The 72,089-nt window shown below is 42.4% G+C and overlaps 1 long non-coding RNA gene across 1 annotated transcript; it reads right to left on the bottom strand.

The window, feature by feature from the left end:
• Positions 1-3,966: 3,966 nt before the first annotated feature.
• On the bottom strand, positions 3,967-50,664 carry LOC132210093 (uncharacterized). Its single transcript, XR_009446290.1, has 3 exons — positions 50,645-50,664; positions 6,321-6,492; positions 3,967-4,061 (listed from the first exon to the last, which is right to left on the bottom strand). It is a non-coding gene; the product is annotated as an uncharacterized LOC132210093 (long non-coding RNA).
• Positions 50,665-72,089: the final 21,425 nt, after the last annotated feature.

A 72,089-nucleotide genomic window follows, 5' to 3' on the forward strand; every position in this document is an offset into this window, starting at 1 on the left:
AATGATAAAAATCCCAACCTATCGAGATAAATTTGAAGCATTAGCAACAATCTTCAGGCAGAATGGATGATCCATTTCAGCCTCCACCAGAGGTGTCCAGCATTACAGATGGCAGTCTTCAGTCAATTCCATTCCCTCCCCGTGATATCATGAAATGTTTGGAGGCACTAGATACTGCAAAGGCTACAGGCCCCGGTAGCATTCCAGCAGTAATACTGAAGGCTTATTCTCCAGAGTTTGCAGCTCCTGCAGTCAATTTGTTCAAGTACAGTTACAACACAGGCATCTACCAGACAATGTGGAAAATTGCGCAGGGATGTCCTAATACAAAAAGCAGGAAAATTTCAACCCAGCCAATTACCCTTTGATCAGCCTACTTTTGATCATCAGTAAAGTGATGGAAGGTGTCATCAACGGTGCCACCAAGCAACACCTGCTCAGCAATAACCTACTCAGTGATGCCCAGTTTGGGTTCCACCAGGGCCACTCAGCTCCTGGCCTCATACAGCCTTAGTTCAAATATAGACAAAAGAGCTGAATTGCAGAGTTAAGGTGAGAGTGACAGCTCTTAATATCAAGGCTTCATTTGAGTGTGACATCAAAGACTCCTAGCATCACCTATCAAGGAGACCTGGCACAGAGAAAGATCGCCATGGTTGTTGGAGGTTGGTCACCTCAGCTCTAGGACATCTCTGCAGGAGTTCTTCAAGGTAGTGTTCCAATCATCTTTTGCTGCTTCATCAATGACCTTCCCTCCATCATAAGGCCAGAAGTGGGGCTGATTGTGCAATGTTCAACACCATTCACAACTCCTCAGATACTAAAATCAGCCCATGTTGAAATGCAACAAGATCTGGCAAACATCCAGAGTTGGCTGACAAGTGGCAAGTAACATATGCATCACAGAAATGTTGACAATGACCATCTCTAATATGATCTGATCTGACCAGTACCCCTTGACGTTCAATGAATCCCGCCACTACTAACATCCTTGGGATTACCATTGACCAGGAAATAAACAGTGTTTACAAGAGCAGTTTAGAGGTTAGGAATAGTGTGATGGGTAAGTCACCTCAAGACTCCCCAAAGTCTGTCCATCATCTTCAAGGCACAAGTCAGAAGTGTGATGGATACTCCATGCTTGCATGGCTGTGTTCATTCCAAAAATAATCAAGAATCTTGACACTATCCAGGACAAAGTAGCCTGCTTCATTGGTACTACATCCATAAGCATCTAGTCCCTCCACCACCGACACTCAGTAGTAGCAGTTTATATTACTTACAAGATTCACTGCAGAAATTCACCAAAGATTCTCAGACAGCACCTTCCAAAAGCATAACCACTTACATCTAGAAGGACAAGAGCAATAGATACACGGAAACACCACCACTTGCAAGTTGCCCTCCAAGTTACTCATCACCCTGACTTGGAAATATATTGTGGTGTTGCTTTCTTGTTGCTGAATTCTGGAATTCTTGCCTTAATGGAATTATCAGTCACCCTATAGCATATGGATTGGAACAGTTCATGAAGATAGCTCACCGCTATTGTAAACTGGATAAAACCTCCTCAAGGTTTAGTCAGTTGATAATTTAGATCTTATTTTTACTTATTTTAAAAGCAAATGCCAAGCGTCATGTTGTGAATGCATTTTAATTGGTTAAACTAGTCAACTTTAAGCAAAACACACTTTATTCATAGATTACGGTTAAAATATAAACAAACTAAAAATGAAAGAAGAGATTGCCTTAATTTTAACTCTACTGAAATGTTTATAAAAATTATATATATGTACATATTAACTACTACTAGGTGACTGTTCAAATATAGTAACATCCCTTAAACACAGCCTTAGCAAAGGCAAAGTTGGTAAAATAGACTGTCTCACATGTAATTCCAGTAGCAGGAAGAGAACCCAGCATTTATCTGTAACAGGGAGAGGAATAAAAGCTTACACATCCAGCTTCAAGACCCCAGAAAGAGAGCTAAAACTAAAAATCCTGACTCTGTGGGAGCTTGACCCCACCCATGCAGACTGCCTCTATTGTTCTGACTTAAAAAAAACAAGGGCCCCCAGGATGTTTACGTTATTGGCTTTGAGCAAACTGCTTTGTCCATATGTCTCAGCCTTTCTTCATTTAAATGAAAGGACAAAATACATCTCTTAAAGACATAGTATCGTCAAACCACAACCTTCACTGAGGTAACTAGGGACATACAATATATGCTGGAGAGCCAGCAACGCCCATGAAAGCATTTTTTAAAAAGTCACATGCAATAGAAATTATCTAAAATGATGAGCAGTTAGAATCAATAACAAGATGACTGTATTTTGTAGGAATGTCATCTCAAAGTACATAGTGCCAGGTAAAGTTTCTGTGCCAATGGCAACACTGCAAAGCAAAGGGTACACAGGCCTTCGGAGGTGACAGAGAATTCTGTCGGCTGCCCTCAATGTCTGTTGAAGTGAAAATAAAGTCCTCAGTGTTGTCAGCACTTCTCCCAAGTCCAAGTTCGGCCTAATACCACTATCACACTATCACACAGCATGAGGAGCAGATTAGCATCCTTTGTCCTTGTACCTGGTCTAGGTCTCACCTTCAAGCTTTTGTCCTTGTGCCTGGCTTATACTGCGTCCTGCGCTCTTTGCTCCCACTCCCAGATTCTCAGTGTCCAGCTCACTGACGTGGAACTTATGTCTCAGTGTGGTCACTTGTGCACGAGTAGCCATTTTAATGGCCACCTTTGCCTTCATGCCAATTAATCCACTTAAGGAGCTGAGAAAAATGACATGGCAAGGTAAAAGTACAAAGGGGCAAATGATACAATGATTCTATAAGCTTGACATGAATGTGACTTCAATAAATTAAGTTTGTTTTAGTCAGCAATTAATAAATTCAGGGAAAACGTCAGAAAAAGGTTTGGTGTGATATTTCACCAAGTAATAGTACAAATGCAGCAGGAGAAGAATAAAGCTCTTATTGATTGCTGTACTCAGACAGAAGGTGAAAATTTTAGAAATGTCGTGTGTGTATATTCCAAGTAACCAAGTTCACTGCAGGGCTTCTATTTATCGTAACTCCATTGTGATAGAGATAAGAGGTAACACAAAGAACTATATCATTGGAAATCCCACTGCACAATAAATTTAACATCTGACTTTTAAAGTAACTGGAAGTATTTTTTGTCGTCGAAGCAACTCCAGAGGTACACTGCAGTAAGTTATGCTGTTGGCGATTATATGATTGGGATCTTTGAGAACCACACAGACATATTCTTGCAATTCAATCAATACCTTTTACTTATACAAGGACTGCTTTTCCTACTGGCGGGAAGGTATTGACGCCCTGTCAGTCTGAGATCGAGCAAAGGGTTATAATACACACATACATAATAGTTATACATATCTGGATACATGCAAATCATTCCATTTGGCTGTTGGATCAGGCGATGAGCATGTGATACACAGTCACAGAATGGTAACAAGATTTACAGAGAACTGAACAAACAAGGTGCCATTAATGACATTACACTTTCAACCCCTTAGCCCTTAGGTAATAAGTGTTCAGGTAAACTAGAATAATGATCACTGCTGCTTGACCTAACAAGATTACAATTTCAGCCCACGAACCCTTAATTAACAGATATGCTCCCACATTCCCCCTTTTGTGCTTACTTAAGCACAATAAAACAGAAAAGTAGCAGGGCCATGACAAATGAAATTAAAAGCAGTAGGCTTACAGTTTAGTTTCCAGTTCCATCCATGGGTCATGATTGGCTGCTGCTTGATCCAGCCTCATCTACAATGGGGATTTATGTTTTATATTATGATGACTTTGGGGACAAGTTAGGCCTCATTAAGGTTCAGCAAAAGAGGGGAATCAATGTAGGTACAAAAACTAAGCAGTGCACCAATTCCACAATAAATGATAGTGTCCACTGACTGTGGGGAGAATTGGGCTTATGTTCACCTTTCTTTTTGTTTCAGCAGTCAATAATGCCCACGTGTTACTACACTGGAGGATTAAGGTCAGCACCGTGTGTAGTATTGCATACAATCCTGCAAAAGCAAGAAAAGCAGTCAACGCATAACACAGCCAACAAAGGTTCATCTTCTTAAAATCGAATTACTGCAAGACAGAAGGATCAACATTGGTTCCATGATTCCATTATCCTCATCAGTTCTCATCAATTTGGCAAACTATTCCGTATTCAGTAGAACCATTTGTTTATTTGAAGATACCTTCTTTCTCAATTTAGAGGCACATCCAGTGTAACAGGTCAATCCAAATCTACTGGCTACATATATTCTTAATATGATTCCTACCCACTTTAATAATGTTAGACCAGTGACTTTAAGCCAAATACTTAACCAACAAAATGGACCCCAGCCACAACCACCACTGTCAGACACCCCTTTTTCCACATCTTTCTCGTCTTGTTCAATAAGCTGAGTGATGTTGTCAATTCATGTTTGAAAGTCGTTGATCCATGAACAACATTCAGGTCCAACAATGGCACAGGCACCTCTTTGAGCATATAACACATAATCCAAGGCCATCTGATCTGGTAAGGACATCATTCTTATTTCCAATGTTTCCTGGTTCGCCAATCCCATTGCAATCGCAGTTTCGTTTGCCATTTGGCGAATGCATGTGCCAACTTATTTATTTCATTAACAGCTTATAGATTAGACTCCCTACAGTGTGGAAACAGGCCTTTTGGCCCAACAAGTTCACACCGCCCCTTGAAGCATCCCACCCAGACCCATCCCCCTATAACCCACACATCCCTGAACACTATGGGCAATTTAGCATGGCCGATCCACCTAGCCTGCACATCTTTGGACTGTGGGAGGAAACCAGAGCACCCGGAGGAAACCCACGCAGACATGGGGAGAATGTGCAAACTCCACACAGACAGTTGCCCGAGGCTGGTATTGAACCCGGGTCCCTGGTGCTGTGAGGCTGCAGTGCTAGCCACCATGCCACCCCTGTAATTTGGTAGCGTAGCAGCAAAGAAGTACCACCATCTCGAGTATTCAAAATTCATGCTATGCTTGCTCTGCTTCATACAATGATACCATGTCCATTCAGATGATTGAGTGAGGGACATTCCTGAGAGTCAAAAGGTGGGGATATAATGCACTAAGGCAGAGAGTCCGTTAAAGTTAATGGGCAACCAGGAGTAAGCTGTATGTTTACACACTCACATGATCATTTCCATAGAGTTCAGGCTACATTTCTTTTTATATTGGAACATGTGTAGCAGTGAGATCTGCATATGCTGCCAATGTTCGTGGGGGTCTCCATCAAAGGCAGTTTCATTTCTAAATCCATCTCTGGCTGGTTCTTTATGCACGTCTTGGTCTGTAATTATGTAATGACAGTGGATAGGATAAGACTACCATAACAATTGGATGTGTAGTGATGGGTATCCTTTTGAGAACCTCCTAGCATCTCATACATTTTTGACTCTTCTGACTTATCCCTCCACATTTTATTTGGCTCATCGGCAGTTTATATCTTGTGGCATCATTGTGTTGATAGCCATATGGATCATCTATGTGCAGGAGTAATAGTGCACACAGAGCACAGTCTGGGATTGGAGTCCCCTGAGTAGGGAAGCATGCTCTCACTGACCTAGGATGTGGAGAGCATGTGATCTTATGCTTCTCAGGTACAGGTCCATTGTTCTTACTCCTTACAGTTTGATGAACCTGTGACCATTCACTGTATAGATTAGGATTTCCAGGTTGTAAACTAGTCAATTGCATACTTTGCACCTTGCTCCTTCGGCATTGAGGGATAATGTAATTAAACCAAAAAACTCTCTGTTGTACATGACCTGGTCATTGAGGATAGTTGAGGAAATAAACACAAATGGTTTACTGGGCCATAAAAGTTATATTTTTGCTTAGTGGACCATTAATTCCATTTGAGTGTTGTGTTGAAATATCACATGCACTATCATCAGTTGAAGCAGTGCCAGTCAAATTACAATGACATAGTGCTGTGCCAAACTTGTATTTGTCAGGGTACTATTAGCATTCATTTAGAAAATTATGGCATCTTCAAGGACACTTTGGTTTAATGCATGTATGCAGTTGGTAGGATTTGCTCTTACAGAAGCCGGGTGCTGGCAAATTAGTGGAGGACAGGTGGATAGTAGGTATTGGGACACTAAAATCTGTGTCTGATCTGTATGCGGTGCCAATCCCACTCTCACTTACTCCCAACCTGAGGACTAATATCCCGATAATATAGAACAGTCTTGCCTTCACGTCAGCATCTTTTAACAATGATTAGAATATACTCACTTAGGTTTTCTTCTTATTTTAACTGCAGTTGGTTATTAGCAGCACATCATATGGTCCTTCCATCTGGGCATCAACACCTTCCTGTTAAACCTTTTAACCAGTACTTGATCCCTGCTTGGATATCTGGAATTAAGGACTCCATACTTAGTGATACCTCCCGCATTTCTGCCGTCTGTAAATGACAGAGTAATAGCATGTTAAATTCATCAAGTAGATCTGCGTTTCATTATTGATTGCATGCAAATCTCTAAAATGACAAGGCTTAATCTGAGAGGGAGCCAGTGCAGCCTTCCTCAGATAACTTCCTCCACCCTCCTTCTGCTGGAGTAGGTTTAGTTTGCTTATGGGGATGGGTTTGTATTATCATCAGATCAATCGGGAGCATCTCCAACCAATGTCTGTCCGATTCTGGTGCCAGCTTATTAGCTAACAATGTTTTTAAAGTACCATTTGCTCCTTTTACCACTCCCAATGATTGTGGGTGATTGGGGCAATGCAGGTACTGATTGATCCTTAAAGCTTTGCTGAAGTCTGCATTTAACTGCGCGGCAAAAAGAGAGCGATTGTCACTAGAAACTGTCTGTGGAACACCAAACCTAGGTATATCATCACTCAACAAGCGCTTAACTATTGTCTTTGCATCTGCATTTCTGCAAGGATATGCTTCCAGCCATCTGTTAAATAAATTGACAATAACTAACACATATTTATAACTATTATTACAGGGCAATTGAATGAAGTCCAATTGTAAATATACAACAGGTCCCCATGTCGAGGTAGTATGGTATTGCTTTGCTTTTAATGCTTTACCAGGATTGTTCAACTGGCAATATATGGCAAGCCTTTGCAATCCGGTCTGCTTCTTTATATAAGGAACCCCTGGGCAATACCAGGAAGACAGAATTCTGTCAACTACCCCCTGTTTGCCAGTGTGCATCCATGCGTGGCCAACCTTTAAGGGGATGAGTACAAGTGTAAGTGGTGCAATGAGTCTCCCATCTGGATGTTGCCAAATTCCAGTAGAAAATATGCTGCAGGCAACCCTCCTTTATCCACGACACATGCAAATCCGTAGCTTCGTGTTGCATTTCAATAACTTTTTCCATAGTTCGAACAGATAGGGGTTGGAGTTGTGGAGCCTGTAAGGGAGAGTCTTCACTGGGAACTAATAAAACTGCAGGAGGCAAAGGAACCGCTTTAGCTGCAGGGTCCACGTGAACACTTCCTTTGGCTACTTGATCAGTTAACGTAGTCTGAGCTGCACACTTAATAGCTATCTGTTTGAGAAATAATATGGCAGATAACAAACAAAAAGGACAAGATCGCCATGCTTAATGGCACTACCTGATTAAGTCAAGAATCCCCTATTCTTCCAGTGCTGTCCAAAATCATGAGCAACTCCAAAGGCATATCTAGAGTCAGTATAGATACTAACCGTTTTTCCTGCAGTGACAATGCAAGCTCTTGTAAGAGTACACGACTCAGCCGCTTGTGCGGGCAAAATGAGAAGGCAGTCATCCTGACTCCATTACTTTGAGGTCCAAACAAATGCTATATCGTATATTGGTACCATCAAAGCATTTGGTAGAGGTACCATCTGTGTAAAGGGAATCTGGATTCTGCAACAGGGTCTCCATTAAGTCAACTCGGGGAGATGCTTCGAATTTAACAAGGTCCAAATAGTCAGGTCAGGCATAGGAATCATTTTCGAAACAACTGGTAAAGGGGTTCAGGAATGAAGGAGGACTTACAACACCAGAATGGACAATAATAACGGCAGGGTCATTTAACAGGACAAGTTCATACTTTGTCGGTCGAGCTGTAGTCAAATGCTGTGTTGCAGTATTGAGGAGCAACTTCTTTACACCATGTCCTGCTAAAGGGCTACCAAGAGTAATATTTCGAGCAGACATAACTGCTTAATAGGCAGCAGCCATCACTTGCAGACGGGCAGGATGTACAGCTGCAAATGAATCCAGCTTTGAAGACAAAAATGCTAGAGGGCATTATCAGTCACCATGTTTCTGAGTTAGGACTGTGAGGCTAAAACCATTTTTGGTAGACACAAACAGTTCAAACGGAATTTTGTACCATGGTGAGCCAATCCCTACATATTACTGTACAAAAATATGTCATCCTCATTATCTGCAGCTGATTCGGAGGATCACTGGGGTTATATTCTATATATTACCTGTTTTCCTGGTTTCTGATTTCTTTTTTCCTTTTTCTTGTTTTTGTTTGTCATGAATTTTTAATTCTTTTAATGTTTTAGGTAATCAATTTGGGTGACATGTCACTAACCTTTTCCTACTTGCATTATCCTTCCATGAGGCAAGCAAAGTCTCATTTTTCATATGCGTAGCTATTTCCTTCCAGATGCACCATATCCCATATTCTTCTGGCTCAACTCATTTTTTTCCCATATTTTTCCTTCCATACCAATACATTCTGAACTATATAGAAATCTAGACTGCCTAGGTCCACTTAGAACAAAATTTTACTGCCGGATTTTCATGAGTTACCTCAATTATCTCGTTTGCAGTTTTTACTGCTGTCGTGACTTTTCCCTTTGTATCGCTAGTCTTCCCCATGCTTACATTTTATAGGGAATTAACCTTCCAAACCTCGGTCAAACTACCTGGGACCTAATTGTGAGTCCATTTGCCTGGGAAACTGTCAACTCACATCATTCCAGAGAGAGGGAGGAGAGATAATAATCAGCATAGGAACTAATAAGGTAAACTTACCGTGGTGGCTACTTTAATTTGTTTGCAACTTCATCAGTCCCTTCGTTCGCTGCGAGAAGTTGTCAGTCTATTGGTATCCCACTCTCATTGTCAAGTTTATGTGGAAGATTATATGACTGGGTTGTTTGAGGACCACACAGACACATTCTTGTAAAGCAGACGATATATTTTATTCGTACAAGGGCTGTTTTTCTCTCCTGACAGCAAGGTATTGATATATGAACTGTCAGTCTGAGATAGAGCAAAGAGTTATCACAAAGCCTGCCATTACACACTGCCTATTATTAGACACTAACAGTCCTCATTAACAGCTATTCACCCTACTAGCCAGGTCACTATCAACTTCTTTGTCTATCCAACTGCTTTTCTCGCTCTTTAGGCTCTATCCTTTCGTTTACTCCCTACCCCAACTCCCTCCCTATTTACTGCATATAAACCAATGTTTTCTTTGCCACCATCAGTTCTGAGGAAGGGTCACTGGACCCGAAACGTTGACTCTATGGTTTTATTCAAAGATACTGCCAGACCTGCTGAGATTTTCCAGCAACTACTGTTTTGTTCCTGATTTACATCATCCGCAATTCTTTCGGTTTCTATGAAGAGCAAAGGTTTACAATACACACACAGTGGTTATACATATCTGGATAGATGCAAATTGTTCCATTTGAGAGTTGGAGCAGGCAGTGGGCACATGAAACACCATCACAGAATAGAAACAAGATTTACAGAAAACTGAACATATAAAACGTGGTGAATGAGATTACAGTTTCAACCTCTTAGCCTTGGTTAACAAATGTTCACGTAAGGTAGAATAATTGTCACTGCTGTTTGACCTAATGAGATTACAATTTCAACCCATTAACCCTTAGCTAATAGATAAGCTCCGACAATGCAAAGCATATGCATGGTTCTAGAATCTGCTAATATAATGATTTCAATTGAGGCACTCAATTTATCCTGCTATATTTCTTTCAAAATAACACCCACAGAGTTATTGCAGTTTCTGCAGTCATCACAAATATAAAAGAGTTTTAAAAACATGAAGATTCCCCAATTTACCTGTGTTTTAACTCTAGGTTAACAAAAACATGGACCAGGTTTCTGACCTCAACAGGAATTACTATTTATTACAAGTAAAGAGATTTTAACTACAGGTAAACAATTATAAACCAGCAACATATAACTCTGCCAGTTAAATCTCTAATCCACTTTTAAACCTCCGCAATCACACTTGTGTGGACTGATACAAAAAAATCAACAATTTTGGCAGAGGGAAAAACTGGGAAGGCAGTTCAGTGGTCCATGTCTATAACATTGGCTGGGATGATCCTTTTGCTGATCAGAATGTTGCTTTTCAACCTTCCTTCTCCAGCTTTTTCACTTGTTTACAGAAAGCTCAAGGTAACTGGTTCCCACTTATAATGAAAAAAGCTGAACAAACTGTGGATGCTGCAAATCAGACACAAAAATAGAAATTGCTGGAAAAGCTCAGTGCGACTGGCAGCATCTGGGGAGAGAAAGCAGAGTCAGCGTTTCAGGTCAAGTGACCCTTCCCCAGAGCTGATAGCAGCTATGAAAATATCTGTTTATGTGCAGAAGATAGGATGGGGAAAGGGTTAAGGAGAAAACAGTAAAGACAACACAGCGTGAAGCTGGAGGAACACAGCAGGCCAGGCAGCACCTGGGGAGCAAGAAATTTGATGTCTTGGGTCAGAAGCCTTCTTCAGACCCGAAATGTCAACTTTCCTGCTCCTCTGATGCTGCCTGGCCTGTTGTGTTCCTCCAGATCCACACTGTGTTATCTCTGACTCCAGCATCTATAGTTCTTGCTATCACTGCAGAATAAACAATAGGTGGAGATACAGCCCAAAGAGAGAGAAAAGCAATTAGCCAGACAAAGGAGTGGATAATGATCCGGCTAGGAGGGTGTACAACTGTTAATGGGACTATTAGTGGCTAACAGTGGTATGTAATGGCAGGCTATGTGATGCCTGTGCCAGGCTGTTGGGGTTTGGGTAAAGACACAGGAGAGCTCAGACCATGAAGTTATTGAACTCAAAATTACGTCTGGAGGGCTGCAGGGTCCCCAGGTAGAAAATGAGTTCACCGATCAGCTCTGGGGGAAGGGTCACTTGACCTGAAACACTGACTCTGATTTCGGTCTCCAGACACTGCCAGTCCCACTGATCTTTTCCAGCTTGCCCCTTAAGCTTTGCTGGAGCAGTGCAGCAAGCCTGCGACAGAGATGTTAGCCAAGGAACATGGTGGCGTGTTGAAGTAGCAGGCAACTGGAAGCTCAGAGTCTGTTTTGCAAACAGAACAAATTTGTTCTGTGAGTGATCACCCAGTCTGCACTTTGTTTCCCGAATGCAGAGGAGGCCACATTGTGAGCAGTGAATGCAGTAGATTAGATTGTGTGAAGTGCTGGTAAAGAGCTGTTTCATCTAGAAAGTGAGTTTGGGCCCTTGGATACTGGGGAGGGAGGAAATAAATGGGCAGATGTTGCATCCTCCGCTGTAGCAGGGGAAGGTGCCTTGAGACTGTGGGGAGGTTTTGGGAGTGAAAAGAAGCATGGACCAGGGTGTCCCGGAAGGAGCGGTCCCTGTGGAAGGCTTAACAGGGAGGAGAGGGGGATATGTGTCTGGTGGTGGCATCACGCTGGAGGTGGCAGAAACTGTGGCCTCCTCCCACCCAGCCAGGCTATCCTCTGCATATAATTCTGCATATAAACAGGCATTTTCCTAGCTATTATCAGTTCTGTGGAAGGGTCACTTAACGCAAACTGTTAACTGTGATTTTTTTTCTCTATAGATGCTGCCAGTCCTGCTGAGCTTTTCTAGCAATTCTATTTTTGGCCCCACTTGTAATGATCTCTGACTTGTTAATTAAGCCACAGGTTACAGCAAAATAATGAATGGGATATAAACTAGCTTTCTTTAGGTTTTAGATGCTGTTCTTGTAGAATAAATAGCTTCATTCCCGAACATTCATATCCCAAGCTGTTCAGCCACCTGGGAACCAATCACATAGCTGTTGTCAGGCAGAAGATCTTTGCTATTAATAACTGATACTAGTCCCCAGTACAATCAGCTATGTGTTGCCAGCCAAAACTCCATTCATACATATGCCTTGGCACCAGTTCATCTGCAACTAGATATCCCCAATTGTCTGAACAAACAGCAGTGTAAACAATGTTTACAATGAGTGTCAGTCTTCTAAACAGTGTAGTAATCCTTTCATGATACTTGATTTTTAAAACAATTCTTTCCTCATTTCAGTCCATAATCAAAAATACACGATAGAAATGGCATCAGCAGAAATAATTTCTATGCACGTACATGTCAATCCCTCTTAACTTTTTGGAAACACAAATCAAATAATTTCCTAACTTTCTAAATTTGAAATAGTATTACTTTAATTTTTAATGATTTCACCCCATATGTATAGATTTTAGTATTTAATTCAGTTAACAGGATGCTAAATGCTTGGGAGTTAAAGGTTAACAATGCCATCAGACTGAATTAATTAGATCCAAGTGTCTAGTAGTGTCTCATGTAATGTCATAGTGGAAGCTCTACTTCTGAGCCAGGAGGACTGAGTTCAAGCCCCTCCTGCTCCAAAAGTGTTTAATAACATGTCCAAACAAGTTGATTAGAAAATATCTAAATGTATACAAGAAGGCTCATGTGGTATTTAGTCTTTCTCTCATTCTTGTGTTTCTGTCCTAGATCTGCTGCAATTTTCTAGTGCAACACAAGCTTGGAAGAGCAGCACCTTATTTATCACTTCAACATTTTGTAGCACTGTCAGAGATCCATCTCTTAAATAAGACATTAAATGGACACTACTGAGCTCAGTTTATGGCTTCAGATTATAATATCTGTGCTCCATTTTGGTATATTCCACCTTCTCCCGCCATTTCCCAATGTTTTGTTTACATGGCTTATGGTTTTGCTTTTAGCAAAGCTGCCTTGACTGATGTCCTGCTTACTCTGAACCTATGCCCCTTCTCTAACACTAATAGCATTCTCTTTGCTGTTTGTTCTGTGAACATCTCCCTGATCTTTCCTCATGCTCTGCTTTCATTTCCTACATTATTTTAAGGTATAAAACCTGTCACTTCACTTATAAAGAAGGGTCATATTGGACCTGAAATGTTAATTGTGTTCCTCTTTTCAGAATTTTTTTATTCATTTGTGGGATGTGGGCATCGCTGGCTGGCCAGCATTTATTGCCCGCCCCTAGTTGTCCTTGAGAAGGTGGTGGTGAGCGATCTTCTTGAACTGCACCAGTCCACCTGCTGTATGTTGGTCCACAATGCCAATAGGGAGAGAATTCTAGGAATTTGATCCAGCAACAGTGAAGGAACACTGCCAAATCTGCTGAGATTCTCCAGTACTCTCTGTTTTTATTTCAGATCTGCAGTAGATTGTTTTCTTTTGCCTCAGTTTAATGTCTTATTTAAGAGATGGACCTCTGACAGTGCGAACAGGACAAGAATGCCACTAACTGAATGGCAGTTGAGACTTACAGCTAATATGTAAACTTTGCAGTCAAGTGTACAGTGACAATACATGCATATACATCCATCAATCTTCAGTCAAGCAAATTATGGGTATCTTTGCCAGTAGCTACACGTGTAAGGACCTCAGTAACCAGGCAAAGAAAATCTCTAAAGCTGCCCCTTCAGTTTGTCATCATTCCACCGTTCACCCTTCTTTTTCCTTAAACCTTCATGCAAGTGGTCTTTTATAGGCTGTAAACCTTCACCACATGATGGCAAGTTCCATTTGTACCATATTAATTTTGAAACTAGATTAGTGCAAGAAAAAATCTTCCAGAGAAGGCTTTGTTTCTTGGATCAAAGCACAACACTGCTGGCTTCAGGTGAATGTCAATGAAAGACTATGTGTATAATAATCCGCTATCAATTTGGTTTATGCTTAATTTTATTACTGTTGTCGGCCCAATAACACAATACAAAGTGTTTCCTTATACTAAGAGGTTTACCATTAGCAGAAAAATTGTTGTCAGTGATTGCCTTCACTTGCGTGACATTTGGAATTGTCATAAGTCGCCGCTGCGATGGAGCAGAGATTATGTCATTTGATGTCTGCATTTTAGCTTTACAGGGACATTTGTTTTAAAAAAGGGAAATTATCAGTTGTGCTATTCCAATTACTTATCTTCTACACTGAATTTTCTCTGAGCTGGAGGGCATTTGAACATAATTACGCACAAGGTTTGTTTTTTTTTCCTTTAACTGTGTCACAGTTAACCAGGCACCAGAAAGCACACAAACCTTGTGGCATAATATGTCTCTCCCATGGTTTGGAATATACATGAATAAGCACATCATTAACGGTATTATTTTTCACAACTACCTGTTTCATACAGTTATCTGTTTGATGGAAAATTCACCCACTGGATGATGTCTTGCTTTGAGATAAAATGGAAAGCTGGGTTCAGGAAATTCTTGTGTTCTAGAATGAATAGAACACAGATGCAGCACAATCAGGTGAGGGGTAAAACAAAGTAATTTCAAAGTTGAATACAGCCTGAATACTTCTCTGTTTGATTAGACAAGACACAGGTTAAGACACAAAAAAATTACATCAAATCGACAACACATTTATTAAGCTTCAATATAGGTGACATAATGAGCAAAAGCATGCTTTGTCTTAGAGTCATATAGCCCATCAAGTCTGTATTGACCTGTCCGTACTAATCCCACTTTCCAATAATCTGGTGTGCATGGAGTTGGAAACAGAATGGAAAAGAAAGCTTACAGTTCATTGATCATGTACAGTCCCATCAACTTGGCAATTAGATTTTTATTGTACATGATAATGGCACTAATAAAATTTCTAATTATATTGAAACTCATCTTAATGTGCAAAATAATGTGAATTATGATATGAGTATGGCAGAGCATGACAGTACCATTTTGATGAGCTTTTTCCCTCCTTGTCCCTTTATTACCTGTTTGCTATATCATTGTCTCTGTAAATATCTGTAATTCAAGCAGATTGAGTTGACAATATTGCTTTTCCATAAATGGATTCCCATAGTACCACATCTTTCAGTGAAATGCCACAGATGTCAAATAATGGAATTAATTTACTGACTTGTGACTGACAGCCACTACTGAGCTTTTGACGTACAACACTGCAATTTGGAGTCAAACACTCATCTACTTGAGCTATTGGACCACATAGTTTAATTTCATATTTTGGATATTTTTAATAGTGAATAAAATGAATGTGCATTTTTGTATACCCCTGGGTTAATAGCTATGTTGACTAAAAGACTATAATAATATTTGCAGAGAATTGCATTGCCAGTAATGTAACTTCATGGAGTAGCTGCTTCCTAGGCTGTAGCTGAAAGCATTGCTTCATGTGGATAAGGCAGTCTCTGGATATCATGCCATTAAGAAGCAGGTAAATTTAAAACTGAATATTTAGCCAGTATATTTGAGATCAATGTCAGTTAATGAAAATAGCTAACTTCAACAGATGCATGCAAATTTAATTGGAGCAAGCACAACAATACTGTGAGTGCAAGAGGTAAGAGACTGGGAAGTTGATGGTGAATGACTGTTTTCACCATCTATAATGCTTTGGACAGTAGTGTGATGGATGCCTTGGATGAATGGAACTCAAATAATACTCAAGAAATTTGATACTATCCTAAACAATGCAACCCGTTTAACTGTCATCCCATTGAGCGCTTTCGACATATAGTGCCTCCAGACCAACAATTTGTGGCTTCAAAACATCAGAACTTTTTCGACAATAAATGTATACAGAATGGTAATGTTTGTAGACGCTATGGCACCACGTATTTCAGGGAAGCCTGCAATCTGTTCAATTTCTTGTGTTCATTCCACATGTATGTATCTGATAAGAAGCAATCAATTGAAGTTATGTGTCTGTATATATAGAGCAACAGTGACCACCTTTTACAGCTGTATACTGCAAGAAGTGTTGTCTGCTCAGCAACCATCCAGAAAGAACCGGTTTCACATGAGTCAAAAGCCAGAGTCACTTTGACAGTCAAAAACAGTACTTTGCTGCATTATAGTTTTACATTTGTTGCTGCAACAGTTGACAGATTTCGGATATGCCTTCATTATGAGGCGATGACATATTAAGAATTGATTATCATGGATGGTGAGATAAAAAAAATTGTTATCCAAAGACATTGTATGTAACACATGTCCAGAGGGCCCTTCTACCTCACCCTGCCTTCTCAAGTCATTTATCCCATTCTACAAGCCATCTTTCATTCTTCCAATCTTGTTCAATTTCCAGAGGGAGCACTGCTTTCAATGTCTGGAGGCAACTTGTTTCAATGCAAATTTCTAGTTAGTAAACTTAGTAATTCAGAACCAGCCAGATAATTCCTTGCAGACTATTGAACATGTGCACATGGATGGAAAAGTTTAAATCACCTGGGACACCAGCTATACAATCAAGCAACTAACACTCAAATAATTTAGGGTACCTTTAAATAGCAACTGTGAGGTGAAGCCCTCCATTTCATTTCACATATTCTCAACAGTGCAAGTTTAAAATAGCACATAGCCTCGGGTTTGGTGTTCAGAAATGGAAATGCCATCAACAAATCAGCCTTGCATGTTATAAATGTCATAATTTGCTTATTCTACATGTTGCTAGTTGTTGTTAGATTTGTGCATACAAGTCCATTTACAAGATGACATATCCTGCAATTTCATTTAGCAGTTCCAGTGCATATGTGGGATTCTATTTATGAACATCAAGAGAACTTGTAGATGCTTAACATTTAGATTCGATGGAGATCAATTTCCCTCCTCTTAAAGATTTCATTAGAATTTTAGAATTTAGTATAATGGTAATAGAATTAAACTTGTTCAGTTTTAAGCCAATGGCACAAATTGTAGCTTGTACAAAGCTTCTTCACTACCCATCAAAATTCTTCGAAAAAATATTTTATTCAAACTGAAGAGTTAGGCATGGGTTGAAAGGGTTTTTCAGCAATTCTCATGAGCTAAATTTCAGAATCATTCTCTTGTGTGCACAGTTGAATTGATACCCACAATCAATGTGAATTGTTATTTTCCAGTTGATAGATAAGCAGAACTTTCAGTCATCATCGCTCGCTCAAAAGATTAACTTCATTCTGAACATCTATAAAACAATGTAATTCTGTTTCCATGATTCTAGTGATTTAAGCTGGCAACTGTTCCAACAACATTCATATCTTTCCATTTAATTTAAAGAATCTGCCTCTACTGTGCTCAGATGAATATTAATTGAAATTCCATATCTGTATAATCATACCTTTCAAATACAAGAGTTTGTTCTCAAAAGCATTGAAGCTCCCCAATGAAAAGCATTTTTATTGGTTTAAATACCATCTGTTTATTAAGTTACAAATGTTCCACTGTCAAAATAGGGGTTTAAGAACTGAAAAGTGAAAAAGTAAAATAAGTAAAAAGCAGCAATTCATCAATTTTACTTCATAACCTCCATTGACTAACAAGGCAGTGTAACAAAATTAGTCAATTAAACTACTCTTTCATTTGCCTTTCTGTTTCTTCACTCATGTCAAGAGGTGTAAATGGATAGATTTCTTCACTGTAGCTTCTCTTAACCTCCTAGTACAATGTCAGTGGAAATTAAAGGAAACTTTGGAGAAGAGACAAAAAGTCTATTTCTCTGGGAATTTTGCTGAAGTCACATTAGAAAATTGGGAAAATCAATTAAAATCTGACATCAAGTTCTTATTCTTGTGATAAATGTCATACTGTTACCATGGGAATATGGGTGGAACATTCTGGTTTCAGTGATTCACAGGATGAGCATATATTTGAAAAGCCAGCATTCATTGTCCATCTCTAATTAACCTGGAGAGGGCCATGGTGATTTGCCTTCTTGAAACATTGCAGTTTATAGCGTGTGGGTACATCCACATCTGGTTAGTAAGGGCATTGAAGGGTTTTGGTCCAGGGATAGTGAGAGAATGTCAATAAAGTTCCAAATCAGTATACATGTGACCTGGAAAGGGAATTATAAGTAATGGTGTTCCTGTGCTCCTGCTGTGCCTTTGTTTTCTCTCTAGAAGTCAGAAACAAAATGTTTGGAAGATGCCATTGAACAAATGTAGGTTAGTTACTGTAGTGAATTTGGTGAATGATACACATTGCTGCTGCTGAACTCTAATGGTGCAGGAAGTGTCTTTATGATGATACATAGAGTGCCAAGTCAATAGGCTGTTATAGCCTTAATGAACTGGACCATCTGGAATGTTTGTGGAGCTATATTCATCTAAGCAAGTGGAGAAAGTTTCATTAAAGGCCTGACTTCTGCCTTGAAAAGTGGAAAATATTTTGGCAGTCAGGAAATGAGTCAAAAAGTTTCTGATTTACTCTTGCAGCCGATTGTTTTACCAACCTATAAAAACACAACTGCCTTGTTATTTTGCAGAAGCCTCCTTAGTGGAATCCACAAGTATGGGTTCGAATTATGCCTTCATACCTTCTCTGGAGGGTCACTTGGGTACCCTGTTTCATGATCTTTCATTAGCCTTACTGCACAGCCAATTTACTAGAAAATAATCTCACCAATTTCCTCACCATCTGATTTACACCAGTGAGAATTGTCAACAAATCATCATTAACCAACTGTACTGGTGCAACTTGGCCAAAAAATTAATTAATCCTGGAGTACAAATCTACAATATAACAGGTGAAATTAGCAATGAATTAGTAATGAGTTTGGGTGTTAAATAACAGTGTTAAATATGACAACAGAGATTTTATAAATTATCTTATTATGACTCAAATGACCTTTACTTTTCAAACTCAAATGCAAATGAGTGACATTATATATGGCCACAGGATATGCATCTTGTGGATCTGTGGAGATTTAATTACTTCTTTTTACCATAGTTACATCTTACTGTCTCTTTGTTCTAAATGATGTAAGAACTGCAGACGCTGGAGTCAGAGATAACACAGTATGGAGCTGGATGAATGGGGCAGGCCAGGCAACATCAGAGGAGCAGGAAAGCTGATGTTTCGGGGTCGGGACCCTTCTTCAGAAAGTTGACGTATCGGGTCGGGACTTCTGATGATGCCTTGCCTGCTGTGGTCCTCCAGCTTCATACTGTATTGTCTCTGACTCCAGCATCTGCAGTTGCTGCTATCTCTGAGTTAGTTATAACCCCATTGCGAAGCCTTTTCCAAGGATGCCCACCTTGAAGAAGTTGTCCTCGCCCATCTGGAAAAAAAACTTCAGTGGATCGCTCTCCCACCGCAAACCTCTGGTAATCCTGTCTGCCCTGAAACTCTTCAACCACATGCTCAAGCAAAACTGGTACTACAGCCACATCTCCTTTCTCAATACCTTCTGAAGAAGGGTCCTGACCAGAAATATCAACTTTCCTGCTCCTCTGAGACTGCTTGGCCTGCTGCATTCCTCCAGCTCCACATTGAGTTGTCTCCTTTAGAACAAAGTTATGTTGATTTTCCGCACCAAGGAAATGACAGCGTCCAACAGTGCCTGTATTCATTTGCACCAGGAATAAGCAGGTTGGAAGTGGAAGGCCTGGCCCCATTTGGACGGTCCTGAGAGGATACTCTGAGGGCCCAGCATGTGGTTCACCCTCTGATTGCGTTTGCACTGTCTCCTTGTGAGGAAGGGGCTGTTGCTCTGTGCCAGTGGTGGATATCCCAGCTGTGTCTGCAAGAAAAAAACAGAATGTGCCCTGGCCAATGGTTAGGGGTTACACGCAATGTAAGACAATGAGCTGACTGTGTGAGTTACAAGGGAATGAAGAATGATATTTACTTCCTTGGCGAGACAGAGTTTTCTTGGCATTCTCCACAGGAGCAGCGCTAGTCTGCTGCAAGTGTCAGGATTTTCTCATTACAGTGGCTGTAAAATATGTTGATGGACCCAACCTCTCCATTTCTGCCCTATTGAGGGCTGTTGTCTTCTGAAATAAGAGGGAAGAAGGAATTGAGTGAGATGAAAATGGGTTAACAACTGTTGGCGCTGATGCAGGTGGGAGAATGGTGGCGAGGTGTTCAGAGGGAGTGAGTAGGGAGTGGAGAGTCCATGCAGGATTAATAGTGTGTAAGGTTGTGGGTATGTGGGAGTGAGTTACAATGCATGCAACAATGAGATTGGCAGAGCGTGAAGCCTGGTAACCGATAGACAGTGAATGTGAAGCAGCAGAGGTAAGGGTGTGGGACATAGCCTGTTAGAACAGAGAAGGTCATTTAGCACGTGCACCCCTACTAGCCATTCTTCTGCCCAATGAGACAGCACTGATACCATTGGCGACTTTGGACCAGGCTAGCAGAGTCTGGTGGTGTTTCCTCCTTTGTTGCCCCTTCAGGAAAAAGACTTCTCTCCTTGCACCATCAGGACCTTCAGGACCCTGCCAGAGAACTGCTCTGCCTTCTTCCCCTTCTCTGACATGTTCAGGTTCAGTCCTGCAATGAGCAAGAGAGTTTTGGTATGCCAGCACTCATCTGACCTTTAAAATATAATGTGAGCACCATGCAGGCAGGTCTTTGGCAGGTATCCAATGAGTGACGAGTTCCTCCAAGAATAATAGGTTGTGCGATGGGGCCAGAATTAAACGTGAAGCCTACCATGAAGTGGCATAAGTAATTAATATGGCAAGTTTGGTAAGTTACAAAGAAAAATCTCACTGTCCCTCAAGACGAGAATCCCTTCAAAAGATAACACAACTCACGCTTAGCCATAAAAAACATATGATTCAGCTTTGTATAATTTGAAACTGAAGGGTAATGTGGATTAATACAATTTTATAATACAAAAAGATTCAAGTCTCTTAGCATCAGAATAGTAAAAGCAAGTGAAAGGAAATAGTGCGCAAAAGTAACAAAAATATCATGTTTATCAGTTGTAAATCCGTCACCATTTGTTTTCTACAATATGCTAAAAATATAGGTTAAAGCGAATCCTCCATATTGTAGCACATTCAGACAGTACTATGCAACAACTGTAATGTTATATTCAAAGAATTCAATAATACAATATCATTCAGAAGGCAAAATTTTGTATACAGTAGAGCTGTATTTGAATAAATAAAACACTTAAGTGGGCTCCAAGTGTAACCTAAAAGGCACACATAAAACAGAAGTATGTTGCATCTACAAAAGGTTTTAAAAAATGAATTCGTTAAGCTTTTTGCCCTTTAAAATATTGTAGGTTCTAACTTTTTTGTTTAAAACCTTCAACCTAATAGTTCTCATCATGATGAAGATTCAGAAATATCTTACACCATTAACTTAAATAATTTCAATTACTATCAAATATGACATTTAGATTAGGTTAGATTAGATTAGATTCCCTACAGTGTGGAAACAGGCCCTTCGGCCCAACAAGTCCACACCGCCCCTTGAAGCATCCCACCCAGACCTATCCCCCTATAACCCACACACCCCTGAACACTACAGGCAATTTAGCATGGCTGATCCACCTAACCTGCACATCTTTGGACTGTGGGAGGAAACCGGAGCACCCAGAGGAAACCCACGCAGACACAGGGAGAATGTGCAAACTCCACACAGTCAGTCGCCCGAGGTGGGAATCGAACCCGGGTCCCTGGTGCTGTGAGACTGCAGTGCTAACCACTGAGCCACCGTGCCACCCATAAAAATTATGTAATTATTCTTGGCTTTTATTTTTGCTGGCACATTTATTGATTGTTATGATCCCCAAGATGGAACCTTAAAACAAAATAACTACATTCATTAAACTGTCCCAGAATGAAGAAAATACCAACAAGGCTCAACTTTTTCTTTCAGCTGTTATTTTACCATGAATCAGAACCACCACATATTACATGTGAAGGAATAGATAAATGATTAAAGCTTCCTCAAACCCTCTTGCCCCTCAGTCATGACAATCCAGAATTCATCCACTTGACTAACCAATGAAACCCTACTTTTGGGAAAGTATTAGGCTCTTTGTGTCTCCAAGCTATTCATACAGCTTTGAAGGTTTTCAACCTTATTAACTTGTTGGTATGGTACATTCAGGGAATTCAGTAAGCATCAGTGGAAAGAAAGCGGAGTTAATATTTCAAGTCTCGTGACTCTTCATCAACGATCTTTGCTTTAACAGCTGGCTGCCCACAGGTGCATTGTGCTGTGGTTTGCACACGTGCCACATTGAAAGTGTCACTTCACAAAGCTGTGATTTAATTCACAGGAAAGCCTTGCTCTTGGCTGATGTGTTTAATCGGCACTGCATCTTAGAATTATGCAGTAGGTACCCTGAGAAGCTGCCAGGATGCCTATGCTCGAGAACTATCTGCTTATTTTTCATTTCTAGGGCTATATGCTTTGCAACATTGGCTGCTGGAAGACAAGAGCTACTCTCTGAAAACATAGCTGAATGATCCAATACACAGCATAATGTCTGAGACAGAGTGTAGGTGTAATGCAGCCTATTCTTCCACTGTGCCATCATGGAGTAGACTACTGGCCTCCCCAAGATTAGGTTCTGATGTTGCAATGATTTTGGTGGATTTTGCCGTATAGTCCAGACAAAGTGTTCTGCATAATCCTAGAACACTGTGCTCTGTGCAGCAGGAGCAGAAAAAGAAAGGATGTGTTGGACCGTGTAAAATTGCATGAAAAAACTCACCCAGGTTAACAAAACTCCTTCGTAAACCCTTTATCAAATATATGATTCTTGTTTAAAAATAGCTGCCATACTTAATTCAAGCTGCTATATTCAAATTTCTTACATATTTCCATAAAGCTGACAATCAAAACTTAGTTGTGCATAATAGATTAAAACAAGGTTTTGTCACTTATTTGGTCTAGGTAATGTCATCAAAAGCAACAAAACTGAATCCTGGCAAACCACCTGGTTATAGGTTACCACAAGCTGAGAATTGAAATCCAAGGAAAAAGCCTATTACATAATTTCTTACTATGAAGATTCAATAGTTTCAGTTGTTACTTTTTACAGCTAGATGTTACATTGTCTTCACTTTCATTTAAGTTTTTACTTTCCAAAAGAAACTTTGAACCACACTGTTCAAGTTTTAACTCCTCAACTCCATTTTATTTCCCATGTCTGTACATATTAACTGTCCAAACTTTCACTAAAAAAGCCTCAACCAGCGAACAGCTCAATTATTATTTACTATAATTACACCCCCTCATTCTAGTTTAATTCAGAATTATTTTCAACTTAAGGTCCGTTTTTCATGATTTATCCATTTGGTTTTCTTTCCCAGGAGATGAAAGTTTAAAACTTCTCTCCTTTTGTGCAAGGAGTTCATTTTTTTGTTGGGTAAAAATAATTTTTATCTCCCTTTACAACTTTATTTATGTAATGTGGATGATCAGCTGAGAAAGCTTGAAGCTCTTTTTTGGTTGGTTCATAATTTGTTTTCTTAGTCTTTTTATTAGCTTTTCATCTTCTCAATGTGTCCAAATTATTTTGTTTATTTTCTTTCCAGCAAGAGGGATTTTCTATTTAACTTGAAGCTTTAAGTATCCTCCCGTGGTGTTTTACAATATCAATACAGAGCTTTTCATCTCCTCTTCAAAGCATGTTTTCCCTCTGTTTCATCTTCAACTTTGAATATGGTTGCCATCTGGTTCTCTTCATCTCAGTACCAAAATCTTAAAGGCAATTAGTAAAAGCCTCTCTAGAGTTGCCCACATCATCCAGTGAAAGAATTGGAAAAAAAAACCCATAGCCATGCATTTTCTGCACTTTCAGTTCAAATGGTTTTATATTGTCTGCAATGTCACATTTTAAATTAAATTCATACAAAGGAACAGGGGAACTACTTCAGATAAAAACCTTTTCATTTTTGAAAGAGCTTTGTGTAACTTGCTAACAGTGACAGTGCTAGTCCTATATCTAAGGGTAATAACCAATTTGCCAAACTCATCAGATGAACATTGTGTCACTGTACACTCAAACAAAATTCTCCAGGTCTTTCCATCACCTGATCATTTTTTCAATGGATGTGGGGAGACTCCCAGTTTGTGTGTAATTTATGGGTCAACGTTTTATCACTTGAGGGAATACACTTTGACTTGACAAATGCGACATGCTTGTTATTTAACTTGCAGCACACAGCCGTTCGGGAACAGGAGGAACAGCACCTCATATAACACCTTGGAAGCCGAAAACCCAATGGTCTCAATGTGGACTTTACTAGTTTCAAAATCTCCCCATTCCCGGCCTCATTCCAAGACTAGCCCTGCCTCCTTAACCTGTCTGCCTTCTCTTGCACCTATCTGCTACTCCCACCTCACTGACCAAGCCACACCCCCACTTACTACCTAAACCCACCCTTACTAGCTTCCACCCCGCCTCCTTGACCTGTCCTTCTCCACTCCCACCTATCTGCTCCACTATCCACCAGCTATCACCGCACCCCCCCACCTCTCTATTTATTTCAGAGCCCTCTTCCCCTACTCCATTTCTGAAGAAGGGTCCAGACCCGAAAAGTCAGATTTCCTGCACATCTGACACAGCCTGGCCTGCTGTGTTCCTCCATCTCCACAATTTGTTATCTCAGGCTCCAGCCTTGGCAGTTTCTACTATCTCTCAGATATTGAGAGGAGTTTGGTAAGTTAAGGTGAGAAATTTTACTCGGTTGAACTCACTACAAGGAATCTTCCAAAAAGTTTGATGCAAGTCATCCTTAGCCAGCAGAAGCCCAATTCAGCCCAATGTCTGACTAACAATATGTAACCAGTAGTTAATTTCTATCATGATATGCACTATATCTTGTTAAGACTAGACCCTCTTATTCTTAAGTCTTGTGAGTGCTTGGTCCTCTAATGTTGTAAACTGAACAGACCCTTAGATTCAGCTTGGGAAAGAAGAGTGGTGGCAGCATCCTTTTAACACACAAGTGCCACAACATGCAGTCAGAACATGGAAGAGTTTTGTTTAGTAAGGATGAATGAAAACCATGTATTTTTTTCAGGCATAAACGATGGAGCTGGAACATCTCATTGTATAGCAATATTTTAAAGAATACTTTATGTAATAAAAATTTTGGAGACGAAGCATGTTTTTGTATAGATAATAAAGTGTGAAGCTGGATGAACACAGCAGGCCCAGCAGCATCTCAGGAGCACAAAAGCTGACGTTTCGGGCCTAGGCCCTTCATCAGAGAGGGGGATGGGGTGAGGGAACTGGAATAAATAGGGAGAGAGGGGGAGGCGGACTGAAGATGGAGAGAAAAGAAGATAGGTGGAGAGGAGAGTATAGGTGGGGAGGTGGGGAGGGGATAGGTCAGTCCAGGGAAGACGGACAGGTCAAGGAGGTGGGATGAGATTAGTAGGTAGGAGATGGAGGTGCTGCTTGGGGGTGGGAGGAAGGGATGGGTGAGAGGAAGAATAGGTTAGGGAGGCAGAGACAGGTTGGACTGGTTTTGGGATGCAGTGGGTGGAGGGGAAGAGCTGGGCTGGTTGTGTGGTGCAGTGGGGGGAGGGGACGAACTGGGCTGGTTTTGGGATGCGGTGGGGGAAGGGGAGATTTTGAAGATGGTGAAGTCCACATTGATACCATTGGGCTGCAGGGTTCCCAAGCGGAATATGAGTTGCTGTTCCTGCAACCTTCGTGTGGCATCATGGTGGCACTGCAGGAGGCCCATGATGGACATGCCATCTAAAGAATGGGAGGGGGAGTGGAAATGGTTTGCGACTGGGAGGTGCAGTTGTTTATTGCAAACCGAGTGGAGGTGTTCTGCAAAGCGGTCCCCAAGCCTCCGCTTGGTTTCCCCAATGTAGAGGAAGCCTCACCGGGTACAATGGATGCAGTATACCACATTGGCAGATGTGCAGGTGAACCTCTGCTTAATATGGAAAGTCATCTTGGGGCCTGGGATAGGGGTGAGGGAGGAGGTGTGGGGGCAAGTGTAGCATTTCCTGCGGTTGCAGGGGAAGGTGCCAGGTGTGGTGGGGTTGGAGGGCAGTGTGGAGCGAACAAGGGAGTCACGGAGAGAGTGGTCTCTCCGGAAAGCAGACAAGGGTGGGGATGGAAAAATGTCTTAGGTGGTGGGGTCGGATTGTAGACGGTGGAAGTGTCGGAGGATGATGCGTTGTATCCGGAGGTTGGTGGGGTGGTGTGTGAGAACGAGGGGGATCCTCTTTGGGCGGTTGCGGCGGGGGCGGGGTGTGAGGGATGTGTCGCGGGAAATGCGGGAGACGCGGTCAAGGGCGTTCTCGACCACTGTGGGGGGGATGTTGCGGTCCTTGAGGAACTTGGACATCTGGGATGTGCGGGAGTGTAATGCCTTATCGTGGGAGCAGATGCGGCGGAGACAGAGGAATTGGGAATAGGGAATGGAATTTTTGCAGGAGGGTGGGTGGGAGGGGATGTATTCTAGGTAGCTGTGGGAGTCGGTGGGCTTGAAATGGACATCAGTTACAAGCTGGTTGCCTGAGATGGAGACTGAGAGGTCCAGGAAGGTGAGGGATGTGCTGGAGATGGCCCAGGTGAACTGAAGGTTGGGGTGGAAGGTGTTGGTGAAGTGGATGAACTGTTCGAGCTCCTCTGGGGAGCAAGAGACGGCGCCGATACAGTCATCAATGTAACGGAGGAAGAGGTGGGGTTTGGGGCCTGTGTAGGTGCGGAAGAGGGGCTGTTCCACAAAGAGGCAGGCATAGCTGGGGCCCATGCGGGTGCCCATGGCCACCCCCTTTGTCTGTAGGAAGTGGGAGGAATCGAAAGAGAAGTTGTTGAGGGTGAGGACGAGTTCGGCTAGGCGGATGAGGGTTTCGGTGGAGGGGGACTCGTCAGGCCTGCGGGACAGGAAGAAGCAGAGGGCCTTGAGGAAGTTTTACAGGTTTATAGGGACTGGACGTCCATGGTGAAAATGAGGTGTTGGGGTTTTTGTACATGCTGATTTGATGTAAATGTTTGATCTTTTCCTTAGCAAATAGAGCTTGAACTAGCGTCATTAGCTCAAATGGAGTTTAACTTTTTATTTCAATTACTGAGCATATCGACTGTCAGCCATGTGCTGCCAAGATCATTTGTTTATTGCTTTGCATATCAATTTTAGACTATCACGTTTTAAGCATTTCAAGATTTGTAATGAGTTCGGTCTAGCAGTAAACTATTGGGCCAAATTTGTTATATCAAGGCTTTTTAAGGGATTTGTCATGAGCAAAATGTGCCCCTGTACATTTAGATTTAATATGGTAAATTGTATAAGAATATATTGAGGACAATAGGGCACCTTTCAGGTCTGAGTGAACAGGTACAGCCATTATGTATCTCCTTAACTAGAATACTGGATTGTGAAATTAAAACCAAAAGAACCAAGAGGAAATGTAAATTAGAATGTGTGAATTCAATCCTAAATCAGGCTCAACGGGAGAACGAAGGAGTGAAAGCAGGGAAGCAATGGCCCAGTGGTATTATCATTGACCTTTTAATCCAGAAACTCAGCTCATATTCTGGGAATTTTCCTGAAGAAGGGTCTATGCCCGAAACGTCAGCATTTCTGCTCATCTGATGCTGTTTGGCCTGCTGTGTTCAGCCAGCTCTACGCCTTGTTATCACCAATATTCTGGGAGTTTGTGTTTCAATCCCATGGTAGGATTTAAATTCAATAAAAAATAAATCTGGAATTAGGAGTCTAATGATGACCATGAAGTCTTTGGGGTAAAAACCCATTCAGTTCAAGAAAGACATTTAGGGAAAGGAAATCTGTTATCCTTATACCAACTCGCCTATGTGTGACTCCATACCCACAGTAATGGTGGTTGACTCTGAACTGCCCTCTGGTCAATTTGCAATGGACAGTAAATAGACAGTCCATCCAGAGACTCCCTCATTCCATGAGTGAATGTCAAAAAAAAAGGACTGGATTAAGAAATGAAAGAAAGAAGCAGAAAGGAAAGTTTTTTTTTAAAAAAATCACATTTTCAAAAAGGTTGATCAACAATAATTAACATTAACAGCATTTGTACATGAAACGATAAGACTTTATGTGTAAGTTTAGTTTGGATGGACCATGCGAGTAGCACAACATCAAAATATTAAATGCATTTCAAAAGTGAGTCAGGCAGTAGATTCTGTTTCCATCAAAGCTAATAGTGGAGTATACCAACTGAAACTTTCAGATATTTGCATTTAACCTGGCATCTGCCCTCACTTTACGTTGCTGTACCATTTGTAAATAAATAACTACTTGCACCATCAGACTCACTGTTATTCTGACAGCAAAATCCTGGCTTTTAGAAGGTGAGAAATAATAAAACAGATGGAGATAAAAATAGCCTGGGTCCAAGCTATGCCTGCCTCTTTGTAGGTTATATGGAACAATCCCTCTCCTGTAGCTGCACTGGCCCTAAACCCCACCTCTTCCTCCATTACATCGATGGCTGTATCGGCGCTGCCTTGTGCTCCCACGAGGAGCTCAAGCAGTTCATCCACTTCACCAACACCTTCCACCCCAACCTTAAGTTCACCTGGACCATCTCTAATACCTCTCTCTCCTTCCTGGACCTCCCTGTCTCCAGCTCTGGCAACCACCTAGAAACTGATATCCATTTCAAGCCCACAACTCCCACAGCTAGCTAGAATACACCTCCTCCCACCCATCTTCCTGCAAAAATGCCATACCCTATTCCCAATTCCTTCTCCTCCGCTGCATTTGCTCCCAGGATGAGGCATTCCACTCCTGTACCTCTCAGATGTCCTTGTTTTTCAAGGACCGCAACTTTAACCCCTCAGTGATCGAGAACGCCCTCGACCGTGTCTCGAGCATTTCCCATAACTCATCCCTCACACCCCGTTCCCGCAATAACAACCAAAACAGAATCCTGCTCATCGCCACGTACCACCCCACTAACCTCCAGATCCAATGCACCATCCTCCCACACTTCTGCCATCTGCAGTCCAATACCACCACCAAAGACATTTTTCCCTTCCCACCCTTATCCACTTTCCAGAGGGACCACTCTTTTTGTGAATCCCTTGTCCGCTCCACACTCCCCTCCAGCCCCACAGCACCCGGCACTTTTCCCTGCAACCACAGGAAGTGCTATACCTGCTGCTATACCTGCCCCTACACCTCCCCTTCACTCCCATCCCTGGCCCCAAGAAGCCTTTCCACATCAAGTTTATGTTCATCTACACATCTGCTAATGTGGTATACTGCACCTGCTGTTCCTGTTGTGGCCTCCTCTACATCGAGGAAACCAAGCAGAGGCTTGGGGTCCGCTTTGCAGTCCGCTTTGCGGAACACTACGCTCGGTACGCACTAAACAACTGCACCTCCCAGTTGCGAACCATTTCAACTCCCCCTCCCGTTCCTCAGATGACATGTCCATCTTGGGCCTCCTGCAGAGCCACAACGATGCCACCTGAAGACTGCAAAAACAGCAACACATATTCCACTTGGGAACTCTGCAGGCCACTGGTATCAATGTGGACTTCACAAGCTTCAAAATCTGCCCCCCACCCACCACTTCCCAAAACCTGCCCAGCTCGTCCCCAATTCCCTAACCTGTCCTTCCTCCTACCTACCCCCTCCTCACAACTCAAGCCCCACTCCCATTTCCTACCTACTCACCTCATCCTGCCCCCTTGACCTGTCCATCCTCCCTGGACTGCTCTATCTCCTCCCTAACTCCCCAACTACACTCACCTTTACTGGGCCCATCCCCGCCTCTTTAGCTTGTTTGTCTCCTCACCACCTATCTTCTCCTCTATCCATCTTCTATCTGCCTCCCCGTCTCTCCCTATTTATTTCAGAACCTCCTTCCCCTCCCCCATTTCTGAAGAAGGGTCTAGGCCTGAAACGTCAGCTTTCCTGCTCCTCTGATGCTGCTTGGCCACTGTGTTCATTCAGCTCTACACCTTGTTATTTGGAGATGAAAATAGTTCCTCTCTCCTTTGCAGTATATCCTTTCAGGCAAGTGAAATTATCAATACTATATTACCCAGCATCTGAACTGTGAGCAGCTTCATGTGGCTTCATTTTCTCTTCTATTATGTTATAGCCTGAAGAAAAAATAACATGGAGAGCAAATAAAGTATGCACAAGCAGGCAAAATCTGAGAGGGATTGAGATTGCTGCGATAGATAAGCAGTACAGTGATATGATATTCTTGAAATTAGAGTAATGAGTGATATTTTGCAGAAAAGACTTTACAGCATATGCAGCAAGCACACGTAAAATGTAAACATTTAGCTTCAGATAAATCTAATGTGGGATATAGCTGAATATTTAAAAAGGCTGTTTGCCCCAATGCAACAGATAAAATCATAGATGTGGACCGAATATCATGAATAAAGACGTCAAGTGGTCAATGAAATTACAAGCTGTAAATCTGTTGTTTCTGTAAAGAATTGTAATTTGTGACTCTCAAGAGTTGAGCATATAATGCAGGCTAACACCTCAGGATGGCACTGAGAGAGTACTGCACTGCTTGTTCACCAGTTTCTGATGAAATGTTGAACTGATGTCTGCCTTTAGATGGGTGTAACATATTCCATTGCAAGCAGAATAAGAGAATTACCTCCAGTGCCCGAGCCTGTATTTCCTCCTCAGTAAAATATGAACAAGATTTTATTATCATGTTGATATTATGTGGGATTTTTGTGTGCAGGTTGGCTGCCATATTTACTTCATTGATAAGAGTGGTTACATTTCTAATGTACTTAATTTACTGTAAAGTACTTTAAAATATCCTGCTATGAAGAAAATTGGTCTATAATTCTAAGCCTTACTTCACTTTTAGCAAAGAATACGGTGCTCATTGCCTTGATACGATAGATGTAATTGTATATTCAGATTTTAGTGTATCATTTAGAAGTGTCAATTGACCTTAACTAGATGAGTGCCATTTTGACCTTTTTATTGATTGGTTTTGGTTTGAGTCAATCACAATCTAAACCAACTAATTTATTCGTTCAATCTTCTGTGAAGCAAACATCACTCACACAGCAAAGTCAACACTAGAACTCTACCAGTAATCCAAGAAAGTTTAAATTAAGATAATCCTGATACCTCAGATAAGAACATGATTGTCAAGTAACAAAACACAGTCAGTGACTGCTAAGATAATATATCTTTCTGGGTATTAACTATCTAAGATTCAGTTGGTCATAATTCTTGTTGAATGAATAATTGTTTAATGAATTAGTTAAAATACAATAAAATATGTTGAAGAACAGGCTTTTAAAAACTGTTTTGAAACACTAATTGTGGCAAATTGTTTTGCCCCCAACAATGTGAGGACTGGAAATTGGGGTGATGGTGGAGTGAGTGTTGGAAGGTGCATGCTCAACCAACTTATAGAGCGATAGAGTCATGCAGCGTGGTTACAGGTCCTGTGGCCCAACTTGTCCATGCCGAACAGGTTTCCTGAACTGAACTAGCCCCAATGGCCTGCATTTTGCCCATATCCCTGTAAACCTTTTCTATCCATCTACCTGTCCGAATGTTTTTTAAATGTCATTTTGTTACCCGCCTCCACCAATGCCTGTGGCAGCTCATTCCATATATGCGTCGTTCCTTGTATGAAAAGGTTGCCCTCAGCTCCCTTTTGAATCTTTTCCCTCTCATCTTAAACCTATGTCCTTTGCTTTTGCACTCCTTAACCCTGGGGAAAAGACCTTGGCTTTTCACCTTTTCTTTGACTCTCATGACATTATAATCCTCTATAAGGTCACCTCTTAACTTCCTACAACCCTGGGAAATAATATCCCAGCATATACAACCTCTCCTCTTAAGCCAAACCTTTTTAGTCTCAGTAACATCCTTGTAAATCATTTATGCACACTTTCCAGTTTAATATAGTAGGGCTCTCAAAATTGTATACCATACTCTAAAAGTCGCCTTACCAGTGCCGTGTACAGATGGAACATAATGTCCCAACTGATCTACCCAATGCTCTGACTGATGAAGGCAAGCGTGCCAAATGCCTTCTTCATCACACTATCTACCAGTGTTGCCACTTTCAAGGGACTATATACGTGTTCCCCCAGGCCTCACTGTTCAACAACAGTCCGAAGGGCCCGACCATTAATTGTATAAGTCCTGATGTGGTTTGTCTTAACAAAATGCAACACCTCAAAATTTTCTGCATTGCACAGCATCTGCCATTCCTCAGCCCACTGGCCCAGTTGATTGACTGTGTTGTACTCTTGGATAACCTTCTTCGCCAATTTTAGTGTCATTTCCAAGCTTACTACCCAAGCTTCCTATATTCTCCTCCAGAGAGTTTAAAATTCAATGTGAGACGGTAGCTCAGTGGTTAGCACTGCTGCCTCATAGTGCCAGGGACCCATGTTCGATTCCAGCCAGAGGCGATTGTGTGGAGTTTGTACGTCTCTCTGTGCCTATGTGGTTTCCTCCAGATGATCTAGTTTCCTCCCACAGTCCAAAGATAGCAGGTAGGATGGATTGGCAATGCTAAATTGCCCGTAGTGTTTGGAGATGTGCAGACTAGCGAGATTGGCCATGAGATATGCAGAGTTACACGGATGGGGTTGTGGTGAATTTGGGTGGGTCACTCTTCGGACAGTTGGGGTGGGCTCAATGAGCTGAATGGCCTGCTTCTGCGCTGTAGTAATTCTACAAATGACAAACAACAGTTCTTACAAGGGAAGAAAGAACAACACTCAGCTGTTTGGGATAATAAGAACTGCCGATGCTGGAGTCTGAGGTAACACAGTGTAGAGCTGGATGAACACAGCAGGCCAGGCAGCAGCAGAGGAATTTTGAGAAGATTTGAAGCTCAGGTTGAGGTTCTGGATGTGAGTTTGCTCGCTGAGCTGGAAGGTTAGTTTTCAGACGTTTCGTCACCTATTTTTTATTTGAGAAAAAATACTTTATTCATAAGATGTACAAAAAATAAAACATATTTATAAGCCTACCCAGTCATGCAAGCCGCTCCGGGTTACCCAGGGGGTACGTACACCAACGAAAGGAAAAAAAACAAAGAAGAAAAAACAAAGCAAAGAAAATACCCTGGCAGTTGTCACCCCGCACAGTCCCCGTTGGCCCCCTGACCAGTTGGGGAAGGCGTCAGCTGGGCCCAGTTACCAGATAGGGCCCTTCTTTCTATTCTGGACGAGGGGTTTCATACGGTGGTCTTTCCCCACCGCGCCTTGGCGGCGGCTGCCCCAAGCTTTAACGCGTCCCTCAGCACGTAGTCCTGGACCCTGGAGTGCGCCAGTCTGCAACACTCGGTTGGGGTCAGTTCTTTCAGCTGGCAGACCAGCAAGTTGCGGGCAAACCAAAGAGCGTCTTTCACCGCATTGATGGTCCTCCAGGTGCAGTTGATGTTGGTCTCAGTGTGCGTCCCGGGAAACAGCCCATAGAGCACGGAGTCCTGCGTCACGGAACTGCTCGGGACGAACCTCGACAAATAACACTGCATCCCCCTCCAGACCTCCTGCGCATAGGCACACTCCAGAAGGAGGTGATCGACAGTCTCGTCCCCCCTGCAGCCACCTCGAGGGCAGCGTGCGGTGGTGCAGAGATTCCGGGCATGCATAAAGGATCTCACTGGCAGAGCCCCTCTCACCGCCAGCCAAGTAATATCCTTGTGCTTGTTTGAAAGTTCTGGCGATGAGGCATTCTGCCAAATGACTTTGGCAGTCTGCATGGGGAACCACACGATGGGATCCACCCTCTCCTTTTCCCGAAGTGTCTCGAGGATACTACGTGCTGACCACTGCCTGACGGCCTTGTGGTCAAAGGTGTTTCCTTTCAAAAATTTCTCCACGAAGTACAGGTGGTACGGGACGGTCCAACTACTCGGAGCATTCCGCGGCAACGAGGCCAGGCCCATCCTTCGCAACACCGGGGACAGGTAGAACCTCAGTAAGTAGTGACACTTGGTGTTTGTGTACTGAGGATCTACGCACAGCTTGATGCAGCCGCACACAAAGGTAGCCGTCAGGGCGATGGTGGCGTTCGGTACGCCCTTTCCCCCATTTTCCAGGTCTTTGCACATAGCGTCCCTGCGGACCTGGTCCATCCTCGACCCCCAAATGAAGTGGAAGATGGCCCAGGTGACGGCAGCGGCGCAGGTCCAGGGAATAGGCCAGGCCTGCGCCACATACAACAGTACCGAAAGCCCCTCGCACCTGACAACCAGGTTCTTACCCACGATGGAGAGGGACCGGAGTGTCCACCTGCCCAGCATCTGCTTCAGTTTGGCGATACGCTCCTCCCAAGTCTTAGTGCACGCCCCAGCTCCACCAAACCAAACACCCAGCACCTTCAGGTAGTCTGTCCTGACGGTGAAGGGGATGAAGGAGTGGTCGTCCCAGTTCCCGAAGAACATGACCTCGCTCCTACCCCTATTGACTTTGGCACCCGAGGCCAGTTCAAACTGGCCGCAGATGTCCAATAGTCTACTCACCGACCGACGATCGGTGCAGAAGATGGCGACATCGTCCATGTACAGGGAGGTCTTGACCTGAAGGCCTCCGCTGCCTGGGATAGTCACGCCCTTCAGGCTCACGTCCTTCCTGATGGACGCGGTGAAGGGCTCCACACAGCACATGAACAAGGCAGGAGAGTGCGGGCAGCCCTGCCTGACTCCAGATCTAACAGGAAAACTGTCTGATTCCCACTCATTGATCAATACTGCGCTAACGATGTTGGTGTAGAGCAGCCGGATCCAATTGCGGATGCCCTCCCCGAACCCCAATTTGGAGAGGACGTCCCTCATGTAAGAATGAGAGACCCTGTCGAAGGCCTTCTCCTGGTCCAGGCTGACGAGGCAGGTGTCCACCCGCCTGTCCTGCACGTAGGCGATCGTATCCCTGATGAGCGCGAGGCTCTCAGCGATCTTCCTGCCCGGCACAGCGCAGGTTTGGTCAGGGTGAATCACCGACTCCAGGACAGACCTGACCCGGTTGGCTATGACCTTGGCCAGGATTTTGTAGTCCACGTTCAATAGTGAAATGGGACGCCAATTCTTAATTTCTTCCCTCTCCCCCTTCCTCTTGTAAACGAGGGTGATGATGCCCTTCCTCATGGACTTGCACATTTCCCTGCCCGAAGCACACTATCGTACACCTCCAGCAGGTCCTGGCTGACCAGGTCCCACAGAGCGGAATACAGCTCGACCGGTAAGCCATTGATCCCGGAAGTCTTATTCCTCTCCAAGGACTTGAGGGCTCTGGTCAGCTCGTCCAGGGATATCGGCCGGTCCAGCCACTCCCTCATGCCATCGTCTAAGACCTCCGTGATAGACGATGGTAACGACTCGGAGGCCGTGCTGTCCGTGGGCTTCGCGTCGCACAGTCCGGCATAGAAGGATCTGCTGATCCTCAAAATGTCGGGCCGAGATGACGTCACTGAGCCATCGTCCTCCTTCAGCCGGCTAAGCACAGAGCTCTCTTGGTGCACCTTCTGAAAGAAGAAACGTGAGCACGTCTCGTCCTGCTCCATGGAGCGGACCCTGGACTGGAAGATTATCCTGGAGGCCTCCACGGTGAAGACCAAGACTTGCTGGCCCCTCACCTCGTGGAGGTCCTCCATGCCATCGACCCCCATCAACTGCAGAAGGAGCAGGTTCTGCACCCTTTTATGGAGTCGCGACAGCTTTCCCCGCCTCTCTCTCGCCTTCCGAACACCCTTGAGGACAAAGAACCTCTTGATATTCTCCTTCACCGTCTCCCACCAGTCGCCCGGAGACTCAAAGAGGGGTTTCACGGTTCTCCAACCGGCGTACTCGCTCTTAAGCTCCTCGACGTTCTCTGGGGTCAACAGAGTCATGTTGAGCTTCTACGTCTCCTTGCCGGCCGGCTGGTCGGCCTGTTAGTGACAGTCGGCCAGCAGGAGGCAGTGGTCAGAGAAGAACACCGGCTCGATGCCGGTGGACCTGACCGAGAATGCCCGTGACACAAACAGGAAGTCTATCCTTGAGCGAATAGACATGTCTGGCCGCGCCCAGGTGTACCTCTGCTGCGCTCCGTCTTCAGGGGCACTGAAGACGTCGAGCAGGTTGGCGTCCTTCACCGTGCCCATCAGGAATCTGGACGTGACGTCCAGTTGACTCCCCCCACCCGCTGTCCCCACGCCGGATCTTCCATCTGCATCGATGATGCAGTTGAAGTCTCCGCCTAGGATGACCGGCCTGGACGTAGCCAGCAGGGGTGGAAGCCGCTGTAGGACGGCCAACCGCTCACTCCGTACCACTGGGTCGTACACGTTGATCAGCCTCAGGGGAGGGTTCCTGTAGGTGACATCAGCCACTGGGAGGCGCCCCCCCCACCACATCCTGAACTTGAGAGATGGTGAAGTTGCAGCCCGCAGCAGGATAGCCAGGCCCAATGGGTGACAGTCATTACCCCCCGACCAGATTGAAGGCCCACAGGTCCAGGCGCCGGACCATTTCCCGTACCTGCCGAGGTGCGGTATCCCGCACTCCTGCAGAAACAGGAGGTCCGCCTTGATGGTGGTCAGGTAGGCCAACGTGGATACACATCTTGCGGTGGACTTGACACTGCGCAGATTAATGCTCACAACTCGTACCCCCATTGTGGGCAGTGACCGCAGTACCCTCCCCAAGTCCAAAGTCCAGCCCCTCCATCTGTCCCTTCATGCCCATTGCCCGGGCTAACTGCTGGACGCTCTCCGGGCTCAGGAAACCGTCCGTGCTGCCTTCCGGGTGGCATTCCCCCGTCAGGGGTGCGGAGGCAGGAGGGTCCGGCTCTGGGTCAGACTGGGGATGCGCTGTTTCCTCCTTCCCGCCTGGACGTTCTGGGTGGCCCTCCAGTGCCCCAGCGGCATTTGACTGGGTGTCGGAGGGAGCCTCAGGACACCTCCCGTCACCTGGAAAGGTGGTGCTGCTTTCCTTCTCCCTCGAGATCTTTAACTTCTGCTTCGGGCGGGCCCTCTCCGAATCCCCCTCGTCAGAGGAGCTCTTATAGCCCCCCTGTAGCTGCCTCTTCCCGCCTGATGGTTGCGGTTCCTGGGCCCGTCGACGCACCTTCCTCCTCGCTTTCCGGGCTGTTGTCCACTCCCCTGGGTCGCCTGTCGCCGCCTCCATTGACTCCAGGTTGTCGGGGGGGAGCGGAGCCTGCAGGGGCGCTTTGCTGGCCTTGGGCCCATCCTGCGGGGCTGGGCCCTCCTGCGCGGCCTGGCCCTCCTGCTCATTAGTGGGGTCCCTGCTGGGCCCTGGTGCCTTCCTCTCCTCCGGGGGTGCTGGCCCCGCATTGCCCCTGCCGGTGACCTGGGCGTAGGTGGTCCCCCGCTGCGGGCATGCCCTATAGAGGTGGCCCGCTTCCCCGCAAAGGTTGCAGCTTTTCTCTTGTGGGCAATCCTTTGCAAGGTGTCCCTCCTCCCTGCAGATGGTGGCTTTGCAGTCGGCCGCCACATGACCTGACCTACCACAGGCATGGCAGACTTTAGGTTGCCCTGCATAGGTCAGGTAGCCCTTGCTCCCACCGATCGCGAAGCTGGACGGTCGGTGTACGACATTCCCGTCCGTGCCCATCCTCAGCGTCACCTTGACCTGCCTCTTACTCATCCAGATGCCAAAGGGGTCCATGATGTCAGTTAGGTCCCCTTCCACCTTCACGTACATTCCAAGGAAGGTCAGGACATGAACTGCTGGCACATGCGGGTTGTACATGTGTACAGTCACCATACGGCTCCTCTGCGCTGGCATCACAAACAGCGGGACAGTGGTCAATACAGAGAGGGGGCCCTCACCTCCTTTCTCCTTGAAAACCTCCAGGAAGCGCTCGCAAAGCTTGGCACTCCTGAAGGTCACGTAAAAACCTCCTCCCGGGAAATCCTGCAGGCAGTAAATGTCCGCAGCAGCGAACCCACAACAGTCCAACAGGACCCTCTTCACGAAGAAGGTGCGGTCCACAGGTGCACCGTCATCCACCTTCTTCACGGAAACACGGATGGTGTTCTGGACCCCCTGACCTGGGGCACGAGCACTTGCCGCAGCCATCGTTGCAGGTTGGCTGCTCCCCTGAACCAGCGTTAGGCCGAAGCCAGCATTAAGATCCACCGGTTGCAAGGGTGCACAGCCAACCCGACGTCCTCCTTTCACCTCCAAGACAGCACTCTCCTCCTCTTGGTCCACAAGAGAGTGGGTCTTTATTTTGTTCCGGATGTAAGCTGGTTCACTGAGCTGTAAGGTTTGTTCCCAGATGTTTTGTCACCATTCTAGGTAACATCAACAGTGAGCCTCTACTGAAGCGCTGGTGTTATGTCCAGCTTTCTATTTATCTGTTTTGGTTTCCTTGAGTTGCTGATGTCATTTCCTGTGTTGGTGATTGTCATTTCCGGTTTTTTTTCTCAGGGGATGGTAGATTGGCTCCAAATCAATGTGTTTGTTGATGGAGTTCTGGTTGGAATGCCATGCTTCTAGGAATTCTCGTGCGTGTCTCTGTTTGGCTTGTCCTAGGATGGATGTGTTGTCCCAATCAAAGTGGTGTCCTTCCTCATCTGTATGTAAGGATACAAGTGATAGTGGGTCATGTCGTTTTGTGGCTAGTTGATGTTCATGTATCCTGGTGGCTAGCTTTCTGCGTGTTTGTCCAATGTAATGTTTGTCACAGTTCTTGCAAGGTATTTTGTAGATGACGTTTGTTTTATTTGTTGTCTGTAATGAGGCAGTAATGCAGAGACTCGAACAAACAGCTCTGCCAATCATCCAACCCAAACTTTGGGTCCGCTACGTGGATGACACCTTTGTCATCACTAAACAAAACTAATTAGAGGAAACCTTCAAGACCATCAATAATACCCTTTACTGGCATAACATTCACAAAAGAGGAGGAAAACAACAACAAACTGCCATTCCTAGATGTCACAGTAGAGCGAACAGCCAATGGGGAACTTCAAACCAGCGTCTACAGGAAAACAACACATACGGACCAAATACTGAACTACAGGAGCAACCATCCCAACACGCACAAACGAAGCTGCATTAGAACATTATTCCAACGAGCCACCACACACTGCAGCACAGAGGAACTACGCAGAGCAGAGGAAAATCACCTATACAGCGTATTCAAAAAGAATGGGTACCCTATGAACACAGTCCGCCGATTTCCCAGCAACAAACCCAAACAAACAGACAAAATGGGCTCAGAAACCATAACCACTCTCCCCTACATCAAAGACATTTCCGAAATGACTGCCAGACTACTCGGACCTCTTGGCATCAGGGTAGCCCACAAACCCACCAACACACTAAAACAGCAGCTAATGAACTTAAAAGACCCTATACAGACAACAAGCAAAACAAACGTCATTTACAAAATACCTTGCAAGAACTGTGACAAACACTACATTGGACAAACAGGCAGAAAGCTAGCCACCAGGATACATGAACACCAACTAGCCACAAAACGACATGACCTACTATCACTCGTATCCTTATATACAGATGAGGAAGGACACCACTTTGATTGGGACAAAACATCCATTCTAGGACAAGCCAAACAGAGACATGCACGAGAATTCCTAGAAGCATGGCAGTCCAACCGGAACTCCATCAACAAACACATTGATTTGGAGCCAGTCTACCAACCCCTGAGAAAAAGAACAGGAAATGACATCACCAACCCAAGGAAACCTAACCAGATAAATAGAAAGCGGGACATAACAACAGCGCTTCGTCGGAGGCTCACTGATGCTGTTACCTAGAATGGTGACGAAACGTCTGAAAACTAACCTTCCAGCTCAGCGAGCAAACTCACATCCAGAACCTCAACCTGAGCTACAAATCTTCTCAAAACCCGCTAGCAATTCAAAGTTGTTTTGGTTCTCAAATTAGCAAACCCTTATAAACATTACAATAGTATTCATTTATAGTTTTGAATGGTTGTCAAATATTTTGAGACATTTATAGGTCGTGAAAAGCTAATATAAATGTCAGGTGTATAACTGAAAGAGATCAGGGCTATGAGAAATCTTGCCCAGCACCTCGAAAATTGAAAGAATTGGCATTGACCAGCCGAGACAGAAATGGCAGAGATCATTTCTTCCAGGACTATCTGCCCGAGAACCATGAAAGAAAGCAGGAACACAATCTCAACTCTAGCTTGTTGCTTTCAGTGGACACAGATACCAATTTTTCTCACATGATAGCAATTGCAGAGAAAGGAACTTCTCTGATGTCTGCTTTCTCACTCCAGTTATTTGCTTTCCATTTAATACTTCTAGTCCATCTAATACCTGCTTACATGTTGTTATATAGTTGCACATTCAAAAGAGTCGGGCACGATGTTGTTAAGAGCATGTGTGAGTCCAGAATGCTGCATTACTCACCATAATATGACATGTTTATCAAGTTAGCACTATATTTGTTTACCAGTTTGGGAGAGAGCTAGAAGCAGTATATTCTATGTCAGCTGCAGCATTCCGCATGAGTAAGAAAGGTCTTTAGTGTTTGCATATGCAGAGAATGTCAAACACCAATGTTTGTTTGTCTTGAGATCAAAGACTGTTTGTGTTGTATATGTATATGAGCAGTTGTGGTCCCTTCGGAACTCCACTCGTCACCAGCTCGCATCCTGAAAAAGACCCTTTATTCCCACTTTCTGCCTTCTGCCAGTTACCCAATCCGCTACCCACGTGAATACCTTGCCACAAACACAATAGGCTTTTGTCTTATTTTGTAATGTCCTGCATGGCTCCTTGTCAAAGGCCTCTAGAAATCCAAATAGATCGCGTCCAGTGGATTTTCTTTGTCTAACTTGTTCATTATCTCCTCAAAGAATTCTAACAGATTTGTTGGGCATGATCTCCCCTTGATGAAGCTGTGCTGACTCTACCCTATTTTGCCATGCCCTCTGCAATCTCATACTTAATAACGGATTCTAAAATCTTACACTGAATGAAGTATGGCTAACTGACGCATACAAAACCAAACGTTGCTACAAAAACTCAGCAGGCCTGGCAGCATCTGTGAAGAAAAAAATCAGAGTTAATGTTTTGGGTCCAGTAACCCTTTCTCAGAGCTGATAGTCGTTGGGAAAACATTGGTTTAAATGCAGAAAATATGGAAGGGGATGTAGTAGGGAATAAACAATATGGGAGAGCCTGAAGTGAAAGAAGTGCAGTTGGATAGACAAAAGATGTGTTAACGATCTGGCTAGGAGGGTGAATATTTGTTAATGGGAACTGTTAATGACTAATAAGAGATGGTGTGTAATGGCAGGTTATGTGACAACAAGGGTTGGTAGGTAGGGGCTAGGACATTGGAGAATTTAGGCCCTAAAAGTATTAAACTTGATATTGAGAACTGCAGATGCTGGAGAATCCAAGATAATAAAGTGTGAAGCTGGATGAACACAGCAGGCCAAGCAGCATCTCAGGAGCACAAAAGCTGACATTTCGGGCCTAGACCCTTCATCAGCTCTCTGATGAAGGGTCTAGGCCCGAAACATCAGCTTTTGATCTCAGGAGATGCTGCTTGCCCTGCTGTGTTCATCCAGCTTCACACTTTATTATCTTGGATTCTGCAGCATCTGCAGTTCCCATTATCTCTGATACAATTTTAACCTCACTGCGAAGCCTCTTCCAGGAATGCCTGACCTGAAGAAGTTACCCTCCTCCCGCTGGACCAACCTCGGGGAATCACTCTCCCACTGCAACTCTCTTGTAATCTCTTCAGCCTTGAAACTGCTCGACCATGTCCTGAAGCAAACCAGGTACCACAGCCACATCACGTTCCTCAGCACCTGCTGACGGAACCGGATCATCCCCATTGGACTACAGTCTGCATTTAAGCCTTCCCAATTTGGCCCCAACCGTGACCACCTCTACACTCAGAATATCCAAAGCCTGCAGAAGCATTTCTCCCCGCGAGTCCTGAAACAGACTCTCGCAACCATGCGCCGGCACCTCCAGGCACTGCAATCCGGCCTGCCCCAGCTCAGAGCCTCCCTCTCCCAGACCCTCTCTGATGAAGGGTCTAGGCCCGAAACGTCAGCTTTTGTGCTCCTGAGATGCTGCTTGGCCTGCTGTGTTCATCCAGCTTCACACTTTATTATATTATACTTTGATATTGAGTCTGGAAGGCTACAGGGCCCACAAGTTGAAAATGAGGTATTGCTCTTCCAGCTTACTTCGAGCTTTGCTGGAGCACTGCAACAAGCCAGAGATAGAATGTTGGCCATGGAATAGGGTGGTGTGTAAAAGTGATAGGCAACATGTAGCTCAGGGTTTTTTTTCACGAGCAGAACTTAGATGTTCTGAGAAGTGGTTGTCAAGTCTATGCTTCGTTCCCCCAGTACAGAGGAGACCACATTGTGAGCAGTGAATGCAGTAAACTAGATTCTGGGAAGTGCAGGTGAAATGTTGCTTTACCTGGAAGGTATATTTGAGCCCTTGGATACTGGGGTCAGAGGAGGTAAATGGGCAGGTGTTGCATCTTTGGTTGTAGTGGAAGATACTGTGGGTCTGTGGGGTGTGTTGAGTGTAAATAAAGAGTGGACCAATGTGTCCCAGAGGGAACGGTCCCTACGGAAGTTAGGCTAGGGAGGGGAGGGGAATATGTGTCTGGTGGTGGCATCTCACTGGAGGTAGCAGAAATGGTGTCTGATGATCTTCTGGATGTAGTTGCTGGCGGGATAGTAGGTGAGGGCAAGGGGAACCCTATCACTGTGGCAAGGGGGAAGAGAGGGGGTGAGGACAGAAGTATGGGAGATGGGTCGGACCCGATTGAGAGCCCTGTTGACAACGGAGCTGGGGAATCCTCGGTTGAGGAAGAAGTTGGACATTTTGGAGGGTCCCTTGTTGAAGATGGCCTCATCTGAACATATGCGACGGAGACGGAGTAACTGTGAAAATGGGATGGAGTCTTTACAGGAAGTGGGGTGTGAGGATGTATAGTCCAGGTAGCTATTGGAGTCAGTGGGTTTGTAATGGATATTGGTGGCCAATCTATCCCTGGAAAAGAAAACAGAAATATCAAGGAAGGGAAGGGAGGAGTCAGAGATAGATCAGGTGAAAGTGATGCGGCTGGATGATCCGGAGGGGCTCACAGCAAACTGGATGTCACATCCAGATTCCAATGGAAACGGTTAAAGATACCAAGCTGCATGATGTCTTTATTATCCCTGCAGATGGAGTGTAGCATGGATAGATCAGATCACAGCCAGATGCGACTGTCTGCTTAAGGATAGATTTCCTTTTTGATCCCAAGCATTCTCAGTCAGAACAACTGACACCTAGCTAGTGTGCTTCTCTGAATACCACCTCCTGCTGGCTGGCTAACATCTTGTGTATCTACCTGAAGATTTTTTCTTATGAATGAGGTATATTATTGTAAACAAAAAAAAAACAGGTGCGGTTATTTTAAATCATTGGGATCTACTGTGCCCACACACACATCTTACTGTGTCTGCCTTCCCTCTACGCACAAAGCAAATAGAAATAACACACGTGTTCATCTTCTTCGCAGTAGTCATTTGATTACTCTTGATGTCTTTTTAGGACAGATAGTGAGCCTGATTTGAATATAATCATAAGACAGCCTCTGTATGAATATTATTGGATGCTTTTGGGAGTGGATTGAACTTAATACAGGCACAACAACAACAAAAACAGAAGTTGCTAGAAAAGCTTAGTAAGTCTGGCAGCATCTGTGAAGAAAAAAATCATAGTTAATGTTTCAGGTTCAATTACCCTTTCTCAGAACTGGCACTTAACCGCGACTTAATGCAAGCTCAAACTGTTGACACTTATTAACTCTGAGTTATATGCAAAAGTATGGTCAAGCAGGGTTTCACTTTCATCCTTCAAGTCTCAGTCCCATGTGATCTGACATTACTATGACACAGCTCTTCTTAGGTTATAGATTCAATTAACTCTTTACTCTATGCCCTCTGCTTCAGTCGGTACCTCAACCATGTAAATAATGTTGAATTAACATTAAGGCTAGCACAATTACATGGAAATTGGGTATTCAGTTGCTCCTTTCCAATGAAAAAAAGCTAACAATATTTTCCCCACTGTCCTTTTTTCCTATTCTGCTTCTCTTCCAATCTGAGGTGGTTCCTATCCAGGCCGGATAAAAATACTTTCCCACTTACTTTTGGAGGAGAGTTTCAGCTAAACTTCTGGGCTAGGAGCTTTCCTGGCTGAAACAGCACAAATGAGTTCATGAATTCACCCAGACAACAATGAGGTCGATTGACACTGAAACCACACCTTTTTATTAATTGATAGTTTCTATATTCTGTGGTTTGTGGATCCTGCAGACACAGTCACAGCTACTATGTAAGGTCGGGCGGCGGGGGGGGGAGCAGTCAGCGAGGGTAACACAAGTGCAAAGGTGGCAAGGTACCAAGTGAATGAGTGGGTGTGGTGGTTGTCAGGGAGGCAAGGAGGTAGAGGTGTTTGTAAGTCAGGGGACCGAGTGCACAGTGCCATTAGGTTGGCAGATAAGTAGGTGATGGCATTAGATACTTTCGAGGATTGATTGAAAGATTGGTAACTGGGGTGGGTCTTTTGTTAGAGGATACATCGTAGGAGGTCCTGGTGACTGTGGTGTGGGTATTAGGGGTGTGAGTCAGTGGAAAGGGAATAAGGTGGGAATCAGCCTGGAGTAAAAAGGTCGGAGTTGGATCTCTGACAAGGATTGGGAGTGTGTCAAGTGTCTGTGGGTTATTGGGAGGGAGTTACCAGTTGGAGGGTAGCTCATGTTGAAGAGGCTCTGGGAGTGTTTGGAGTCAGGTCAGATCGATTGGGTTATGCTCTAAATGGGAGGGTCTGTGGGTGTTGATGAGTATCATTTGGGAGTCACACGTTAGGGCAGGGCGTGAGGGAGTGATTGGGTATCTGTAAAGGTTTAAGGGTCATTGACATGGGAGTTGATCTGAGGCAAGTCGAATTGAGGAGCTAGATTTCAAGTCAGCCAGGATTTAGAGCAAGTTCTAAGTTCTCTCGCCATTGCTAGCTAACTATTAAATCAGTGCAAACCCTCCGAAGTTCTCAACTCTAACTCACAGTTGGGGAAGATTCCAAACCCCTGGGTAATTGTCCATATGAAGTTTCAACTTGCTGCAACATTTCAGTAGTATGAGCTGAATCAAGAACTTCATGTGGCCCTGACATGTAACTGAGCCTTTAACAATGGCTACCTTCCTATCAACTGTGTCCAGTTGAATTCAGGTTGTACACGATGGTAACACTCACGTTGAATCTCATTCAGTAGCTATTTCTCAGTGAGAATCCTTGCCTTCATTCCATTTCCAAAGGTACATTCTAAAGCAGAGATACCTCATAGCGACTGAAGATTCTAGAAAAATTGTGGCTGATCTTTCCCTGCTTGCCAGGAGCACAGTGATCAATTTGCACAGTGAATAGCATAAACTGGAAGCCAGCAGTAAAATGTTTCTGACCATTTATTTCAGAGTTACATAAACCAATGTGTTCAGCAAGTGAAGGGGCTTGGTAATTCATCCATTTTTGTGTGAAGTTCTTCTGTAATGCTATCATGTTAATTTAAATGTTATGAAATTCAAGGAAGTTGGGTCATTTACTTTCAAGCTGTTGTGCATGAATTCTACAAACATGGCTTTGATAGGCATGGATGAGCAGCCTTCAGAGAAAGGAAGTAATCACCTGGCACAGTATCTTAAGCCTCTCATTTTGAAGATGCCACTGCTCTGTAAAAGTATTAAGAGCATTGTTGCTAATCTTCTTGTTCTAATTCTATGTTATCAGAATAAGAATTTAAAAATACAGGTATTTCACTGACAGACCAAACACGTTAAAAGAATAATAATAGCCAGGAAAGGTTCTTCTACTAATTTTTAAATAGGTATCTCTCCCTTACATCTAAAGCAAACAGTCTGTCACAATCCACTTATTATTGGCCTTAAATAACTAATTTCATCCAACAATTTCTAAAATATGAAACTAATCACAATGCCTTTATTTTCAATGGCATCCATGGGCATACAAATCACTTCAAGACTTTTCATGCAATCCACAGGAATAATTTGGCAACAGACTGACTGCTATGGAAAGAAAATCACAAGGCTGAAATGTAGGTCTCGTTCCTTCCAGTTGAGTGAGACCAGAATTGCTGTTGAAAATTGTGCTGGCAAGGGAAATCACTTCATAATTTTTAAGTAAACAGACACAATAGACTGATTCACTGTGTATCAATGCACACTTTCCCTGCAACCAAGCATAATGAGTTTTCTAGTACATAGTCCCTTATCAAGTGTTGTTTATGGCAATCATCCATCAATATCCAACATAAACAATAAATTAAAACAATGAACTGCAGATGCTGGAAAAATCAAACCAGTACAGAAATTACTGGAGAAACTTAGCAGGTATGGTAGCATCTGAGGAGAGAAAGTAGTGTTAAAATTTCAGGTTGCGAATGGTGTCATAAATGTTCTGCAGAAATGAAATATATCATCCCTACTTTTAACTTCAATTAATTTTGTAATAAAGTTTAGCAACACATTAGAGTTCTGGATTACATGTTAAACCTGCATACATTTTGTGAGCCATGCACCAGAACTCTTAAACCTTTCCACACTTTAAAATTTTGCAGTCGGTCTCTATTTAAAGAATACTTTGCCTTTCTAATCTTCCTGCTAAAGTGAACAACATCACATTTTCATACACCTGCTAATATTTTGTTCACTCACTCAACCTATTGATAGTTATCTCCAATTTTCTAAAGTTTACTTCACAACATACCCTCCTACCTCTCCTGGTGTCATCTTTGAATTTAGTTTTGCTTCCCTCTTCTAAGTCATTGATGTAAATTGTAAAGAACTGATGCCCCAGCACAGAGCCCTGAGGGACCCCACTTGTCACAACCTACGAATCAGAAAAAGGCCCATTTATGCATACTCTGTTTTCTGACAGCCAGCCAATCTTCTATCCATGGTAAAATGACAACAAACTAATTAACTTGTTTCTTCCTGTTTGCTTGAGAAGAAGGGTTGAATTTACTGTTTTCCAATATGATGGATCTTTCTTCACACCGATAACTTTTGGAAAATTAACACCATTGTACTTGCTACCTTATGAGTAACGTCATCAAGACTATGGGGTGAAATATATCTGGTCCTGGAGACTTCTTAGCCTGCAGCTTCACCAATTTGCTTAGTACTACTTATTTTGTGATTTTAGTTTCATTAATTCCCTCTCTCCCTTCCAACTTCTGATTTAAAGCCATTGTTGGAATATTTCTTTTGTACTTACTACAGCGAATACAGAAGAAGAATATTCAATCATTTCACCTGTAATTTCTTTATTATTTAATATTTATCATTTTTACACTCTAGAGCACCAACTTTTAATTTATTATGTCCTTTATAACTATAATTATAAGAATATTTATTCTTGCTGTCTGTTTTAAGCTCATAGTTTTTTTGTTCTTTGTTCTTGTTAGCTTCCCCTCTTTCTCTGATTTCTTCATCCAGAGAAAGCTTTCAGTCATTTTGTGCTATTCTTTATATTTTGACCAATTACTCATCAGTGTACAGTTCTATGCATTTTTATTAAGTCTGGTGCTTTCCCTAGCTTCTTTAGCTAAATAAGGATGGTGAGCGCTCTTTTCTTGAAATTGGGAATATACAAGTTCTGAGAATCCTGAAATATGTCCTTTGATGTTTTCCACAGAATCTCTACTGAGTTATTCCCTATCCTCATGTACCAGTTCAATTCAGCTAGCTCATCTTTCATGCCAACACAATTGTCTTTACTTCGGCTTAAAATACTTGCCTTAAACCCAATCTTCTCCCTTTCAAACTGAACTTTTATGAACTGAAAAACACTTTATGAACTTCTCATCAAGGCTTTCTGTCAAATTGATTTTTCTCCTTATATGGAAGCTCAATTCACCAATAAGTTTTACTGTCCCTTTATCAGAAGCACCTAATGCTTCTTCTTGTATACTTTCTCTCACATTCTGATTACTGTTAGGGGCCACCCTCACTGGAAACATTTTCCATCTACTAAATGATTCTACATTCTGATCTGAATCAAAGTTATCTCCCATCATTGCACAAACGTACCCTTGATTAATAGTACCATTTCTACAAATTTATCTTCACTTTTTCATGTGATATACCCCTAACTGTCCATAATGCAGTCTTTATTATCCTGAAAGCTGGGTCTAAAGCAGCTACCAGATCTTATTCATTTTATTTCTACGTGCACTATCAGGTCATTTACTTCTTTTACATACATGATGCATATTCAGGTACAAAGCTATAAGTTTGGTCTTTTTATTGTTTTTTAGCAAATAGTCTTGACTGCTGGTATAATCCTAGGATTTTTCTCTCTGCCTTCCTGTCATTCCCTGATCCTCGTTTACCATATTGCTATCTTTTGCAATTACATTGTCTCTACTTTTTTGATATATAAAGCTTCCCAGATTTGAACGCTTACCCCCACTACTTAATTTAAAATCCTCTCTATCTTTCCACACACTCAGTTCACAAAAATACAGGCCCCAGTATGGCTTAAGCTTGATTGATCAGTATTTTGGGAAAAATCCAGAGTTAGAAAGAGTTCAAAAGGAGCAATAGGTTTACTTAAATGCTACTTTCCATTTAACTGATAATCCTTTTACTGCATTTAATTCACTTTATTTTGTACTGTTCAAATTATTTTTAAAGCTTTTCATTGATCAAATACAAGAGATACAAATTGCTGTTACCTTCACACAATAATTTTTATTTGCTGCAATATAAAAATATTTATTCGATTTTTGAAACATTTTATTGCGGACTAAATACTTTTTATCACAATAAAATATATGAAATGTATATGTAAGCCTGGTACTTCATGAAAAGTAAAGGTCTTTCTCAGAATAATGTCATTATAATATTACATTTGCCTCTGTCACAGAGTTTGGTAAATTTCTCCAAGTGTTGCCTGAGACCCCTGAAAATCATACTTGTTATACTTAAGTCTGTTTTAATATTATTTCAAAAATTTTGAAAGTTGTTCTAAAGCAATAAAATGTATAAATGTAAGTTATGAAGCACTTCTATCTGATATTGGTACACATGCCAAGAACAGAGTATGCTGATCATTTCTCCAGTTCTCTGCTCATGTTTCACTATCCAGATAAAACACTGTGTCAGAGAGAGAGAGATACCATGGTCACCATATGAAAAACTGCGAGACAAAGAGAGAGAGGGTATACACAGCAGATAAAATACTGTGAGACAACATGGACAGCAGACAAAACACCGCAACAGAGAGTGCAGACACCGGATACAACATTATGTGCAAGAGACAGCAAAAACCAGTCAAAAACCCCAAGACAAGAGAGAGAGAGAGATCGAGAGAGCGTGGGCACTTGCTATAGGTGACAACGATATGGCGTGGTACTGCACAGTAACATGCCCATTCCCTTGACTGTTGAATGCTTTGGGCCAAGACAATCTGCTTGTTTCTTCATCTGTGCTAAACAGCAATGCAAGCCACAGAAGCTAGCTGCTACTACGTTATGGAGGCTGGCACCCTTGAAGTCAGTGCAAAGTGAGTGAGCACTACAAAAATAGGCTTGAGGTACACCAGGCAGCATTTTTGCAAGCCTGTGCATAAAATGGCTAGGCAAAAGTATGTGTACATAAGTATCCATGAGCTGAAAGTGAAGTGCTGAACAGCAAGTGGTGTGTGTGACTCATTCTGAAAGTAGCCAGTGATGAAATGGTGAGGCTGGTGGTTTGGTGATGCCCAGTTGTATGGAAGAAAAGTGAAAGAAGATGTCATCCTTGGAATCTACAGAGAAATGGTGGTGACGATGTAGCAGGATGACGAACCAGCGAAGCAAACAGTGAGTTGTAGCACTAGAAAACTGCTCTGGTATGTAGGCTGGGAATTGGTGCCATGTAGATTCTTATGGAAGGAGGGGACAATGGAGAGCTGCTTAGAAATGAAGTGCGACTAGCGATTTATAAGGTGAAAAATTGAATGAAAATAATGTAGTTACCAAACATTCATGAGATTCAGGACTTCCCACTAAACCCTTAAAGAAAAACATCTCTATTTTTCTGTATCAGCAAGATCTTGATTTTTTTTATTCTTCTAGTATTTTCCCACCTTGCTTCCTTTTGCTCAAACTGTTCAAGGCTTGGGAAACTTATGCCCGTGATTTCAATTCAATTTGAAAACCTACCTAGCTTGGTACAGTGATGCAGTTTTAACTTCATTGAACTAGTAACTACCTTCAAACCCTACCATTGCAGCTGGTGGAATTTAAATCCAGTTAAACAAAAAACACTTTAAAAATCATAATTGAAAACTATTTTCGCTAATGTTGTTGCTGCTTCTAAATCCATTTGATTGATTAATGGCATATAGGGAAAAAAGTCTGGCCCTTAATCTGGCCTAGTCTATGCATAATTTCAGACTGCAGCAATGTGGTTAACTCTGAACTGCCACAGAGGAACAAAGAATGACATCAAATCTTGAAATTACCAATGTTACCCACGGAAAATAAAAACAAATGATGCTCTTATCAGTGTTAAGAAATGTCTTTCACAGTCACTGTAATCAAAATAAAATTACCCAATTTCTGTTTTTTGGCAGAAACAATAACGATCCAAACCAATTACTTACAGTACTGCTGTAGATTGTGCTGGTAATGAATACGTGCAAAAGATGATTTTCCATGTGAGCAGGGTGGGAGGAGGGAAACAGAGAATGTGGTGGATGAGCAGAAATGAACCATTCCAGGTCATGACCTAGTTAAAAACCGACAAATTCATTAGAAAATTTGTCAGGCTTATTACAAGACTGATTTATCTCCTTTGGGAGTAGCAATGTGAAATTTCAGACATATAACAGCAATATGACAGGATAGCACGCTGGCTGATGTCAGAAAATGTACCTTTATAATTTTATTTTAGCTTTAGCATTGGGTTTCATAGATCATAGAATCCCTACAGTATGGAAACAGGCCCTTCGGCCCAACAAGTCCACACCGACCCTCAGAACATCCCACCCAGATCCACCCCCCAATTGTGGTTGTGATACTATTTCAAAGAAGTCAACAGTAAACTGATAGTTCTTTCAAAAAAGTATTCATTAAAAGAAATGAGCACACATTTTGTTGAAATCACTTCAGATTTAGAAGCCCCTCAGACAACGCTCATTAATAGCTTGCACTTATAAAGCACCTTTGGGGAACAGTGGCAATGTCCCTGCCTCTGGGTCAGGAGACTTGGGTTCACCTGCTCCAGCAGTGTGTATTAATATCTCTGAGTAGGTTAATTAGAATAATACATAGCACCTGTAAATTAGTAAAATGTTCCCAGGTACTTTAAAGGAGAGTTATCAGACAGAATTTGATGTAGAAATGCAGAAAGACATATTAGAGCAGGTGAACATGTGTGTAAAAATAAATCGGTTTTAACCAGAGTTTTGAAGTTCGGGTTAGGAAGTCTACTGCATTGTGCAGATAGGTTTACATTCTCTGTTTCTGACCCTTTGTTCTGCCTCTCTGTTTCTGACCCCTACAAAGGGACAAAAGTAGGCTAGACAATGGAAGCTGGGGTTTAATTTGGAGATGAGGTCATGGAGTTTGGATCCAAGAAAGAAAAATTGGAATGTTTTTTCGGGGTCGAAATCTAAGAAATGTGGAAATGCAAAGGATTTTTAGGTGTTGATGTGTGTAATCATTAAAGCGAGTACAAAAGTCTTTTTTTTTAACAAAAACTAACCAAAAAGACAGCTGGAACCTAAGTCTTATCCCCAAGAGTCTGGAATACACACATGAGAAAGATATGCTTTGGCTTTACAGAGTTTTAATCAAATTTCATCAGGACAATATTGGAAGGAAGGTTTCTGGAAGGAATACAGTTCACAAAAGCCAGAGCTTTCAGATTTAAAGGATTAAATTATAAAAAAAACATATTCCCTTAAAGACAATGGTTGAGTATAATCTAATAAAAATGTTTAAGATTGTTAATTAATACAATATAAAACATAGATCATATTACATTTCAGCTCAGGATTGGGACTTCCGGTCCACAATGTTGTGCCAAACTGCAGAGGTCCTATTTTGGTTCATTGTGGAACATTGCTAGTCATGGACCTCCAGCCTAAAAATCTTCCCCATTACCCTCTTCCTTCTCTGGGCAAACCAATTCTGAGCCCACATGGTCAAGTTGCCGTGGATCCCATGCATCTTAACCTTTTGGATGAGCCTACCATGAAGTACTTTGTCGAAAGCTGTACTAAAATCCACTTAGACAGTGTCCACTGTTCAGCCCTCATTGATTATCTTTGTCATCTCACTGAAAAACTCATTCAAGTTAATAAAGGCATGGCCTGCCCTGCACAAAACCATGCTAACTGTCCCTAATTAGGCCACTCTTTTCCAAATGTGTGTAAATCATATCCCTAAGAACTCCAATAGTTTCTCAACAAACAATGTGGGGCTCACCTATCTATAGTTTCCTGGACTATCCCTTCTTGAACGGAGGAACAACATTAGCTACTTGCTAGTCCTCTGGGACCTCTCATGTGGCTAATGAGGATACATAGGCCTTAGTCGCGGTCCCAGCAAACTCCTCCCTCGCCTCTCTCAATAACCTGGGGTAGATACCATCAGGCCCTTATCCACCTTAATGTTCTTCAAGAGACCAAAGACCACTTCTTTCTTGACCTCAAAATACTGTAGTTTATTAGCATGCTCCAGACGGACAGGTCAATCTCCCCTTCTTCCACCACATCCCAAAACCAGTCCAGTTCGTCGCCTCCCCCCACTGCATCACACAACCAACCCAGCTCTTCCCCCACCCCCACTGCATCCCAAAATCAGTCCAACCTGTCTCTGCCTCCCTAACCTGTTCTTCCACTCACCCATCCCTTCCTCCCACCCCAAGCCGCACCTCCATTTCCTACCTACTAACCTCATCCCACCTCCTTGACCTGTCCGTCTTCCCTGGACTGACCTATCCCCTCCCTACCACCCCACCTCTACTCTCCTCTCCACCTATCTTCTTTTCTCTCCATCTTCGGTCCGCCTCCCCCTCTCTCCCTATTTATTCCAGAACCCTCACCCCATCCCCCTCTCTGACGAAGGGTCTAGGCCCGAAACATCAGCTCTTGTGCTCCTGAGATGCTGCTTGGCCTGCTGTGTTCATCCAGCTTCACACTTTATTACCATAGTGTAGAGATGTGTTGGAATTGTGAAAGGCTTGGGTACTTCAAATGAGACTGCCCTCAACAACTATGGTCATCACTGCCGCCAGGCACAGTACCCCGCCCAGTGAAATGGCCTTCCCTTCTCACAAGGTGGTAAACCAACTGGGATCCCACTAAGAACCAAGCAGAGAACAAAGTTCCTTCAGGAAGAGGCTGAATTTATATAGAACAAAGGCTGGCCTGAGAGTGAGCATGAAACTTAGGAAGGAAGAAGCACCAACCGTTACTCATTGGTTTTTTTCCATGAACAGCTCACTGAAGTGTATAAGCTGATTGACATCTCTTCCCTCATGTATATCTCTGCCTCAAGGATTGGACATTCCCTATCATGGCTGCATTGAGCTCTCCCTATGTGTCCTCAACCACGTTTTTTATTGTCCCAGCTTTCAGGAAATTCATGACCTTATCAATGCTCCAGTAGATGTAATGATGTTGAGGATAACCTTAGTATTGGAGATGAATGTACTAAGAAATATCTGGGTGCCATTGGAAAGCATGTACAGTGACAGCTCTGAGCAGCAGATTACAAGTACAGCAGGTGGTGCTCGGAATCGTTGACCTTGCTCCATGTACTCGAAGTGTATCAGCCTGTATGTATCTATAGCTGTTAGAATGCCAGGTCATCAGACACTCGCCTCTTATAAAACTGAAGCTTTATGTCAATTGCTGGGCACTCAATGCAAAGACTCATAAGGATCTAAGTCTCTACCCAGGATCGAGGAAGCATTGCAAATTCTCAGAGGCGCAAAGCTTTTCTGCAATCTTAATTTGGGGCACAGCTATAACCAGCTACCCATTGCAGAACAAGTCATTGAAGACATTGGTGTACAGATAGAGACCTAAGGACCTGCTGAGTAAACAAAAATGCCATTTTGGTTTTGTCATACTTCCCAGTCACTTTCGTATGTGCGATGGTAAAGCTTTTGGTGACGGTAAGTTCCAGTCCCTTCTCGTGTCATTGAACAATATACTCATCTTTGGCTCAACATTTGAAGAGGCCCTGCCATGAACAGGCACTGCCTTAGCCTGCTGTCACTGTTTAACTTTAAAGTCAAACTAGAAGACGACCAATTTATCTGGACAAGAGTCTTCATTTGCAACGAAGGCATTACTCCCGACAGTTCGAAAATCTAAGCAGTAGATGTGTGGTCCGAGCTGAATATAGGGAGGGAGCCGTTGTGGCTCCTTTGTCTAGTAGATTACTAGAGGACGTCTGCGTAAAGCTATATACAGTTGGCAGCTCCATCCCAGATTTGCTGAGGAAATCAGGGAATGCTCGAGTAGAGGTTAGGGAAGGGTATATGAGATGTGGTCCTTCACGGAGCATCACAGGGTTGGATCCCAGCTCGTGAAGACTCTTTGTGCACCTTCAACCAGCATCTTGTCACATCTTCTGCCCATGGCTACCAGTATTTTCAAATCCCTTTCATAGTGTAAATTGATGCCCGTTTCCTTGGTCTAGGAGTAGTGCTGTCACAGGATCAAGGACAGGAAACCATAGTTATTCTGCCAGTCAGATGTAGCCAAATGTGAGAAATACGGAGAATTACTACAGTATTGGTCAGGAACTTCCACCTTTGAGGGGATGGCTATTTCTCAGAAGTTTAGAGACATTGTGATGAGTACAGAGTTTGATGTGTTTACAGACAACAACAGATGCAGCTACTGCAAAACATCCACAAAGATGAGTGCCACTGAATGTGCTGCTGAACTCACACAATTTTGATTCCAGATCCAGTACAGGTCAGGCAAAACTAATGTGAATGCTGTTGTGCAGAGTCAAGAGACTAAACAGTGGAGCATACCCAAGCCTGCCTGGCTGGAGGGGGCTGCAGCTGGCAGCATGCCCAGGCCCAAAGTCAAAGGCAGCATTCCAGCCCCAATTTACGGAAATGCTCGAACGAAAGGAGTGTCACTGAGTTACTTGTAAGTGTGAATCAACCCAGGCCCAGAGAGGTAAAGTCAGATGTGGTTTTACTTTTGTCAACAATTGCAACAGATGGCCTCAGACAACTTCAACTATTGACATAGACAGCTCCGTGATCGGAAGATCCATCATCCCCCAACCCAGTGCCAGCTATTGATGGAGTCCAAAAAGGTACAGAAACTGTTGAGGTGCTGGAAGAAGATCAGGGAGGAGGGTGGAGGCATCTATTGGTTGTTTCATGACAAGGAGGTAGAGAGGGAAGCAACCCATCCTTCCTGACAACCGTGTGTGTCATGTGTTGTACCGGTTCATGATCAAACAGGACACCACACAACACAAACAATAACTGCTCTGACCAGAGATTGTGTTGCTGACCGAGTGTCATCTGCAAACTTGTCTCCTGCACACCTTTGGATAAGTACATGAAGAAGAAATATTTGGAGAGCAATGGGCCAAGCGCAGGTAGGTGGGACCAGTTTAGTTTCGGATTATGATAGGCATGGACTTGCTGGACTGAAAGACTGAAAAAGGTCTGATTCTGTGTTGTATGACTCTATGACTCTATGGCCTGGGATGGCTGCTGATACTGTTAGGATTGTGAGATGTCTACTTTGGTCAAAGCAAGGAAGTGCCTTGAGCCCAGCACAGGATCCCTGGTCGCCAAGTGACCCCTAGTGGCCCTTACAGTGGATTCTAGTTCCTTGAGCCCAGTAGTAACAGGATTGAATAGCTTCTTATGCTCATGGATGTCTTCAACAAGCTCATGGCTATTTGCACTCATGATCCTGAAGCCTCATCTAAAGCCAAAGGGTTACTGCATAGCTGGTAGGTCCACTTCAGTGTTCCATGTCAGATTCAGAGTGATCAGGAATGCAACTTTGAGATCAGGATCCTGCAGGAGATTTGCAAGATCTATGGCATCCTCTATCATTCAAATGGTAATGTGAAGTGTGATAGATTCGACCATTCTTTGTTTGACTGTCTGTGCACTCTGCCTTCTGAGACCAAACAAAAGGGATGCAAGTACCTCTGGCATTGTTTTGTGATTATGATAGGACTGCCCACTTTGCCATGGGCTTTTCTCGACACAATCTCTTGTTTCATTGAGACCCAATCCTTTCTATCGAACATCACCTTGGATTCATCACATCCTTCTGATGGAGATGTGTAGGTCAATAAATGGATAGCCAAGTGGCACACAAAGCCAAGACAGGCATTCAAGATGGCACCCAAGAGGACTGAGAAGTGCTGAGAAGAAAAACATTAAACAATTACAAGAATGACAGGGCCAGCCTTCCAATTGATGCAAGGATGTTTCTCTGAAATGGTACAAGATACAAGATGTGTGAGACGTGGAATCATCAGGGAGTCATCGAGCAGCTGGTTGCAGAGGGGCAGACACATGTTGTTGAATTGCTTGTTGTTGGGCAGCATCAGAAAAATGGTTCACGGTGGGGGACATGCTTGAGGCCAGAGCCTGGCGGATGATATGAAGATAAACAGCTCATTCAGTGGTATTGTGGAACCTGAAGTATTGGTGCATGTTGGCTCAAGCGAAGTAAAGTCAGACAGTGAAGTGGAATCCTGAAATGACATGTGTGTTGTGAAACCAGGGAGTCTATCTGGCCCTTGAAAATGGCACATATGGACCTGCTGGAAGGCAATGACTGAAGAAACAAGTGCTATCATTCACTCCTGGAGATCTGACTGATAGAGGTTCCAATGACAATGATCTGCTACAGAGCCTTTGGTACCAGAACAGATAAGAGGCTGTAAAAATCTTCAACAAAATGCTGGACCTCACCCCAACACTTTACCAATTACCCTGATCAGCGATGCATGAAGAGAATGCTACCACTATTGTGGCCTTGAGCATTGTAGTCACCATGGAACAATTGAACCTGCTCATCATACAATGGCTTAGCAAAATTCAAAGATAGCAAGATTTGGGGAAGGAGGTCTTATAGGAAGAAAGAGTGGAGAGAGGGAAGGATTCCTTGACTTAAATAAGTCACAGGCTTTAGTATACATAAATATATTCTTTTCTGAACTTAATTTCCCTTTATATTTGTAACATCTTAATTAAAGAGTTTTGCTTCAATGTCATTGGGCAAATAGCAAGCAATAAATCTGTTTGTTCTCATACTTGCATTTCTGTCTTAGGCTTTCTGTAATGTATGTCCCAATGAAGCCCTAAACAAGCTAGAAAAGCAGACTCTCATTTTCTGCTTAGGCATTTTGTAGCATTATGGACTCAATATTGATTTCAATAACTTAAGACCATGCTCTGTTTTAATTCCTTTTTCCCATGATGTTAATGTCTGGTTTTATTTTTGTACCCAGTCAGCGCTGACATACATTGTACTGTTAACACCAGCAGATGTTTTGTAGCTTCTATATCTATTATCACACATTTTGCCTTTTGTTCTATCACAGCTGTACTGTCTATCTCTCTTGTCTTCTAATGTTTACCTGATTTTCCCCTCAGTTGCACTTGCTCCTACACTTTTCTCAACTGTTGAATCGGGTAATGATTCTATCACAAGGCAAGGCAGAACACCTTAGGATCCCAAAAGGGTCAGCCCTGTTATCCTAAGCCCCCCAGAAGTTTTAGAAACAATTTTGCTTGTGTAGCCTGGACCACTCAATAAACTATATAGTCATACAGCATGGAAACAGATCCTTTGGTCCGACTAATCCATACCAAACATAATTCCAAACTAAACTAATCTCCTGCCACCTCCTGGTCCATATCCCTTCAAACATTTCCTATTCATCTACTTATCCAAATGCCTTTTAAATGTTGCTAATGTACCCACATCCACTAGTTCCTCAGGAAGTTCATTCCACACACTCACTGCACTCTGTGTAAAACAAAATTGCCCCTCATGCCTTTTTCAACCCTACCTCCTCTCACATTAAAAATGTGCCCCTAGACTTGAAATTCCCCATCCTAGGGAAAGACAACTGCCATTAACTCTATATTTTATTAATGAATTTTTATTAAAATCTTATTTAAGTTAAGAGTGTAATCTCAAGAGATTACCCAGAAAATTTTCTCCATCACGTTAGATTGCATGTGCCCTGTAGATTCAATCAGAAAAGGGAATGGTATTAGTAATATGCACAAATCCTATTGACTATGTTGGCAGGGTATGCTCATACAACATCTAAACATATCATATTTTTACCTCTTTTTCAGTTTTGAAGAAGATCATATTGAATTCAAAGTGTGTTAACATTGTTTCTGTTTCTATCGATGTTGCCAGACCTGCTGAGTTTCTCGAACACATTTTTCTAAAATTAGCATTCAACCATTTTGGGTTGAAATCATGAAGCACCGTTTTCACTAAAGGGAATCAGGGGATCAAAAATGTTCTCCCCAAAAGGCTTTGGGTGCTGAAATTTTCATGACAGAGTCAGTTAGATTTTTGTTAGATAAAGGTATCATGGTATATGAGGTGAAGTTGATGTACAGAACTGATATCAGCTTGTTGAATGACTGACTGGCTTATTCCAACTCCTACGTTCCAATATTTGTTATATTTTTCATGTTTCAGGTAAAAACAAAGACTGTTTTGTTTTAGCATTTCAGTTTTTCCAAATACAATGGATTCTTCTTAGTGCAACCAGATTTATATTCACCATCACACAATGCACAAGCTTTGCAAATTTGATTTGTTTGCAAGTCCAGCTGAACAACATCAGCAAGCAGCATTTGGGAATAAATAAAGGAATCTATTGAGCCATTGAAAAGTAAGATTGTTAAGCAGGGTTAATTTGAACTTGGAACTGATGGGCAGAAAATTGCTGCTCTTGAATTGGCCTCACGTTTTCCATTGAGTCATACTTTCTTCTCCATTGACTTCAAAAGAAAATGATTAGACAAAACAGAAAAGAGACAGTATTCACTCTCATTTGTTTTCCAACTAAAATTGCCTTATTTTCAGTAAGCTTAAATAGTTAGGAAACCTTATGATCCATGTCAGAACGATACAAATATATTCAATCAATCTTTTGTTATCCTTTGTTAATTATTAAAACTGGTTTAAAGTCATACCCAGTGCTATGTTGATCTAATTCTCAATTATTTGCTTAGTTCTCCATTTATTCTTCGAGAAAAAAATCTGGTTTTCATAGCTTACTTCAAGCAATTAGTTATATTCACACATGCAACACAGCCTGGCCGAGCATGAGATCGAATTCAGTTAAGTTAAATTGATCTGATCTTCCTCTGGTTTTAGATTGTATTTATTTTCCTCTATGAACACAGACTTCCATGTTGCACAGTCCGCACAAATGCTGTTTACTTCAGCCTTATTGGAACATTCTGATTCATAGCCAGTCAGTTCAAACCTGGCATTAGCTGGCAGGCATTTTTATCACAAGGTAACAGCAGAACAAACATATTTTCACCACTTGCATTATGTGTTTTAGGTTAGAGTGGTTGTCAATTTGGTACAATATCAAATAACAGATGCCCTTTAAATGGGTTAATGATTATTTGCTAATTTAGACAGATAGTGTAATATGTAGGTAGTGTATGTGTTTTTAGTGAATAGCAATTTAATTGATTTGTAACCCTTGATGATACTATTCAATTGTTTTACAATTTTAAGTGACAAAGAATTGAAAGAAAATGTTATATATACACATTAATCACAGGAGTAATTTACAATAATTGAGTGTTATTTCCTTCTGGATTTCTGATATCAGCAAATCACCCCAATATTCATATGCTTGCAAAGAAACCCGTAAAAAGAAAATAATATCTTTGTTTCAACTCTGGGACAACCTTGGGTTTAAGAGCTAAGGTACTCAATGCCTGAATCCGTTAAGCCATTCCATACAATCCAGGGAAGAATTTGTTGGGAAGCAGAAATTGTGAGGGCTGGAGACTGCTTGTTGATAGGGCTGGCACACTTGGCTGTCAACCAGAAATGCAACCAGAAAGAAATGGCCAGATCTGGGATTAGTGGATAAAGTATATCTGTAGTGTCCAGGGTAGATCTATATTTTGGGTTGATCATTTTACTCTAATCCTTAAATGCTGGATTGCCTTGGTGCAGGCTCACCGCTGCTTCCTGGTCAGAATGCTGAATCAAAATGATAGTTAAGCCCTGCCAACATCATGGGAATGCAACATTCCACATTCTTTAAGGGTCCTGTTGGCTTTGGATAGTTTGCTCAGAAGAACAGGTGAAAATTAAAAGTTGCCAGCTTCCTAAGACCTCAAGCTGATAAATAATTGAGGTAATTTTAACTCGGTTTCTGCAGGTTGGATAGGCCGAATACTAATCCCATAGTCTTGTTAATTTGAGTACGGTATTGTTATCATCATGTTAATTTTCCTCACTGGTACAGGATTGGATGGTCATTTTATTTATGCTCCAGCATAACTTATGTATCCATGTACAAAAATTAGGTTTTTTAAGAGATAAAGGAAAAGTGTGAAACATACATGTACAGTGAATGTCTGTGTCAAGTGTGACAGAGTCTAACATTTCATTTGTATTATTCAGTGTCTGCTGAAAGATAATGTGTGCCTAGTTGCCGTCTGCCATACAATGTTACAGTGCGATTTCTGACGATCTCTGCCAAGGAATATGGAGGCATTTGTGAAAACAATAACCTGGGAATGTACCCTGGCATTTTTCTTGGGAACTAACATACATTATTCATAAACCAAACCCTGATAAAAGCAGTAACTGGCAGTTTGTTTGTTGTTAATACACTTCAAATGTGTTATGTGAAGTGGAAACAAGATTTCTTCACCTCCCCAAATTAAAATGTCAGCATTGCCAATAATATGTCAAATGTGGTGCTGTTACCTTGGCCACTTTTCACTTTTAATGACATAACATTGTCAGCTTTGCCTAAATGATTTGCATGCACTGAGAAAATGCATTTTCCTTAGAGCAAACAGTACTCTTCAACTACATGAGTTACAGCAAGCTGATAGAATCTTGCCTGGCCAGCTTATCTTTGCTTTTATGCTTATTTTCCTTCTGTCTCTCCTACCCCTTGACACATTTATATTTTGAGCACTCTTACTAATAAATCTATTGTCTCTCACACAATTGAAAATGAAGTACACACAGCCTGAGTAGAATGACATTAACGTACAAGCTGTTAGTTTTACAATGGGAACCACATTCAGTTATTCTTTCCATTTTATATCTGCTTTCATTCCAGGCTTCTTTCTTGGAATTGTTAAGGTTGTGATACAATATGGACTATTCATTTGCATTTTCTATTGTCTGGTTTTAATACCTGGAACTTTCAGGGACTGAAGTTGTTTCAAAAAGGAAAATCACTTACTTAAACTGGCCACAACAATCAGTTAGCCACAAACAAAAACAGAAATTACTGGTAAAGTTCAGCAGATCTGGCAGCATCTCTGGAGACAAATCAAAGTTAACGTTTTAGGTCGAATGACCCTTCTTCAGAACTGTACATAATATCTTTCATCTTCAATATGTGAAACTTGTCACAGAGGTGTAAATCTTGGGAACTGAAAAAGGGTCACTCAATCTGAAACATGAGCTCTGATTTCTCTTCACAGTTGCTGCTAGACCTACTGAGTTTTCTAGCAATTTCTGTTTTAGTTTCTGATTTACAGCATCAGCAGATTTTTTACTTTTTGACCATTTAGCTAAATGGGTTTCCTGAAGTTCATGAAATGTGGAATGAACATGATCATTTAAAGAATTATTAATTTAATTATCAAATGACACTGGAACCAGTCTACCCAGTTAGGCATGAAGAAACCCTTATTGACCATTTTGATTTACGTCTCTTTAACAGGCTTCACATATTGAAGATGAAAGATATTATGTGTAATTATCTAGCTTGGAAACAATGAACTCAGGAATAAAAACAAAACAATGATCTGTATTTCAAGGAACTGCTTTCAGCAAAGCAGTGGAGAGGGGACTTGTGACTACACGACTGGAGAAATGTTTCTTTCTCTGCCTCTCGAAAGTCAAAACACTTGGGGGCAACACAAATTGGTGAGAAAAATCCAGACACTGAGAACTTAGAGAGATCTGCAATATTCATTGATATTGAGGACAGAAGACATTGAGTAAGTAACTATGGTCTTCAGTTAAAATCTTTAGGCAATTAGAATGTCCAAGGGCTGAAAATGGTCACTGGACCCAAGATATCCCCTTTGCTTTTATTTCCACAGACTTGCTGAGTTTCTCCAGCAATTTCAAGTTTTGTTTCAGATCTTTAGCATCTGCAGTTCTTTGATTTCTTTTCTACATTCTTCTTATCTTCCTTTGGATCAATCTCTGTCTCTTTTTAACTTCACACCTTCCTTTGTGCATATATCAGAGATAATGGGAACTGCAGATGCTGGAGATTCCAAGATAATAAAATGTGAGGCTGGATGAACACAGCAGGCCAAGCAGCATCTCAGGAGCACAAAAGCTGACGTTTCGGGCCTAGACCCTTCATTATTATTTTTGTTAGGGTCAACAGAAAATAAGATGGCTGTTTGTTTCTGTCAATAACACTTTGTGGTTAGCTCCATACAGATACTTAGGGAAATCATATTTTCATGGGGGAGAGAATTGTTGACACTGTCTGCCTATTTTTTTCTCATTTTTGGTTTGGAATTGTGAACTGAAGTTGAGAATTGACTTTTAACTTGAGTAGCAGCTTGTTTTGTGAAGGAGGAAAGGGCAAACAAGCAGACATTGATTTATGGGATCTCGCCTGGGCAGATAATTGCTGGTTACTGACTGTTCTCAGAGGACTGCATGCATTCTGGCTCCAGAATGTGTTCTGTTCGAGCATTGGCAGCTGGTTGGATGTTGAATGTCTCAATCAAGGGAGTCTGATGTTGACCAACCAGCAGCAGAAAATGTTGAAAGAGAAAACATAGACCAAACTAGTTGTTACAGTCTTTTTGGGCAGAAGGCTGTGTGCTCAGAAGTTGAGATTTACCCTGTCCAGTTTTATAATCAGTTAAAGAATTGTTTAATGTCTGAGAAAAGAATCTAAGTTTATAAGAAATAAGTAAATATTCCTTGGAGCCTGCTGGAAGCTGTTTGTATTGACCGATTAATTTCTAATTCAAGCAAAATATGATCCAATGTGAAATAAACCAAAACAGAAAATGCCAGCGAACCTCAACAGGAATAGGTTCTAAAAACAGGTCACTATGCTTGAAACATTAACTGTGCTTGCTCTCCACAGCTGCTGTTTGACATGCTGCAATTCTCCAGCAATTTACATTTTTTTTGTTTCAGACATTCAACCACCACAATTCCTTGTTTCATTAAACAATCCCATGTATCTGTAATAAAGCCCATTGTTCAATTAATTTCATAACGGTTTAGTACTCATTGGTGAAACAGTTGTCAAACTGACACTTTAATTTTCTTAATGATTTATGCTTTAATTGTGTCTATCTCTCTGTGTGTGAGTCGGGGTAACAAGCAAAGAAGTTTGGCTTTAAATCGTAAACATTGATTAGATTACCTTGTTGTTTAGCTTTGCTCTATTAAAATTACAGAATTAATAATTAATTGGTAATTTGCGTTTAAGTTATAAGCTTGGAGTCTGATATCTGGTATTCTTAAACTTTGCTTAGGATCAATTGGGTCATTTTAAGTATCATCGGATATTTTGATTTCACTGCATTGTTAATAAAGTGGAGCCATTTCACTTTTTCTCAACTAGTCATATTGATGTGTTTACAATTGCCTCTGGAATTCCATCTTATTTGAATTATACAAGAATACTTGGTTCATGTTGATGAATTCTATTATGGTAGTGTACTTTGTCCAAATGCGAAATTTGGTCCAATCTTCAGTTTTTAGGTCTCATTTATTCACATGCTATAGATCGTATGACATCAATTGCAATTGAATTAGATCTCACCCCTTTAGAACATAGAACATAGAACATAGAACAGTACAGCACAGAACAGGCCCTTCAGCCCACAATGTTGTGCTGACCATTGATCCTCATGTATGCACCCTCAAATTTCTGTGACCACATACATGTCCAGCAGTCTCTTAAATGACCCCAATGACCTTGCTTCCACAACTGCTGCTGGCAACGCATTCCATGCTCTCACAACTCTCTGCGTAAAGAACCTGCCTCTGACATCCCCTCTATACTTTCCACCAACCAGCTTAAAACTATGACCCCTCGTGCTAGCCATTTCTGCCCTGGGAAATAGTCTCTGGCTATCAACTCTATCTATGCCTCTCATTATCTTGTATACCTCAATTAGGTCCCCTCTCCTCCTCCTTTTCTCCAATGAAAAGAGACCGAGCTCAGTCAACCTCTCTTCATAAGATAAGCCCTCCAGTCCAGGCAGCATCCTGGTAAACCTCCTCTGAACCCTCTCCAAAGCATCCACATCTTTCCTATAATAGGGCAACCAGAACTGGACGCAGTATTCCAAGTGTGGTCTAACCAAAGTTTTATAGAGCTGCAACAAGATCTCACGACTCTTAAACTCAATCCCCCTGCTAATGAAAGCCAAAACACCATATGCTTTCTTAACAACCCTGTCCACTTGGGTGGCCATTTTAAGGGATCTATGTATCTGCACACCAAGATCCCTCTGTTCCTCCACACTGCCAAGAATCCTATCCTTACCAATTAATTATTAATTCTGTAATTTTAAGACAGGAACACTTGCGCTGATAACACTCCCAATGTTGTAAATTTGTTTTAAATGACTTCACTGTAGTAGTTTGCAAATAACTAGGGAAGACTGAATCTTATGCATTTTTGGCAATGTGTGAGTTGTAACGTGTTTTCGGAAGATTTTCACCACAAGTCGCAGTGAGACTTCTTGCTGTATTTTACCCAGCACACTTCATTAATTACTTATCCTTATTCTGTTACATTGTTCACATCCAATTCTGTTTCCACCTGACCACATGCTGCCCCTGAATAACTTGAAACTCACTGGATATTCACTAAAAGACTATCATCCCTTCTCAAAAAAGCCTTGTGCATCCAAATGCACACTAACTTTCTGAAGTTGCCCTGCTTGGCCAAGGATGTTTTCAAAAGAGGGTTGAGAAGGGGAAGATGATGCTCTGGTCCTCTCATAAGAATCTTGAGGTCCTGGCTGAGTTGTGGTGCCCAGAAGGTGTGCTGTCTTCCTGGAGGACTGGCAAAGTAGGCTATACCATCAAACCATGCCAGTCAGGTCCAAGTCATTCACATATTCACATGCCATCAGAATGTCAATATCCTTCTTCACTCCACCAGGATAAGTGTCACACTCTTCTCTCTACTACCTTACACTTGCTGTATCTCTGCTACTCTACCCATCACTCATCAAGGCTCATGTTCCATCGTTCTCACTGTTGTCTTTACCATTTCCCCCAATTTGTTCTCACCCACTTCACCAAAATCCCACAACAAAAACCTGCAAGGCCTTTGTGTTGTCTCCTCACTCCCTTTGAATCAGCTGTACCAGGATTAACACCGATTGCACCCACTTCCATCTCTCATAATCCTTCCCTTTCTCTTTTTCCAGGAGAAGCTAAAACAGGGTAGAAAGGAACCAGATGGATAGAGAAGTGTTTGGCAGGGCTCCTCAGTCCCTAAAAGGAGAGAATCTTGGCCCTCACAGGACTGAGCCCATACCACTCCTGTGTGATGCCAAGACATCCATGCTCTACAGACTGAGAAAGTACCCCAGATGGTGACACCTTAGTGAGAACTTTCATGTTGCAAAGCATGGGAGCCTCAATTCAATGAGCACCTATGGTGTGAAGTTGTCGTGGTGCCAGCAAATCAGAGACTTCTTTCATGTGTGCCCTAGGGATATGCAATATTATCTATGAATAGGTTGATTATAACTCTTATAATGCATAAGTAAACAGCTTATCTGCAAAAATAGAAACAAGGTTGTGAAGGAAGGGATTGTAGAAAATGGACCATTTGAAGGTATCCCGTACATAGGAGTCTTTCACTGCTAATTCAACTCTACAGGATAATTTTTGAACTTGGTATTGATGCAAACTCAGTGTTAATGGGATACTTAGTTAATTTAAACAGTGTTAATATTATTGTAAGTTATTTTCTTATTAGGTTAACCCCATTTTGTTGAAAGTGTCAATGGAAAGTTGTAAATAAATTTCACATTAAAACTGAATATGGTACCAACGGTAGAAGAATATGGGTGTGTAAGGAAAGGAATGTTTTGAAATCATTAACTTGTGAAAGTAAAATATTTCTCTTGGCTTTCATAACACCATGGAATGTTGTGCTAACCAAAGATGCTATAGAATTGCAAGACTTTGTCCATATTGACATTTTTTGTAATTCATTCTTTTATTCCACATTCTAAGAAAAAAACACCCTGAATTTGAAGCCCTGTTATAAATCAACAGTAAAGCAAATAAATCTCAAATATTAAACATTGCAATGTCTGAACATGATGTGGGTGTAGAAATAGTGAGGAAATCCTTAGGCATATTAATAACAAAGACTCTGTATTATGTAAGAAACGTCTTGCATATTCTTTCACATTTACTGCAGTTGAAAGCCTTAGGGAATGTATATTCAAAATTCTGACATGAATCTTTAGTCATTGCTGACAAAAATAAAATTATTTCACAATTAAAGTATCTGGTTTTATAATCGAACTGTATTTAATACCTAAATTTGCAGGTGTGCATGCTGGAATGGATAGAGATAGAGATAGAGGAAGCTGATGTGCTGAAAATCTTGTCAAACATTAAGATTGACAAGTCGCTAGGCCCGGACCAGATTTGTCCTCGGCTGCTTTGGGAAACGAGAAATGCAATTGCTTCGCCACCTGCGAAGATCTTTGCATCCTCGCTCTCCACTGGAGTCGTACCTGAGGACTGGAGAGAGGCAAATGTAATTCCTCTCTTCAAGAAAGGAAATAGGGAAATCCCCAGCAATTACAGACCAGTAAGTCTCACGTCTGTCGTCTGCAAGGTGTTAGAAAGGATTCTGAGGGATAGGATTTATGACTATCTGGAAGAGCATGGCTTGATCAAATGCAGTCAACACGGCTTTGTGAGGGGCAGGTCATGCCTCACAAACCTTATCGAGTTCTTTGAGGATGTGACTAGAAAGGTTGATGAGGGTCGAGCTGTGGATGTGGTGTATATGGACTTCAGTAAGGCATTTGATAAGGTTCCCCATGGTAGGCTCATTCAGAAGGTCAGGAGGAATGGGATTCAGGGGAACTTAGCTGTCTGGATACAGAATTGGCTGGCCAACAGAAGACAGCGAGTGGTAGTAGAAGGAAAATATTCTGCCTGGAAGTCAGTGGTGAGTGATGTTCCACAGGGCTCTGTCCTTGGGCCTCTACTGTTTGTAATTTTTATTAATGACTTGGATGAGGGGATTGAAGGATGGGTCAGCAAGTTTGCAGATGACACAAAGGTTGGAGGTGTCGTTGACAGTATAGAGGGCTGTTGTAGGCTGCAGCGGGACATTGACAGGATGCAGGGATGGGCTAAGAGGTGGCAGATGGAGTTCAACCTGGATAAATGTGAGGTATTGCATTTTGGAAGGTCGAATTTGAAAGCTGAGTACAGGATTAAGGATAGGATTCTTGGCAGTGTGGAGGAACAGAGGGATCTTGGTGTGCAGATACATAGATCCCTTAAAATGGCCACCCAAGTGGACAGGGTTGTTAAGAAAGTATATGGTGATTTGGCTTTCATTAACAGGGGGATTGAATTTAAGAGTCATGAGATCTTGTTGCAGCTCTATAAAACTTTGGTTAGACCACACTTGGAATACTGCGTCCAGTTCTGGTTGCCCTATTATAGGAAAGATGTGGATGCTTTGGAGAGGGTTCAGAGGAGGTTTACCAGGATGCTGCCTGGACTGGAGGGCTTATCTTATGAAGAGAGGTTGACTGAGCTCGGTCTCTTTTCATTGGAGAAAAGGAGGAGGAGAGGGGACCTAATTGAGGTATACAAGATAATGAGAGGCATAGATAGAGTTGATAGCCAGAGACTATTTCCCAGGGCAGAAATGGCTAGCACGAGGAGTCATAGTTTTAAGCTGGTTGGTGGAAAGTATAGAGGGGATGTCAGAGGCAGGTTCTTTACACAGAGAGTTGTGAGAGCATGGAATGCGTTGCCAGCAGCAGTTGTGGAAGCGAGGTCATTGGGGTCATTTAAGAGACTGCTGGACATGCATATGGTCACAGAAATTTGAGGGTGCATACATGAGGACCAATGGTCGGCACAACATTGTGGGCTGAAGGGCCTGTTCTGTGCTATACTGTTCTATGTTCTATGTTCTATGTTAAATCATTTCCATGCAAGCTCTCTCATTTTCTACATGCTACCGAATATTCACAACAGATCACATATGGAGGGAGATGAGGAAATTGTTGAGACCTTGTGCAATATCTTTTTATCCTCTTTAGTCACAGGAGAGGTCCCAGAGGATTGGAGATTAGCCAATGTTGTTCATCAGTTTAAGAAGGGCAACGGGGATAATCCAGAAAATTACAGTCCGGTGAGCCTTATATCAGCGGCAGAGTAATTATTGGAGAAGATTCTTACGGATGGGATTTATTCATGTATTTAGAAAAATGTGGTGAATTCATGGTGAATTGATAAATAGATACAAGATTGGCTTAGTCTTAGAAGAAGGAGAGTAGCGGAAGAAGTGTGTTTTTCTGACTGGAGATCGAAGACCAGCGGTGTTCTGCAGGTATCAATGCTGGAGCCCTGATTTGTTTTTCATGTATAAATGATTTGGACGAGAACGTAGGTACCTTGATCAGTTAGTTTGTGGTTGTCTCAAAGACTGGGGGAGCTGCGAATAGTGAGAACAATTGCTGGAGGATACAGCAGGCTATAGATAGGCTGGAGGCTTGAGCAGAGTATTGGCAAATGGTGCTTAATCCGAACAAATGGGAGGTAATACATTTTGGCAGATCTAATGCAGGAGGGAAGTATACAGTAAATTTCAGAACCCTTAGTAGCATCAACATATAGAGGGGTCGAGGTATAGAGGTTTACAGTTGACTGAAAGTGGCAACACAAGTGGATAAAGTCATCAAGAAGGCATACAGTATGCTTGTCTTCATCAGTTGGGGTTTACTGTGCAAAAATTGGCAAGTCATTTTGCAGCTGTATAAAACTTTAGTTAGGCCACATTAAGAATAGTGTGTACAGTTCTGTTCACCTCACCACAAAAAGGATGTGGACAGTTTGGAGAGTGCACAGAAAAGGTTTACCAGAATGTTGCCTGGTTTGGAGGGTATTAGTTATGAGGAGAGATCAGACAAACCTTGTTTGTTTTCACTTCATCAACGAAGGTAGAGGGGCAGCTTGGTAGAAGTTTATAGAATTATGAGAGATGTGGATAGCATGGATGGTCAGAGTCTATTTCTTAGGGTTGAAATGTCAATTATTAGGGGACATAGGTTTAAGGTAAAAGGAAGTTAAAGGAGACATGAAAGATAATATTTTGAGGTGGAGGGTGCGTTATCAGAGGAGGTGTTGAAGGTGGATACAATAGCAACATTTCAGAGGCACCTTGACATATATAAATAAGAAGAGAATGGAGGGACACAAACTACATAGAGGCAAAAAAAAATGTTGGATAAGAAAGGCATCATTTGTTTGTAGAGTCTTGCTGGGCCGAAGGATTTGTCCCTGTCCTGTCCTGTTCTTTGATCTTTGTCATGGCTGCTACACATTTTGCACACAAGATCATTCAAAAACACATTTAACTACTGCCTTCTGATGGAAAAGTTTCTTATTTTAGAAAATAAAATCCCTTAAATGTAAATCAGCCAGGAAATATATTTAGTCATTATGTGAGTTGCTTAAGTCTTGCAGCATTAAATGCAAAATCACCATGAAACATTTTGGGATCAAAACTTTAAATCTGCCTTTGGCAGAGGCCCTATGTAATTCTGGATAGATTGGATCCGAGCCTTTTCCATCAGTTTAGCACCTTATTTGGCATGGAAGTACTATTCATCTAAAGTGGCATTAAGGTGGTTAGGGAAAGGGAGCTTCAGAGTAGGAGATTAAGGACTGATTAGGGATAGTCAGCATTGCTTTGTGCATAGGAAATTATACCTAACAAACTTAACTGAGGTTTCTGAGGATGTAATAAAAAAGATTGAGGGCAGAGTAGTAGATGTTTTCACCATAGACTTAAGTAAAGCCATTGACAAGGTTCCATATAGTAATTAGTAAAGGTATGTTGCTTGGGATTCAGGTAGAACTTGCCAATTTGGATATAAAATTGGCTTGATGGTAGGAGGAAAAAGACAGTGGTGAAGGGTTGTTTTTGGATTGGAGGTCTGTGACCAGTGCCATTCCACGGGAATGATGTTGGGTCCGTTGTCGTATATATAAACAATTTGGAAGAGAACTGAGGAGGCAGAATTAGTAAGTTTGCAGATGACGCCAAAACTGGTGGTATAGTGGACAGCAAGGAAAATTATTTAAGGTTACGAAGGGATAGCAATCAGTAGGGCCAATGGGCTGATAAATGGCAGATGGAGTTTAATGTGGATAAATGCGAGGTAATGCATTTTGGTAAAACAAACAAGGGCAGAATTTATTGTATCAGTGATAATGGGAACTGCAGATGCTGGAGAATCCAAGATAACAAAGTGTGGAGCTGGATGAACACAGCAGGCCAAGCAGCACCTCAGGAGCACAAAAGCTGGTGTTTTGGGCCTAGACCCTTCATCAGAGAGGGGGATGGGGAGAGGGAACTGGAATAAATAGGGAGAGAGGGGTGGCGGACCGAAGATGTGGAGAAAAGAAGATAGGTGGAGAGGAGAGTATAGGTGGGGAGGTAGGGACGGGACAGGTCAGTCCAGGGAAGATGGACAGGTCAAGGAGGCGGGATGAGGTCGTAGGTAGGAAATGGAGGTGCGGCTTGAGGTGGGAGGAAGGGATGGGTGAGAGGAAGAACAGGTTAGGGAAGCGGAGACAGGCTGGGCTGGTTTTGTGATGCAGTGGGGGGAGGTGACGAGCTGGGCTGGTTGTGTGATGCAGTGGGGGGAGGGGACGAATTGGGCTGATTTTGGGATGCAGTGGGGGAAGGGGAGATTTTGAAGCTTGTGAAGTCCACATTGACACCATTGGGCTGCAGGGTTCCCAAACGGAATATGAGTTGCTGTTCTTGCAACCTTCGGGTGGCATCATTGTAGGCTGTTCTCGCAACCTTTGCGGAACACCTCTGCTCGGTTCGCAATAAACAACTGTACCTCCCGGTCGCAAACCTTTTTAACTCCCTCTCCCATTCCTCAGACAACATGTCCATCATGGGCCTCCTGCAGTGCCACAATGATAAAGGACATTTGGGTAGGTACATGAATAGGGAAGGTTTAGAGGGATATGGGCCAAATGCACACAAGTGGAACTAATTTAGGTTGGAAAACTCGGTCAGCAGGAATGAGTTGGACAGAACAGTCTGTTTCCATCCTGAATGACTCTGATTCTAATCTGAAGAAAGAGCAGGAAACCAGTGTGCTGAATGAAAGCAGGAGAGTTGAAGGAAGTTTAGCTTATTTTGGCATAATTTAGAATTTAGCCCATACTTTGCATCTGCTGGCATGGGCAACCTTTTCTGATCAGCAGCCACTCAAGAGAAGCCTACCATTGGTATTTTAATTTGGAGCCTCTCCTGAGCCTATGTATTTTGGCAGGGTTTATTGCCAAATGTTCCAAGTGGTTAGTATGCTAGGAGCAATCAATATAGAAAATAACCTTATGACTAACAATTACCACTTCTCCTTTATTGTGCCTTGCCACTTTAAAATAACAAGTGATTTGCTTTTCGCTTACCAGTTTTCATCCTCCTTTTCCTGAAAGTATTGATTCTTGGCTGGTGTGTAGTGACTCAGGTGCCAGTTAATGCAGTATCTATCTAAATAGTCATGATTCTATGTATGAACCTTGTCAGTGACCA

The sequence above is a fragment of the Stegostoma tigrinum genome, chromosome 10 (genome assembly GCF_030684315.1).
Source record: "Stegostoma tigrinum isolate sSteTig4 chromosome 10, sSteTig4.hap1, whole genome shotgun sequence".
In the NCBI taxonomy this organism is placed as follows: Eukaryota; Metazoa; Chordata; class Chondrichthyes; order Orectolobiformes; family Stegostomatidae; genus Stegostoma; species Stegostoma tigrinum.